Source organism: Vigna unguiculata, chromosome 5 (assembly GCF_037176805.1).
Source record: "Vigna unguiculata cultivar grain cowpea cultivar isolate G323 ecotype 2 chromosome 5, ASM3717680v1, whole genome shotgun sequence".
NCBI classification, from domain to species: Eukaryota; Viridiplantae; Streptophyta; class Magnoliopsida; order Fabales; family Fabaceae; genus Vigna; species Vigna unguiculata.
Window position 1 is genome coordinate 52,044,532 of NC_140796.1, and position 69,125 is coordinate 52,113,656.

Consider the following 69,125-nt stretch of genomic DNA (forward strand, 5'->3'; position numbering starts at 1 on the left):
TTTTGTGAATATTTTTTTTTATAAGACGAGTTAGTTTTTATTTGTTAGATTACGCGTAGTCGCTGGCCCAGCAGTGTTTTTTACCACCCTCGTCTCTGTTTCTTCCCCTTCTTCGACGAAACCCTAGTCTTCTCACCTCGCCCTCTTATCCTCAAAACCTACTTAAATCCCAAATCTTTGAATCTAATTTCCTCTTCTCTCAGATCCAATACCCGATTCTGTTCCTCGCCTTTCTCTCACAATCAAACATGTCTGCGGCTCTGGATATGACGCTCGACGATATTATCAAGAACAACAAGAAGTCAGCCTCCGCCAACTCCAGGGGCCGAGGCCGAGCTTCGGGACCCGGACCCGCTCGTCGTCTCCCCAACCGGGCCGCAAATCGTGCCGCGCCGTACGCCACCGCTAAGGTATACGTTTTCATCCGATTAGGTTTTCTGTTTCGAAGATTCCTTTTCCGATCGTAGATTCGCGCTGTGCCCTAATTCGTCTCACCGTTACGGATCGCCTTGTGTAGGCGCCGGAGTCTGCGTGGCAGCACGATATGTACGCCGATCAGCCAGCCGCCACGGCTTTTGCAGGTCAAGGTGGTCGGGCGTCTTCCATCGAAACAGGGACGAAGCTTTACATATCTAATCTGGATTATGGCGTCTCCAATGACGATATTAAGGTAAGATCTCTACTGAGTTGGTACTTGGCTACTTGCGTGTTTCATATTTCCCCAATTTGGTTTGTTTTAGGGTTGCTTGTATTATTTAACCTTCCGAGAAAATTAATTTCGATGGAAGACTCTCGATCTCCTCGACTCCAAAAATGACTGATACATAACCTTGTATATCGATTGTCAAAGTATACACATCTGTTTGGGTTTAGTAGTCGGGGTTTAATTATTATTTTTGACCTTATATTTGTCTGTATTTTACTCTTTTGTGTCTGTATTTGCATGTAATTTTGCCAGTTGTCTTCTGTTTTTGTTAACTTTGGCCACAATACTGCAATTATATTATCCGGAGATGCAGCAACCCGGCCAAATCTCATTAAATCGAAAGCAGCTTGTCTGTTGACTAAAACAATTTTTACAAATAGGACCAGTTTAATAGTGAAGTGTTAAACCAATTAATTTCACATATTTAGTGTCTTCGTCTTCCTTTACTTTTGTGAATTATGCTTTGTTATGCTGTGTGTGTAAAACATTTTAGTTGTTACATGGCATTTTCATGTGCGAGGTTGTTAATGTTGTATTTTGTTGTACTTGTAGGAGTTATTTCTTGAAGTTGGTGACCTGAAGCGGCATACTGTTCACTACGACAGGAGTGGAAGATCCAAGGTATCTTATTCGACACAACTTCCAACCTGTGATCAATTCACTGCGTCCTTCTGTAGGTTATAAAAGTTGTTTTTCATATAGGGTACAGCGGAAGTAGTCTTCTCTCGACGTGCTGATGCTGTAGCTGCAGTGAAGAGGTATCACAATGTTCAGCTAGACGGGAAACCAATGAAGGTAGAGATTGTGGGGACAAATATCGCCACACATGCTGCAGCGCCCACTGTTAATGGGACTTTTGGAAATTCTGGTGGTCCTCCCAGAAGGTATTGATAAATTTGTGTGCATACTCTACTTATATGACTTTTTTTGGTCTAAACGCTGAACAATCCTGCTCTGCATTTTTTTAAGCTGATTGTCTGTATCATGTATTTGACTTTTCAACAGTGTACAAGGGAGAAATGGGCCACTAGGAAGGCCACGTGGTGCGCCTAGAGGGCGAGGTGGCAGTCGGAGGGGTGGTCGAGGACGTGGTAGAGGTCGTGATGAAAAGGTATCTGCGGAAGACCTTGATGCTGAGTTGGAGAAGTATCATGCTGAGGCTATGCAATTGAACTGAAAGAACCACTGATATTCTGTTTTATTGATATTACATTTGCGGTTGTCAAGGGCATGTCAGTGGAACACCGCCCAATTATGTATCTTTATCGAAGTCATGCTTTTACGGAAAGGGAAAGGATAACTTAGAGTGAAAACTTTTACAGTTGATATATGTAGTTTGGGATTCTGTTATCAAATATTTATTTTCCTTGGGTATGACTATGAAATGTGGCTGAAGAAACAGAACTCAGCTTGTATTATTCACTCTCTGGCTCCTTTCATTGGATTTAATCATTTCTTTATTCGACAAGTGAGTATGGAAGTGGGAATCCTGATCTCATCTATGCATACACACAGCACAAAGAAAGCATTGGCTGGAATGTAGGAGGCTGCAGAATTCACCCATTGTGTTGCTTTGTGCTTTGGTTAAAATTGCAATGGAATCTTCAAATAAGGTAGATTCCCTGCCCTAATTCCCTCTCCTTCAGCCTTCCCCTGAAAGAAAATTGATCATTTAATTTGTTATGTAGTGTTATAATTGTGTCATTTGATTTTGGTCTTGTTTGATTAAACTTCTGTTCAAGTACTTATCGAAGAAAAAATAGGCAAAGGAAATAAAGTTTCTTTAATAAGCTAAATGTGACTTGAGCATAAGTTTTTTTACAATAACTTATGTATAAGTGAAAAAATCTATTTTTGGAAGAGCTAGAATGTGAGTTTTTTATATTAGCTTACGAAATTGCTAATTTTAACATGTAGGAGTTTATTTATTTACTTATTTATTTTATTCTTCAATTTGTTGTGGAGATGTTTATCCAAATAGAATCTTAATTTAATGCAATCTTAAGATTTTCTTATCTGTTGTTTTAGGGGAGTAATTTTTCTCTTCTCAACTATTTTGGTAATTTTGGCATATTAGCTAGTGAGATGGAATCTATCATCTTTTCTTCACTGGTTGAGTTCACTGGCCAAGCTAAGAACATATCGACAGATGAAAGGCCTCCGGGATAAGGATGCTGAAGTAGTATTTTTGGTATGCTCACTCTGGTTGCATTCAGATTAAGTTGTCCCTGTTGTGAATTGTTTTCTTTTGGCCAATTCTGTGATGTGCAATTTTCGGAATTGGTTGAAGTTAAAGTGTTATTCTTTCTTACAATCCGCATTTTCTCCTAGTGGAACTGAATGGTAACTAGGGAAAGAGGAACTCGGAAGTGCTTACTTTATTGGTGGTGCTAATCTGAATAGCTTTTGCAGTTACAGTCGAACTTAATTGTCATTATAGAGCCTGTTGCATATATACCACCTTACCCTGGCGATTGTAGGGGATGCTAAAGTATGCTTTACAGAGCCTATTTCTCCTCTGTACTGGAGGTTTTTTAATCAGCCAATATGATTGCAAAATATTGTGTTCAATTATAGATGTTCTTACGCAAATAACATAGTTCAGTATAAATGTCGGTTACTAAGGTGATTTTTACAGCAAAACATCCACTGGTGCCCCAAATGCTCAAGTTAGAAGTCGTGGAGTCCTAGTTTTTGAACTCGTTTATTTTTCTGTAGCTGTTAGTTTATATGCATTAGAATACATATCTCTATTACGGCTAGTCATGCAGGTCCAAGTTTGAGTTTTGTTATGTAAATATAACATTTCAATATTATTTGCCTCCATTTTAATTTCATAATTAACATGAGCACCATTTCCTCTAAATATTTTCATTAAATGGTATATGGCGGATTCTTGTACAGAATTATTCAACCTTTCTTTTGATACCTTTGTTTGACTTTAAAAAATGTTCTGGTAAGATACGTTTTTGCTTATTCGACAGTTGTCTTTAAATTTGGGAATTTATTCTTTGTTTAAAATGTCAGTAGAAAACTTTTTTTAATACTCATCAATTTTCGGGAAGCTTACAAGTTCAAAATATCCGTCGTTAAATTGTTCTGGAAATGTAGTCATCGACAGTCAACAGAAAAATAGATAAAAAAGACATGCCTTTTCTTTCTTCCGTTAGACAGACTTGTGGTAGTAGGGTTTGGATATATCACAGTTGATCCATCGGTTATATTTTTGCCCCGCAACATACGTAAAAGTTAGAAGATTTTTTATGCATTTCATGAAAAACAAAAACGTTCAATCAAATAAATTCCATATTACTTTTATAAATCCTTTGTAATGATAACAGATTAATGATTTTGGTAATAGTAATAATTTTTTGAAGAACTTATATTCCGATTTTTTAATTATATTTTCTAAAAATAAAACAAAATTTAAATATTCTTGAGCATGAAAACACTTCTCATCTGCACAATCAAAAGAAAAATACTTAACTTTCACAATCAAACATCACACCTCTTTACACCTTTCATTTTAACCAAACACGCTAATCATAAAGATAAATAATAAGTAAAATGAAGTTTTAAACAAGCTTTTTAAACTTTATTGATACAATAAAATTAAAATAAATTTTGAAGCCATCTTTATTTACTATTTAGTGTTGAATTACATAATTCTTATATATTATGATTTAAATAGTTATTTTTTAGTTTGTCTTGTCTATCTTTGTGATGCAATTGCCTTTTTATGTTATTTCTAAGGTTGTATATAATTAAATTACTTTGTCAAATAATTAGTAATTTCTTTATTTCACCTTTTTAAATAACTATTTGATGGTAAACTATATGATTATTGAAGTATGCTAATGAAAAATGTTATGCCGTTAAAAAGATATTTGAGTATTGCTAAAGTACTTACAAAAGGTAAAGGGTTCAATTTAATAAATACAAAGGAATGTTATTTGATAATGAAACTTTGAAGCGTATAAGATGAAAACTTGACTTTTTAAAGTCATTGAAGGTGAGGAAAATAGCGGATTGGCGGGAGGATGAGTTTTTTTGGATGTTGCTTAAGGTGAGAGTGATAGATGGCTTTGACAATAATATCTTTGTTTAAATCATGTTTTCACGTGCATGCTTTGGTGTTGGAAAGAGTGAGGCACAGTTATGGGTCGGAAGGAACCACTTTCCCGTTGTTGAAAATAAAAAATAATATATATAATAGAAATAATATTAAATAATAATAATAAAAATAAGTACGACTAATAATAAATAACAATAATAATAATAATAAATAAATAATAATTTTAATAACAATAATATACTAATTTTAACTATAAGATATAAAATAATAATATTAATGAAAAAATAATAATTCTACAGTTTAATCTATTAAAATTTATTCACTTTTACCTCTATATCTTTTAAAATAAATATCATAAATTTAACCTTCAAATTCATCCAAATTCATCCCGTCATATCTCTCAAATCCATGTTTGAATCGGAACACACTCTAAAAGAGGGTTGGAGTAGATCAAACCATTATCAAATTATGTTAATGTATTTAGACGTATATATCATGTCCATATTCTTAAATGTAAAAGAACAAAATTTTAGAGTTGTCAAAATGGGTAACCCAGCTCGACTCATCACAGGTTGATCATTTAGTGAACCAACCCAATCTGACTCACTTATTAGTGAGCCAAAAAAATTCGAACCCGACCCCGTCCATACAGGTTGGTGGGTTAAACGAGTTGGCTCAAGGACTCACTTAATTAAAAATAATAATTTTTTTTTTATTTTTTTTTCAGTCAAAACTAAATTCTAATTCTAATTAAAATCTAAATAAACTTCAATACACTCTAAATACAAACCAAAATCAAAAAAATACAAACTATTTATGTGTTAGCTAAAAAAAAACCTAATCTAACTCAAATGCAAAACTCAACTTAACAAAAAATATTTGTGTGACTCTTTATTTGCAAATTGGTGAGCCAACCCGACTCACCACGGGTTCAACTCGGGTGAGTTCTAGGTGAGTTGGGTCAGAAATTAACTTGTATTGAAATTTATAACAAATTTTCAACCCAACCCAGTTCGAACCCATGGTGGGTCGGGTTGGCTCACGAATTCAAACCCATTTTGACAGCTTTACAAAATTTGTACCTGTTCGGTCCAATAGATGATGCTAAGTAATGCGACCCAATCAGTCTCATCACCAAAAATATTACAAAACATTATGAGATACATCTATCAAGACAAATATTTACATAATTACGGTAATTATGACAAATCTCGGTAGTTTGATTACATTTTGATATTCCTTGATACCAAATATTTACAAGATATTTGGTATAAGAGACAAGGTATTGCATTATTATTATTGCTTATTTGAGGTATCGTTATTTTAGTGATATCGCTTCATATTACATTACCTATTTTAGTATATGGATCCAAGGCCTAAAAGGCCCTATAAATACATTTAGTATTTCCCAAGGAATACACATACTCACTCATACAATCTCACTAAAAAGATCATTATTCTCTTACTCACTTAAGAGTCATAGAGTCTTTGACTTGAGAGTCAGTGAGCCTTTTGCAGGTGAATCTCTCCCTTTGGAACAACAAGGAATTCAATTCCAGGTGTTAGGATCATTTAAGTCACCACTAGGATCTTGTCATCTATACAGAGATTCACACTTTGGATCTTGGTAAGAACAAAACCTAATGACACTTTTAAAAAAAAAATCTCATGAGTCAAAGCCCCATAATTAATTGTATGATTTTGTTTTAAGATGATTATAAAAAGTTAAGATGTAATGTTTGAAGAAGACAAAAGTGAGAGTGATGTAAAACTCATATGGATGATATTTTTTTTTTTACTTGGATTGGAATAATGATGATAAATGAGCACATACATTACCTGAGAAAATAATTGAACCCAACGAAAACAACATCAAAGAACAAACAAAAATGTATCTATCTTGAGTGAAAAATTAACCCCTTGATGTGGGATGAGAAGACAACCAACATGGGTGAGTGATTTTACAACAAATGATTTAAATTGTTTTGACTATGCCAACTAAGCCCTAGAAGAGGAAAATTGGAAAGCAACAACAAATGCAAAGATTGAAGCCACACAAAAAAAAATATTTAGGAACCGGTTGTGTTGCCTATTGGAAAAGGGTTGTTGTAAAATGAATATATATGATAAAAAATAAATAAAATATAAAGTAGTGTAAAACAAGTTTGGTTACAAAAAAGATATAATAAAAAAATATGATATAATTTTTTAAAAACTTTTTATCTTGCATTTGGCAAATATGGAAACAAATTAGGACATCATTCAACTATATCTCAAATATTTCTTTTTACATGTATCAAATAGATATTAAACGATCGATACAATTAAACCCATTTAGAAATAGATTAACATAAACCACTTTGATATTCGTGTTAAGATATGATTGGGTCCAATGGTATGTAAAATCCTATTACAAGTAATATGAATAAAAGGTCCAAGGTGGTTGGTTACATTGATTACTATATTTAATACCCATGCGTTTAGACTCTTTCTCACTTAACCATTAGAGTGTCTTTTACAAGTACCATCCAAACGGTTTGGACGAACCAACAATCATGGAGACCGACCAGACAGAGGACAAGGAGAGGGGAAGACAAAGGTTTTGGGAGTTAAGAGTACTCAACCGACCTCGTAGAAAATGTATTATTTCTCAAGATTAAGACATTCAAGTTATGTTGGATTTATCGATATGAGTATGAATCTGATCCAACTCGATTGTTGCTCGGACCTACACATTAACTTTCACTCTCTTTATAAGTTTAGAGTGGATTTAAAAATTTATTCCACAAATGAAATTATATTACATAAATGATAATAAACTACAAATTGGTTTATAATACAAAAATTACTTTTTATGTCGGTTGTTTAGAGCATATTACATCAATTTTGAACTCGACTGATCAAATAAGTTAGATCAGTTGTAGAACAAATGATATAATATATGACATTGAAGTGAAAAAAAAAATCATCCTCTCATCTTCCTTGCACATACCTTCCAACCATTCACCATCCCCGTTTTTCCTCCTCCATTCATTCAGAGAACACAACACAAAAAAGTACACACATGAAATAAGGGAAATGTTTTCCAGATAGCAACAATATCATGAATGTCCAAACATTTACATAGCCCAAATGTTTAATAGAGAATGGAAAATTTCTAGACACATTCCTACCACTGGAACCTTAAACCCTAAGATTAGGGGAAGATGAAACCAAAGACCCACCTTCCTACCATTGGCAGCAACGTCCAGAACAAAAGAACCACCTTTCTATAAAGGGGTGTCATAGACGATGCGAGCGAGAAAAAGGCAAGCAGCGGAATCTTATCGACGTTTGAGTGTGACATTGTTTGAAATCGGCGAGTTTTGAAGTGCGATGGGGATACTGGCAGTGAAGAAAAAAGATGAAGCACAATGTGGGGAGATAAAATATAGAAGAAGATGAGTGAGGGTTTTGGGTTCTCTCGAAGAGAAGAGGCGAAGCTTATCGTGGAAAAAAAAGAAGAGAGAATAATTATTAAATCGATGCTTTCTGTAAATGATTTAATAAGGATTTTTTTTTTTACTTTAAGATTTTACATCCAATTTTTTCTATAACCGATCAATTCCTTCTATAACTGATATAATAAACTTCTTAATATTTACAAAACTGTCCCCACATTTTTAATTACATTGTTTTTTTTATAATCGATCTTACATCATGTCCATTTTATGATTATTTTATAAAAATAGGTTGTTTTGACTAAATGGGTCGGTTTACAATTAATTATATTGTAGGATAGATTTGTTTATAAAAGTAGGTAGTTTTGACCCATTTATTACAAAAATGTCATTTTACTAATTAATTACATCGCAGTAGCAATTTATTAATAATTTTACTCCTCTCAATTTTTTTATAACTTTTATATAATTTCTAAAGTTTATATATTTTCTTTTAAAAATGAATTTTCAATAATTTGGTTAAAAATATTTAAAATAAAATTTAATTATTGTAAATTTCATAATAAAATGTAATAATAAAATTTAAAATATTAAGTTTTAAAATATCAAAATTTTAATAAAATTTTATTCAAAATATTTTAATCAAATTTCATTATTGTAAATTTTATAATAAAATGTAATAAAAAAATTTTAAATACTAAGTTTAAAAATTTTATTTAAAATATTTTTAATCAAATTATTAAAAAATTATTTTTTAAAAAAGTATATAAAATTTTAGAAATAATATATAAGTTGAAAAAAAAAGTTAAATCATTATTAAACTGATTCTACAATGTAATTAATCATTAAACTGATTCATTTTTATAAAAAAAACCTCGTAATTCTACATTAGTGTTTATATGATAATTTTCAAAATTTAGTAATACCCGTAAGTATTACTTAATCAAATATAATCTAAAAAAATTAACATTCAAGTCAATAAAAGACGTTCAATCGGTAAAAATATCAAATTTGAATTCCATCTTTATTTATTAGTTAATATTGATGTAAAAGATTCATATGTTTAAGATTTAAATATCTATTTTATAATTTTTGTTATTTATTGTATTAAGAAAATTAATTACATTAGTTTATCAAATAATAAGTAGGAGAAACATTTATAATTATTCTAATACTTGAAGTTTTTTATATTTACCTTTAATTGTCCTACTGTCGCATAGATTACAAATGCAACCATCGTGTGATTTTATTTCATCAAGTTAAAATCAGGTTATAATTTCCTTTGAATAGCGGGAAGCTTTTGGTATGAGCTTTTGTTTTTAATCTTCACTCAAATTTTAGTTTCATCCACGCAGTATATATATATATATATATTAAACATTTTCAGGAGTTTTTTTATCTTATAAATCATTTAAAAAGTAACTGCTTCAATAACGTTACAAAAACACTTGGTATAGAATGTATTCGAATTTATTTCCCTATACGAATGGATTTTAAAAGAGAAAAAAAAAATAGCCCTAAACAGCACCTGATTGGTCAATTAGAAACACATGGATCGCCATATAGAGAAACATGAAGCGTAGATTAAATACAATCCAACGGTGAATACGTGCATGAAAACGGTATTCCTTTAATAAGAACATGAGCGCGGAAAACTATATCTATAACACCGTGTCAACGCATCTTCTTCACAACACACTCTTAATCTTTCTCGTTCCTCTCTCCCCACTTATTTTTCAAGCGCAGCTAATTTCTAGGGTTCCGACATGGACACCGGTGGAAAGATTAAGAAGGGTGCCGGCGGAAGAAAGGGTGGCGGGCCAAAGAAGAAGCCAGTCACTAGATCCGTCAGGGCTGGTCTCCAATTCCCTGTCGGAAGAATTGGCCGTTACTTGAAAAAGGGAAGATACGCTCAGCGTGTGGGAACCGGTGCTCCTGTTTATCTGGCTGCTGTTCTTGAATACCTAGCTGCTGAGGTAACATAGCATTAATTGCATCAATCAGTGGTTGTTAACTGTGGTTAATATTTTGATGTGGCGATTGATTGTGTTTTGGTGTGGATTTGATTGTGTAGGTGCTTGAATTGGCTGGAAATGCTGCTCGTGACAACAAGAAGAATAGGATTATTCCTAGACATGTGCTTCTGGCCGTGAGGAACGATGAGGAATTGGGGAAATTGCTTGCTGGAGTCACAATTGCTCACGGTGGTGTGCTACCTAACATTAACCCTGTTTTGTTGCCTAAGAAGACCGAGAAGGCTTCCAAGGAACCCAAATCTCCATCCAAGGCCACCAAGTCTCCCAAGAAGGCTTAGACTACATTTTAATTTAGTTTTGTATATCAGTCTTTAGGGTACTCTGGTTGTATCAAGAAAGGATTTTTTCCTTTGAAACACTAAAGTGTGGTTTAGTTGTGTACTTGTTGAAGTTTGTTCATTAATTGAAAACCATCTTGTTTTCGCCCAAGTTTCTCCCATGGTAACTGTTTATTTATTTATTTATTTATTTTCTTTTCTTTACCTTTTGGATACAGAGATATTAATTCTTAGGGTAGCTAGTTGAAAAGTCATTAAGGATTATAGAATGTTGTTTTCCATTTTCCTTGGGCAATTAATTGGTTAATCTGCTTTTTTGTGGGCTCTGTTTTTTACTAGATTCAAGTAATTGTCAGTTGAAGTTTTTGATTATTCTTAGAACTTGAATTTGCTGCTTGTTATGTTGAGACATTAACAGTACTTGGTTATTGTTGGTTGCGGTCAAAGATTTTGTGTACTGCTCATGGTCTTGAACCTTCTACAAATTGATGTCTTGTATGTTAGTTGTGTGTAATGGGTGACGCATATTTTGCAGCGTTGAGAGGTTACATTTCTTTTTGTAATGCGATTAATGTGGCTGTGAACATCGTGCATCATAGTAGGTACTGAGAAACACAATTTGAAGCTTTTCGTGCATTGTATTTTATTTGAACCCTTAAAACCAAAGATCGAACTTGGGCAAGTGGAATTACAGAGCGAACACACAATGAACATATAAGTAATCATCAGAAAACACTGGAGGGTTCACGGCGCATGTTGCCACACCCATAATTTGTACACGTATTGTGATGAAAAGAGGTTTCTTTCCAACCCATTAAGGTTCTTCTAACCTATTCACAATCTTATTTCTAGCAGCATTATTTGTTAACTGAAACTCTTAGTTCTCATCCATTATGAGAATGCAAGATGAGAAGACAACCAACTTTAATGAGTGATTTTATAAGGGAAAATATTCAATAAATTTTCATGTATGACAAATGGTCCAACTTCTGTTTGAATAAGATCTCAACCTTTGGAGAAAAAACGAATGAAAGGTAAAATTAATTAAAAATCAAACTTAAATTACTAGTTTTTGTATAAAAAAATTAATAGGAATAATAATAATTGTTATTATTATAAAAATGGGAACTATTTTTTGAAATAATTCAATTCGATTTTTTCATCTTAGAGAGATGTTAAACAATCCCTCCCTTGAATCTATGTAAATCTTTAAAGTTAATCACACGGGTCATTCCCTACTTTATATTTTCAGCAGTAATTATCTGAAAATAAATACACCCTGAAAGTGGATACAAATAAAAAAAAATGGATATAATGATTGAAGCAATTTTTTTTTTCTAGTTGTGAAATACATATATAAGATAAAAATAAATAAAAATGACGACGAAGAACAATATAAAACAAGTTTGTTTGGAAAAATATGTAAAAAAAGTACGGTACAAATCAAAGATTTTTGTGTTTGTCACACGTATGAAAACAATATGTATGATGATTTCGATTATTGCTAAAAAAGTACGAGATATTTTTCAAATAGATATGATTTCTATATTCTTTCATGTATAAGTTAATTAATATTTTTTCACTAATCAATCGCCTACTCATTCAATAAAATACAATAAATAGAATGTTTATAAGCAAAACAATATTCTTTATATGGATTAAAATAGGCACCGTGAATCATGTATAGTCCTATAAATTGTTTCTTTCAATAAGAAGATTTTGAGGGGTTAAAGTAGAAAATGAAGGTAAATATTGGTTGTGTTTGTGTGTTGATGATCTTGTGAAAAGGATGAGAATATGTTTGAAGAACTTCAATATTTTATGATGCATGAATTTGATAAGATAGATCTTGGACAAATGGACTATTTTCTTGACCTAAAAGTTTTGTGATGTTGAGATTTTTTTTTTTTATTTCACAAATGGAACTTCTTCAGGAAATTTTATAAATATTTAATAAGGATAAATGCGATAAAATTGATAATCCAATCCTTCATAGATTCAAACTCACAAGAGATAAGAATTAAGTTAAAAAGTACTATAGTCATTACAAGCAACTAATTGAAAATATGATAGTAAATATTAGTTTGCCATTTCAGTATTCTTAATTTCCTACGCATCCTATATATATATATATATATTTTAAATATTTTTAGGAGTCTTTGTTTTATAAATCATTTAAAAAATAACTACATCACATAAGAAACACTTATATAGAATGTATTTGTACTTATTTTTCTTATATGAATTCATTCTAAAAGTGACTAGCAGAAACACATATATTATAGAGATACTAGTAACTTGTTTTATTATAGATAATTAATTTAATTTAAAAAAAACAACAGAATTAAAATAACTTTTAATTTTGAAAAGATAAAACACTAAAATGATAATTTTACAATTAAGAATATTTAAGTTTAAATTTAAATTTATTTAAAAGTAGAAATACAATCATTTTAATTTAAAATAATAATTAATTAAAACGGATAAAATTAAAAGAAAAATGTGTACCAATTCTTTACATATAAATACAAACTAAAAGAAATAGACATATAAAAGTAATAAAGAAAAGAAATAGACATATCTAAATAATAAAGAAAAGAAATAGAAGCTGGTAAAACAGCACCTGATTGGTCAGTTAGAAGCACACGGATCGCCACATAGAGAAACGTGAAGCGTAGATTAAATGCAATCCAACGGTGAATACGTGCATGAAAAAGGTATCCTTTTAATTAGAACTTGAGCGAGGAAAACTATATCTACAGCACGGTGTCAATTGATCTTCTTCACAACACACTCCTACCCTCTCTCATATCTTGCTCCCTCTTTCAATTTTTAAGCGCATCTAATTTCTAGGGTTCCGACATGGACGCCGGTGGAAAGATCAAGAAGGGTGCCGGTGGAAGAAAGGGTGGTGGGCCAAAGAAGAAGCCGGTCACCAGGTCCGTGAGGGCGGGTCTCCAATTCCCTGTCGGAAGAATTGGTCGTTACTTGAAAAAGGGAAGATACGCTCAGCGTGTGGGAACTGGTGCTCCTGTTTATCTTGCTGCTGTTCTTGAATACCTAGCTGCTGAGGTAACTTAGCATTAGTTGCATCAATCAATTTTTGCTAATCGGCGTTAATTTTTTTGTTTTGTGGTGATTCATTTTGTTCTGGTATGGATTCGATTGTGTAGGTGCTTGAATTGGCTGGAAATGCTGCCCGTGACAACAAGAAGAACAGGATTATTCCCAGACATGTGCTTCTTGCCGTGAGGAACGACGAGGAATTGGGGAAATTGCTCGCCGGAGTCACAATTGCTCACGGTGGTGTGTTGCCCAACATTAACCCTGTTTTGTTGCCTAAGAAGACTGAGAAAGCTTCTAAGGAACCCAAGTCTCCTTCCAAAGCTACCAAGTCTCCCAAAAAGGCTTAGACCATGTTTTAATTTAGTTATGTATATCGGTGTTTAGGGTTCTTTGGTTGTGACAAGAAGGGAATTTGATGTTTTAGCTATAAGTTTCGTCTTATTGTGTTTGTGAATTTTGTTCATTAATGTGAAAACCCTCTTGTTTTCGCCCAATTATGTTCTATGTCCACTCCTTTTTCAATCTTTGTGTGCTTTATCGATTTGTTACACAGAAATGAATTCCAAGTTTAATATGTTGGTAAATAAGTAAATTTTGTAAATGCTAATTTCGTGGCGCATTTTATGGGTTCACCAGATTATTAGTGGGCTTGATTTTGTTATAATTTAAGTTTGTGTCGGTTTAAGTTTTTAATTTTTCTTGTGTTTTGAATTACTATTAAAATATATCATATGACTAGCTGTGTTGATTTTAAAGATTTTATTGTGGCTTTTATTTTTATCGTCTTTGGAACTCTGTTTTTGTTTAGTGTTCTTCGTACAGTGATACTGAAATTTTCTATTTAGATGCTTAGTTAATGAAAAAGAAATTGTAGTGTCAATCATTTATTTGTATACCTTACACGATATAGAGATGCTGCAAATTAATGGCTTATGAGTTAATTGTGTCTAATGGTTTAAGAAATTCTTTGTGCAAGTTGAGAATGAAATAGAAGAACCTACCAATAGGGATTACATTGCCCCAATAGCTTTCAGGTTGAGAATGCACAAGAGGATCTCCCTATACCCATGAAGTTGATGTAAGCAATATCCCGTGAGTGATGAAATTGAAGTCTAATTCAAATCATCCCATAAATATGAAATTATTGTTATATCAAGCTCTGCTACATATCAGAAGCATTTTTATTCAGTGATGTATTAAGAAATTGCAGTTTTTAAATGAATTTTGCAAAGCAAAGATTTTAACTCCCTCAATCAAATATTGGTTAAAGAATAAGAACATTAATTTGATAAATACATTGTGTCTTAATTCAGTACCAGTCAACTTTAACGTACTTTAATCCATTTTTTTACCTACTTTTAATTCATCATTTCAATTATCATTAGATCATTATATCACATTATTAAAAAGAATAAAAAACGATGATTTAATGATGATTAAAACAATCGGTTAAAAGTAGATAAAAAAAATGGGTTAAAATATTTTTTTCTTTAACCAAATATATGGCTTTGTTTTTCAAAGTGGTTTATCTTTTATGTATTCTAATCATGATATTTTCCGGCAAATGTTATTTTCTTTTTCAAGTGTTTTCTTTTATTGCATAGATGTATTATATTACACACGAATAGAGATTTAAGCTTCTCCATTTTTTTTTGGTGTTGATGAAAGTAGTTTCTTGGATGATGCTCTAATAAAGCACTTTATCCTAAATGGATTTAAGGTGATTTTTTTGCTTTAAAAAATGTTGACAATTTTTATCCGGATTAAGTTCTTATCTAATTGTACATCCTTATTTAATTGTACATCCTTCAATAATAACAACAATCAAGAGTATTAACTAGTGAAACAGAATCCTACAAAAACCATTACTTTCTTGAATAATTATCCCATCCACACAACCTAAATTAGGTGAAAATAAATTCAAATTTATTTAAGAATCTCCAACTATATGTAGAAAATAGATATGAATGAGTAAAGAAGTCAATGACACAGGGCAATATGTGACCAGTGATAAACAAGTATCAACATGATAAATCCGTTCATTTGTGAGCATTGTCTACTCTGATTAAGTGCAATCATAAAAATCAGGAAAAATAAAATAAAAATAATACATGCTCTATTTTTTATGTTATTTCTTGTATGAAGATAATTAATTACTTTAGTTTATCAAATAATAAGTAGGAAAAATATTTTTCATTGCTCTAATACTTTAGGTTTTTAATATTTACTTTTAGTTATCCTATAGACTACTAGTGTAACCTGCCTTTAATTTTATTTAATAAGTTAAAGACTAAGTTATCATTTCCTTTAAACAGCAAGAAGCTTTCAGTAAGAGATTTTGTTTTTAATTTTCATGTAAATCTTAGTTTCTTAAACACAGTGTATATATTTTAGATATTTTCAGCAGTTTTTGCTTTTAGAAATCATTTAAAAAATAAGAATAACTACATCCATAACGTTAAAAAGCCTCCTGGTATAGAATGTATTGTATTTATCTCCCCTATATTAATGCATTCTAAAAGTGGTAGATAATAAAAGAAAAAAAAAAAACGTCGACAAAAGCAGCACCTGATTGGTCACTTAGAAAACACACGGATCGCCATATAGAACAACACATGAAGCGTAGATGAAATCCAATCCAACGGTGCATATTTGCGTGAGAACCGTATATCTGTGCAGTCTGAACTTGAGCGCGGAAAACTATATTTATAGCTGTCTGAGCTCTTCCCTCTCATCACACTCTTAACATTTCTCATTTTTCATTCCTCATTCCGTCTCTCAAATTTTAAGCTCAGCTCATTTCTAGGGTCCGACATGGACGCCGGTGGAAAGATTAAGAAGGGCGCTGGAGGAAGAAAGGGTGGTGGGCCAAAGAAGAAACCGGTGGCAAGGTCCGTGAGGGCTGGTCTCCAATTCCCCGTTGGAAGAATTGGGCGTTATTTGAAAAAAGGAAGGTACTCGCAGCGTGTTGGAACCGGTGCTCCAGTATATTTGGCTGCTGTACTTGAATACCTAGCTGCTGAGGTAATTTCGCATTTCTTGCATGAACTAGTGATTCTTGATTGTGGTTAATTTTTGGACTGTGGTGATTGATTGTGTTTTGGTGTGGGTTGGATTGTTTAGGTGCTTGAATTGGCTGGAAATGCTGCTCGCGACAACAAGAAGAACAGAATTATTCCCAGACATGTGCTTCTGGCCGTGAGGAACGATGAGGAGTTGGGGAAATTGCTTGCGGGAGTCACAATTGCTCACGGTGGTGTGCTTCCCAACATTAACCCTGTTTTGTTGCCTAAGAAGACTGAGAAAGCTTCCAAGGAACCCAAATCTCCATCCAAGGCCACGAAGTCCCCTAAGAAGGCTTAGATTATATTCTAATTTAGTTATGTATACTAGTCTTTAGGGTTCTTTTTTGTTGTAACAGGAATATTTGATGTTTGAAACACTGTAAGTTTCGTCTAATTGCGTTGTGAAAAGGAGTTTATGAATTAATGGAAAAACCATCTTGTTTTCGGCCACTATTCTTCTTATGCTAACTGTTTATTTGAATTTGGTTTGTTTAACCTTTTTTGATACTGAGATTGTACTTCATAATATTCTGTGTTGGTAAATAATTAAAGATGAGGTGTGTGCCAATTTCAATGGCGTAAATAATGGGTTAGTCCGATTCTTAATGGACTCTGGTTTCTTTCAGTGAAGTTTTCATTTTTTCTTGAATTTTGTATTCCTAAAAATACATCGAATAAACTGTATTGCACTGAAAGATCAAGAATTTATAAATTCTTTTATTGTTTATTCATTGAGTTCTAGTTATTTTGATATGACCATGGACTTGGAAATTGTGTGTTTTTTTTTCGTCTGTGCAACTCTAATTTTGGGGTGATTTCGTGGTAAAGAGGTTTGGAAATGTTTGGTGTTGATGCTGAGATGTCGGGAGTAGAAATTTTGGGAACACACATTGGTATACTGCTGTGAATTGTTTCTAATGGTTGACGCATATTATGCATCGTTGAGAGATTGAATTTTATATGTAATGCGATAAATGTGGAAGGGAATCATATTGTGCATCATAGTAGGCACTAAGCAATACAATCTGAAACTTTTTGTGCATCGTATTTCTTCTAAACCCATAAAACCAGCAAGACCAAACATAGTGGAACTACAGAGCGAAAACCCAATAACAATATAAGTAAGAATTATAAGACACTCGATGGTACATGGCTCATATTGCAACACCCACAATTTTTATACATATTGTGATGAAAAAAAAAATAATATTTACCAACCCATTAAGGTTCTTCTAACCTTATTTACAATCTTATTTCTAGCAGCAACACCTGTTAATTGTAGCTCACAGTTCTCATCCAAGAGAAATCTGTACACCTCCCATTCACGCTCTGAAGTTGAATGCCTTCCTACTTCAGCCTATCACAAAACCAAATCAAGTGATTAGGATCCCCACACTTTGTCAGTGAACGAGTTGTTTACTCCAAATCAAAGCATCCTAACATTGGAACTGCCAAATATGATCCCCACACTTTTTTATGACAAGGGGAAGGAACTATGGACCCATTTGTTTTAAAATTGAATAGAATTGATTTCGATAGAGTTTATTATAAACTGTTGAATGTAAATCACTAAATTGGTATGTGTATCCAAATTAATGACAGTTAAAGATTTACAGTGAAATTGGCATTTTTTTTTTTCGAAAGTGTGAGAATTGTTTTCTCAATGCCAATACAAACAGATAGATTATATATGAAAGGAACTAAGTTACAAACACAAAACTATATGCAGCAGTATCTATGCATGCTTATTTTGAAATGCAGTTATATTTTATATCAACAAAGATATTCCAGACTTGGTGTTACATTTCTGAATTTTCTTACCGAGAAAACACAAATTCCAAGTGTTTTGAGAGCCAATGTGACATCATAAAAAACTCGAGGTCTTCCTTTTCCAGATAGCTCAACTGGATTAGCGACCAATAGTTCGGTATCTGGTCCTCGGTTGGCAATGATTACTCGCAATGGATGAAGCATTTCCAGTTTCAAACGACAGCACAGTGCACTTTGCTTCTCCAGATCCAAAATCTTTTTTCCTTCTTTCTGCTGAATAAATATATCTAACTCACGATATCCCATTGAATTGGGTGAAAATCGGCCATATGAAATCTAAGAAGAAAACTTTAAAAGTGTCAGCAAACTGCTAAAACGTTTTAGTTGACAGAAAAACCAGAAATTCAAGACATTTTCATTTTTCATTCAAATCATTTTTATCCACGATAAGATGAATGATTACTGATATATGAAAGCCAGTTCCGAAGTTTGCACCATCTAATTTCCTCAATCAAAATGATGTCTCCTAAAAGTAACTAATACGTGCACAAAACAGATAAAAAAGTATGGAAATCAACCGACAGATTTTCGAAATCAGATGCATGATTGTGGTTTTTCTAGCTTTATACACACAATCTCGGAAGAGAAATTTATACCTTTATATTCATGTCCTTGAATGTTCTCATAATGTCATAAAGAAGACCCTTGTGATCAGCACATCGTATTTGAACAAGCGTGTGAGCTGGGCTTAAGGCATTGTCTAGTGTTACGATGGTTTTCTTCAACTTTGCCATATCAGGACTAAGAGCTTGAGAACGAACTTCATTTTCTGATAACTCACATTGAAATAACTCCTCAGCTAAAGCAGGAGATAGAGAAGAGATACCCTGATTATACTCATACTCTGAACCCGCCAATTGAAGTTCACAGCTGATACACGAGTCTCGCAGAACATCATTCAGTCTTTCACATGTCTCATCTTGTCGCTTTCTCGTGTGTAAAAGTTCCCTAAAAGAACATTGAAGCAAATGTTGATTACTTATAAACAACAGAATTCACTCCAAATATCTTTCCTTTACTTGAAATACTACAGATGTTCAGCCAAACAAATTCTTAGACAATTTATGATAACCATAACAGTCTTGAAGAACAGAAGAACTGACATGAAAAGAACTTGAGATTCACACAGGATTATCAACAGATTCCATCAGAAACTTTACATTCTTGATTTTACGAATCAAATTTTTGACTCACTCACCTGTTATCTGTCACGAAAAATAGGTCCAACACTCTACCATCCGGTGTTGTGGTCACTTTCACCTTTTGAATGGTAAGTTCAAGCTCCGAGAGCACTTTTGTTACCTCTACAACCATACATATATAAACAACATCAACAAAGACAATTAGAACAAACAAAACACACCAGACGAAACATGATTTCAAGCGACACTATTTCCATTACCGTGTAACAACCCCTTTCGATCAAGGCAACAGAACTTCAACAGATAAACAGGAGAAGATCTGGAAGGCTGCTGGACGAGATAAAAGGAGGCTAAACAAGGAGGACAAATTCCCTGAAGTCGTTCTTTGAGGATCAGATAAGAGGAATTAACGGGAAGCAACAGGGAGTGTGGAATGACCCACAACACAACGTAACACCAAACACCATCGGTTGAAACATCTAAAGGAAACATTCAAATGGGGTCCATTAAAGGCATTAAAAATAGAATGAAGAATCGAAGGGGATCAAGAAAGTTTTTTGAGACTGAAAAAACCTCCTTTGAAAATGCAGAGACCGAAATCGAGAATGACTCTGCAGATATCGCAGGCGAGGCCGGTCTTGTCGGGGCAATTGACGGTGACGATGAAAGGGTCGCCGGGCTTGTTCGGATGCTGGATTTGAACGACGTCGTCATCGGCGCCCGAGACTCCCATCATAGGAGCCACAAAGCACTGTACAGTTGGCAGGTCAAAGGAAACGATGGTTGGTTAAGGTTAAAGTTAAGGTTTGGGTAATATTATTATCATGGGAGTATGCCAAATCGAAGACAGGAACCCATGTATGCATGATGACATTAGGAAGTGTTTTTTTGTTTTTTTTTGTTTTTGTAGCGTGATGCTTATTATGGTTGCAAGTTGCAAGTGGTGGTGTTGAAGAAGCACACGTCAGCAATGGCGAAAGCACCGCTTTTGAGGTGGCGGGTTATGGTGATTACTGTGGTTAACTTTTTGTTTTCTGAGGCTATGATTTCCTCTACAAATCTGCTTCCGATGTGCTTATCACGTTATGCTCATGAAACAAAAAGGAGAAAGGAGTAAATTCTAGCAAAGACTAGGATATTCTGCACAGGGAAAGCAATCACAGAATGAAGTAAACACAATCTAATGGTGAAAAATGTCTTTTTTTTTTTTTTTTTAAACATGTAAGATCATTGCGAGTGATTTATTAATTTTCAATGATAAAATAAAATCCACGATCGGATTTTGATACAACTGTTGGGGCTGTTTTCCACATAATTGTGATAAAAGGTTGATTGGATCAATTCTAGCTTCGTATATGTTTTACTTTTTACTATTTTTGAATATTTTTTTGTTTATTTGATTAATCTAAGGAACGAAGAATTTTAGTAAAAGTCAATATAAATTATCCAAATAAGACTCTTGTTCTGATTACAAAAAGGATCACAAAAATTATAAAAATGCTTCTCAGTTTTGTATAAGTTTAAGGCTTAAATATACATTTGGTCCCTATTTTTGTTTTATGTTCAATTAGGTCCTCATTTTCGTCAAATTGTGGTGAATTTGGTTCTTTTCACTAACGTTGTTTAAATAATTAACGTTTTTGAATAGTACATGCCACGTGTCAGCTCCTGGTTTTTTTGATTTTTTTTTGATTTTTTTTGATTTTTTTTAAATTCTTTTTTAAATTTTTTTAAATTTTTTAAATTTTTTTTAATTTCAAAAAAAGTGTCCACGTGTCAAGTCACAATTGTGCCACCTGTCAATGCTAGTGCCACGTGTCAATTTCTGATAATATTATTTTTTTGTTCAATTTAGTTCTTATATTCGTTATTTTTGTTCATATACTACACAATTTCTCATACCGTCAATTAATAAAAAATATTCTTATATATGATTTGTGAAGAAATTATTATAAAATTAAATAATTGTAAAATACATAACAATATGTGACTGGATTGTAAAATAAAATAAAATATATAATTGAATAATAATATAGAAAATATTTATAGTATGAGTATATTTTATTGAATGGAACAATATACTTAACTTCGGAGTCTCAAAAACAATTTCAACTTTTAAGTGATCAAATATTAATCTGTTTATAAATTAGTTTTTGACTAGTTATTCGAAAGAATGTGATTGCAGCTACTTAAAATTAACTAACACTGGATTTTTTTTTCTCGTACTCGTACGATTGTTTTTACTGTTTTCATAATCCTTAAAACTGCAGGAAATAATATCTAAAACTATCTGAGATTAGTTCCTTCCAACACCAGACAAGATGATATGATGAAGTTTGAATAGAACTTTATTGCAAAACAATTGTGCTCAATTATACAACATAAAATGAATTTCGACTGAGGTATTGTGAATCAGTTTCACTTCAAAATCATAGACTTGGGTTTAGACCTTGCATCAGAGTAAATGGCATGACTCCACACTATTCAAATAACATCCTAAAGCTCAGTTCTCAAAGACATTAAAGAAAGAAAAGTTGAAAATATAACCAGAATACAGGAAAAAAAAGAAGCTCAATTCACTTGTCTTTTAACCCGCAAAATTTGAAGTGACATGATGTAGTCTTCTGCCAAATGAAAACAAAATATAGCAGTGTGATGCTATAGACTCCAAATTTTTGGCACCCCAACATTCTCAGTATCATAATGATGAAGGTTTTGAAAACAGCCAGACTCATCTCACTTATTATTTCTACTTTTGACATGCCACCAAAGGAGAGAAATTGAGCTAATTCTTCTTGTCAACTCCAAGTCTCAGACGGAAATTCTCTTCCATAAGTGGAAGACCATCCCTCAACTTCACCTTTGGCTCCCATCCCAACAATTCCTTTGCTTTTGTTATGTCTGGTTTTCTTTGTCTCGGATCATCAGGAGTGTTCTCCACCATCTTGATCTCAACATCAGGATTGATAAGCTGCAACCACTCACAAAACATTAGATAAAAACTTCTACCAAATGTTTTCATTCAAACACTGCACATAAATATAGATGATGATGTATTGATTTGGTACGATGAACATGCTGTTCTACTTCAGAAAATAGCCAGATGGGTTCACTGGATTGATGAAAAAAGGAGAAATGAATGCTGCTGATAAAGAAAAAAGTCTTAAAACTGACCTCTTTCACAGTCTCAGCAAGTTCAATCATTGTAAATTCACCTGAAATGTAAATATACTCTGATAAGTAACCACGGTCAAAGAAAGTAAATATACTTTCCCAACTAAGGAACTAACAACACCCAAATACAGGTATTGCAGTAGAAACTAACCAGGGTTTCCAAGGTTGATTGGCCCGGTGTTCGGCCCTTCCATGAGGCGGATAAGGCCATCAACCTGAGACATCTCATAAAGATCATAATCACATTCAGGTAGTAGTAATTCGAAGATACAAAGACTACGGGATATATACCAGGTCAGAGACATAACAGAAACTTCGAGTTTGAGTTCCTGGACATTGGACTGTCAAGGATTCCCCCCTATAATGAACCATTCATTATATGAGAATTGAATCAAAATAAAAATAAGTTTAAGAAAGAAATAAAAATTACGGTGAGTCACCAAACTTAAAGTACTAAAATTTAGAACAATTATATCAGTGATTGATCTCGAGTTGCAATCAGGCATGATCGTGGAACAAATCATGCAATGGTTAAACCATTACAAACCATGCAAAAGTAACAACATTATAGCATGAATTTAAACCAGAAAACAGCCAAGTAATTACCGAAGTGCTTGAGCAATGAAATTGCTAACAACACGCCCATCGTCAATATTCATGCGTGGTCCATATGTGTTAAAGATTCTTGCAATGCGTATTTCTATTTTCAAAAGATAAAAACACCTCGAGGAGTTAAAAGAAAAAGGAAAAACTTACTGCATATGCCTTAGACAAAATGAGAAGCTACTATGAGGAAAAGAAGACACGAAAATTACCAATGCCATGCTGTCTATGGTAATCAAACATCAAAGTTTCAGCCACCCGTTTCCCCTCATCATAACAACTACGGACTCCTGATATCATCATATATTAAAGTCCTCAGACTACAGCTTTAAGAATATGCATAAAAGGATACATATATCTCCAGTAATTTAGAGTTCATATTCATCAATGGAAATAGTTCCATTTAAGAAGCTCTTTTGTTCAAGATGAGAATGAAATAAAGGAACCTACCAATAGGGTTAACATTGCCCCAATAGCTTTCAGGTTGAGGATGCACCAGAGGATCTCCATATACCTCAGATGTTGATGTAAGCAAAATCCTGTCAGTAAAATTCAAACTAATTAAGACCAACTAATGGCAGCGGTTTGAGATTATCATTAAAAAAGAATCACAACCTTGCTCCTACTCTCTTTGCAAGCCCAAGCATATTCAGGGTGCCTATCACATTAGTCTTTATAGTCTGTAAAGTAATCACTCCCTTAAGGTTAGTATGCATGTGAAGTACAAGGCAAGTGGTTAGAAAGGCAATGAGACTCTCAAAATTATACCTTCACTGGATTGTATTTGTAGAAAATAGGAGAGGCAGGGCATGCAAGATGGTAGATCTGATCAACCTCAATCAGCAAAGGCTCCGTGACATCTACCAATGTATCAAATTCATAATTAGCATCAACATCATTTGTTTACAAAAGTGATTTAGTAATGCTGAACATAGTAATGCAGAATCAGCATCTGACAGCAACCCAACCCATTCAACTAACTGGTTATTTAAGAAACAGTTAAAAAACAATGACTTCTTTAATTCATGGTGTAACAACTTTGAAGCTTACGCTCAATGCACACCTTAAGTTAACAGAAACCAGTTCACAAACTAGATCTACAAGCTCAAATATCAGTTAGTGAGCAAAAGATAAATCATAAAAAATCTTCATTTTATCTTGCATGTGACAATTTCATTGGCATTGATAGTTGACAGTAAACAAAGATGATACTTTACCATGACGGATAAGCTCAAATCTAGGATGGCCAATCCATTTTTTGAGGTTGTCCTTTGATCCAGTGAAGTAGTTGTCAGCAACAATGACCTGATTATACACAAAGATATTGTGGCAGAACTTTATGAAATCAAACTTAGTTCCAGCTAATGTATTTATCAAATATAGGATGATTACACGTTATGACATTTGTATAAAATCGGTTACATCGTGAATGAACGTCATAAGTATAACATTATGAGAAAAAAATTAACCAGCTGACCTCATTTTTCTCATTTTCCATCAATCTGTCAACTAAGTGAGACCCAATGAATCCAGCACCTCCAGTAACCAGGATTCTCATGTTGGACTATTATCAAGAATGAAAGGAATACATGTAAACATGGGATCAACATAAGACAAAAGAGGTTTATGCAAAATAGGTGATTCTGACAAAAGTCATATTCAGAAACACCTAACATACTTTGACAATGGATCAAAGAACATACACGGTGGTTCTCATTCTCATAATTCAGAACCCAAAGCTAGCACTACGCAAAAGAATAGGAAAACTGAAAAAAACTTTCACAGTTCAAAAGATCCATATAATGAACATACAGCTAAATTTAAAAATGGAAATTTCGACCTTATGTTGATCATCTCGACTTGTATCTTATTAGAAGATTTACAACATACAACATTGGGTTTATGGTCAAACATTTTGATAAGAGCATGTGGTTAAATTATTATATATGACCAGGTACACAAATCATTCCACATTTGTCAACCTTTTCAATATTTTCAAGTTTCTCCTCGTGTTTGTGTTCCAGGCAACATGGTACTGAGTTGTAGTTCAATTTAAGCAGAAATTTGTAATAAAAAAAAGGATAATGAAATTGGATCGAACAAGAAACGTAAATGATCATGCATGAAAAATGGTAATCAAGATAAAAGGATCAATGCTTCACCTGAAAAAATTTGGAAAAGCGCAGGGGAGATGGTGTAGGAGGTGTCTTTGTTGATGTTGTTGTCTGGTGATGTCCATTACCATTGGAAGAATCCGTTGCCATTGTTTGGAGCTCAGAAATTAAAATTCCTACACGAATGTTGGGGTGATCAATGCCTAGCACAGAACATTTAAACCAAATAAGATATTAATTTCTCAACCCAAATCATGTGAACTCATATCTAATTAAAAAGGGTGAATTGCAGCAACAAATAGGGAAAAGAGTGACAAATGCCATTAAAAGCAATCAGAATAAGAGAGTAACAGAGCAAGTCAAGCACCTGATCTCAAGCTCCACAAAAACACCAAACCAAAACCCTAACCACTCTTGTTTTACCACTACTCCAAGATCGCAGACCCATTTATATAGATGAATGACAACCAAAATATGAAATATTATTCCACCAAACTTCAAAATTCAATTTGGAAGTTTGATAAAAAAAAATGCAAACTTGAAGCATACAATAGATAAAATTATCCCCTGAGAAACATAATTCAATTTGGAAAGCTTGAAAGTCACGGAAAGTTGAAGGACATAATGAAAGCTCCGGGACAACGACAATAGTAATGGAAATCACACCAAACTATTATTATGCAGTAAAGATTCAGAAAAGAGAAACCAAACCAAAACCCGACACAACCAAACCAAACCAAACCCCACATTGAATTTTGCTTCTATGACTATAATTTACTACCTAACAGAAGATGGATCGAATGATAGTAATTATAGTTTGAAATATACGTGCAATTCAATTCCTTTTGAAGAATATGATATCATCTATGTCATTCAGCAAGACGAAATTGAATTTGGTGAAGTGCATGAGAAGGAAAGTTTCTCAGCAGCAGTAACACTAGGTTTAAGGTTACTTACACAATGCGCAGTGCCACGTGAACTGGCAGTCAGATAAGGTACTAGGTTCCACGTTTTGTCGAACTGGAAGGTTCCTCAGTTACGATAAAATATTGTTTAAAAAATAAACAACGACAAATTTATTTACTATTTTTTATTTTATTTTATCTATCTATCTATATAATATCTCTTTGAAAAATTATATATCTTTTTAAAACATAATATTTTAATATAGTAAAATGTAAATACATCTACACCGAATGCACATATATATTCTTGCTAATTAGAATAAAAATTCTAGGTAGTTTAATTATGTTGGTTAGATCTTCATATTAATCTAAAGGAACCAACAATGCTAAATTATAGATCTATAATTTAAAAAAAAAACAACAACATTTGTTATAATATTTCTGAAGAAAAAAAAATCCTAATCTTGAAATATTTAAATTCAATTATGTAATCAGTTATACATATTTACTTTTGAATTAAGGAGGGAAATATAACGATAAATATTAAAGAAGTAGTCAATAAAAATCAAATAACGATTTTATTGAAAATAAAAAACGTATGACTCAAATCATACATATTATTCGAGTTTACTATCTAATATATATCTTGTTGTTTCATTAAAAAGTTATGGTGTAATTTTATATTAACTAATATTTACTTTGACAATTTGTCAAATACTTTTATGTCAACCAATGAACTTAATTTCCTTTTAACTATTAATTAATAGTGTCCAATTCAAAGTCAACCTTTAACTCTTTAGTTAATTATAATTAAATAGCTGTAACAAAAATTATATTTGAATTTTTTTAATAGATATGTTTGTTAGGCTTACAGGAAGGGGTATCACTCGGGAGAAACAACACCAATGAGACGTGAGCCTAATCACATAAGACACTGACATCACTCTCAACTCAAAACCTTAAGGCAATAGGTTTATGGACCTTGATCCTTATATGGTGCTCTACTTTCTCATTACTGGTCAATGTGGAATTTAGACTCACACATGGATTCCTAACAATCTTCTCCTCAAGGGTGAGTCCTTCAACCACATTGGTACACTCCTCCTCCAGCGAAAACATTCCCAACCACGAGTACTTCTTTTATGCTCTTTTCTGTACCGCTGTTCTTTTCTTAACGGGACACACTTACCTGACCCATACTGTCAGGAAGACTTTCGATATTAGGACTATACTGCACTCGTCTGAGCCAGTTTTAACCATCGCCTCTAATACCACTTGTTATGTTTATAAGGAGGGGTATCAATGGAGAGATACAATACCAATGAAACCTGAACCTAATCACATAAGGCACTGACACCACTCAATACCCTCTCCTTATAAACCTAACAATGTTCCACCAACGTCTCAACATTCCGTTTTAGATTATGAGGTAAATAAAGTCTAATAAAAAAATTGTTTCCTCACAAGTGTAACACGAATATATCAAAACGATTCAATCTTTTTAACATGCGCGGACTTAATTTATATATATGTTGTCAAATACCAATTTAGTTATTTATGATTATAAATTTTAACCAAAAAAAATTGAACTTTTTCATGAATGCTATGAGTTGATTGATGTTAATGATTGCAATGCAAGCAGCCACCTTTTTTTCTTCTTCCAATCCGGATGTAATATCTACCTTTCCCCTTTCAATAAAGATAAAAATACATATTTTTCTATTCTTATTAAAATTAAGAAACAGATTAATTAAAAGTAAGAAAATTTGTATTCAGAGAATATCGAAAACTTCTCACTCGTAAAACGGAATGGAGCGAAATTCACAACCACACTGCAATGCTTATGAAGGAAGATATATGATTGTTTTCACTACAAATTGTTTTATTTTATTCATAGCACTTCTAGCTTCTCTTACAATTCACTTTTTCTTTATTTTTCTCTTCGTTTCCTTTGCGCCGCTGATAAGTGTTTAGCCTGAGAAGAATAAAATAAAGTAAAAGTGAAAACACCATTGGTACCTACAAATTTTTCTCTCTCATTGTACAATTTCAATGATTGCTTCTTCAATCTCTATTGTTCCTCGTATGCATGAAAACAAGCAGAACCCTAAAGCACTCAAACTCAGAACAACTTGGTTCTTCACTTCACTTTCATCACCATCTAACTTATCAACAACACTTCTACAAAGTTGCAGAAACCATCCAATTATTTCTTCTATTCCATCTTCTCCTAAACCTGAAACCATGCACGTGTTACACTCACTTGACTTTCCCGCTTCAACATCATAAGGGTTTTCATTCTTCTCAACACGTTTAGTTCCACAAATCTCCTCGATATTTTTTATCGATGAGCAAATAAATTCCTTCACATGTTCAAGTTTAGCGTTTAGCGTGTTCACATCCTCTTTCTCGTAAGCCCCACATCGCTGGAATTCTTGCTGGAGGAACTTCAAAGCACGTTCTCCAAACCACAAGAGCTCCACCATTCTCGACAATGACCCCAAAACCTTATTATAACAAACACTGTTAAACGGTACAAACCAAAAATTAGGTTCCACTTCTGCTTCCACAACAAATTTCTTAAGTTCACTAACTTGCATTTTCAAAGTCGTTAGCTTTTCTTCCAAATTGGTCTCACTATAAAGTAGACTCAACGACCCAATGGACTCGCCAAGTGTGGCCAAGCATTGGGAGAGCTCCATTTTGGCACAAGTGGAAGCTCTTTTGGGCTCTAAAATAAGATCCATGAAAATAGAAGAGGAGAGCCCAATAAAGGTTTCAACGATTCTGGCGATAGCAAACTCACTCGGTGGGCCATAGTTTTTCCTACCAAGAATTAGAACGGCCCCAATAACTGCGGAAATGGCTCCAGCAGGCCCATACATTTGGCTTCGTTGAAGGAAGCTTGTGAAAATGAACCAAGGAAGGAGAGACAAGAATCTTATGTGGAAGAATCTCTGAAATACGAAGCAGCCCAAAACGCCGTACACAGTTCCCAACACGGTCCCTTGGGCTTTAACATTTGCTGCCCTAAATGTTGCTTCCCTTCCCGAAACATAGCTCACGGCCACTGAGAGCCCAGCCCAGTATCCGTTTTCCTTGCTATATACTAAGCCCAAGAACACTGCGAGGCCCAAAGATAGAGAGAATTTAATCGGTGGAATAAAATTTGTATTTCTCAATGTTGCTACCCAATTAGCCCAGTGAGAATTTTCATTTGTGTTATTGTCTTGAGCAGAAGTTGGAGCTTGTTTGAGTGGTTTTTTGTGGAGGAGTTGGGTGCAAAATAAGAAGAAGAAGATGGGTAATTGTTGGTGAGTAGTTGGAATGGTTTGAAGGGATTGGAGAAAAAGTGTTACGTCTTTTGCATTGGATTCTGGAACAGTTAGTGAACCGCCACGTAAGCCCTGTTTAGGTTGTTTTATGGCTACGCTAATATGTTCCTCGAGGTTATTGAGACCGTGTTTAAGGTTTTGGTTGAGAATGTTGATTGTGAATGAATTGGTGCAAGTTAAAGCCAGTTCCATCCCTCTCAGGTTCTTATCTACCTCTCCAAGTCTCTGTATTTTGCTCAAGCAATGTGATCTCAAAATTTTACATGGAACTATCTCCCACTGCACGCCCTCCTGCAGAAACAAAAACCATGATTAATAATTACTATAATTATAAACAAGGTTGTGGCTAATTAATTTCAGTTTAGCAATGAAAAAAATGAATTTTTGGGCTTACTTTGTAGAGTGTGATGAGAGAAAGGAGATTGGTTCGCTTGGTTGCCAAAGATTTGGCTTGAGAGATGAATCCAATTGCATTAGCTTTCTCCTCCTCGCTTATTACTTTTATGAGAATCCTCAATCTCTTCGACATGTTCTTTGTTAATAGCTTGTACATTTCATTCATCTGTGCTAATTACCAAACAAAATTTAGACTGTAGAATTGTTGTTTATTAAACACGTTAATAGAGAAGATGGTGAAGGATTTGGTTACCTGGGAGCATGCAAAACGCGGGTATGGAAGAAGCAAGGTCACAAGGCAAGCAAGAGCACCTAAGGCGGTGCTAGCTGCCAAGCGCAAAGGGTGCATCAGAGGATCAGTGTGAACACCATTATCGTACGCCACCACGTACACCAACACTATCTGACCCAACGCTAAGCGTTTAGCTAACAAATGCGCCGCCGAGTGAGGCCAAGGCAGGACCACCACAAATGCGGCCAGCGCCACCGCCACGGCGGTGCCCACTTTGGAGAGCCGCCCTGGTCCGAGAAGCCAGAGGGTGAAGATGGCGGGGCCTATGGTGTGAAGGGTGGCGTAGAGTGCGAGGCAGCATCCGCGCAAGGCGTGTCCGAAGGTGGCGTGGTTGGTGATGATGAGAATGGCTGTGACGTATGAGAATGCAGGGAAGGATATGAGGGTGGTGATGGAGGGTGGCGCGTAGAGGCTCACACATCCCACTACGGTGCATGCTAGGGCTGTGCGGAACGCTGATGAGAGCCCCTCTCGCCACAACCCTCGCATTCTTTTCACTGCCAACACTTTCTTCATTTCTCCTTCTTCTTACTTCATCCGGCACCAACCATGCTTCGCCTTTTATAACCATTACAAGGAGCACAAAAATGCAAGAGTACAAATATTTTATTTCCAATGACCTGGTGTCTCGTTCCTCTCTTCATTAGAAAAATAATTATTCAGAAAAAGTTCTTCTTCTTCATCTTCTCATGTGATGCATGTATCATTGTTTAAAAGTAAAGGGGTTGGATAAAAATGTCAAAAAGAGTTAACAATTTTGATTCCGACAACTGATCATACGCATGAACCAAATTGTGTTAGTTTTCTTAATCAAAATGGAGAAAGGTTTCACTTTTAATACTATATAGTAGAAATTATTATTCCATCAATAAAGTAATTACCCAGATGTATATGTATGGACCATATTGTAGTAATTATTCTAATAATTATCTTAATAAAGTAATTACGCAGATGTATATGAATGGACCATATTAGTTTTCACTCCCCTTTTACAGACAACAGGACAAAAGCCTTATAAAGCGAAAAAAAAAAAAAAAAATATATTACTCCAAACGGTTGAAGAAATATAAAGCGGAAGAACCCTAAAACTAAAAAAATGATTGGTAGACGTTATTTCTTATAATCCCTTGTATGTTATTGAAAATGTTAGGATTAAATATGTTTTTGGTCTCTCAAGTTTCAGTGAAATTTGAAATTAGTCCCTCATCAAAACTTTTGACCAATTTAGTCTTTCATCTTTCAAAATGCGTGAATTTAGTCCTTTTAACCAAATTTTGTTAAGTTTATCTAACGTTTCGAGCGCATTTCATGATAGTATTTAAGTTAACATTGAAGCAAAAATGTGTCAAACAGTATAAATAATTTAAATACTATCATGAAATGCGCTTGAAATGTCAGATAAACTTAACAAAATTTGGTTAAAAGGACTAAATTCACGCATTTTAGAAGATGAAGGACTAAATTGGTCAGAAGTTTTGATGAGAGACTAAACCCAAATTTCGCTCAAACTTGAGGGACAAAAAACATATTTAACCCAAAATGTTAAATTGCGTCACAAAAAGAGAAAATAAAATAATTTTAATCGGTAAGAAAGTGTAAAAAAACTAATGTGAAAAATCACAGAAATAAGGATTGGCCATATAATTAATGTTTGCAAAATTATTCCCTTCTCCACGATTTCACCTGTTAATGGACACTAATCAAGGTCCTTCACTATTGAAACACCTAATATCATTCACTGTTAATTGACAAAAACATTTATTATGTTATTTTAAATTTAAATATCCATCATTTAAAAATCAATCCCATATAAAACACGTAATAACAATTCGAAACACATCTCTATAAGCATTTAAGTTTATAAACAATGTCATGTCAATCAACATGCAATTTAAATGATGTGTCATATATATATAAACTCATGGACGTTCTAATTGGGTCTCATGCGCATTTTCTGCAACCTTCAAATGAAATGGCTTCACAAAGATACTCCTCAATCTCCTCGATAAGCACAAATCCCAATTATTCCTCGTCTTTACATTTCAACAGATAAATTTGTTAACTTAAATCTTTATGTACCTTAAATTAAACAAAAACAAATACCCTCGGACGTGTGTTCAACTAAGGATATAGTTTATTCCCTTTTCCTGTTTTCTATAATACAATACTGATATGTAGATGAACCAATAATCTAAATACTCATTTTTAAAAATTCTATATTTAAAGATTATTAAATTAGGTGAGGTATGTAGCTAGAGAAGGTTCCACACCATGACCACTTTGGACAAATATATAATATACCCAAAGTGAAATGTGAGCATGTGATCAGATTTTTATATGATATATAGAGTCATTAACTTAACTGTGTAGATTCACAAAAGATGGGGAAATTTAAAATAATGCAAATACAACACCCGTTTAAATAATATATAAACTTTATCCTTATAAATTTTATTCTTTCTCTGGTGTACCCGAACCACCATTTTCCTTTGTCTTCTTTAAATTAAAGTTGAAGAAATCCACAAAGTTGTAATTTTTCATTCAAGAGCTAGTAGGATTGCTTTAAAGTTCTCCACGCCTTTCATTCATTTTTATATATAAGATAATATTGCAATATCATTGAACACGTGTTCATTATAAGAGTTTGAGTTTAACGCATTATAATGTAAAATTCAAAAATGTTTGGTTTGTGTTATGTTATTATTCTTTGTCAAAAGATGTTATATATTTTTTCATTTAATAAGTTTAATCATATAAACTATAATTAAACTTTCTAATTAGAAGAAAAAGTTGTGTGTTGTTAGTGTCATTGGGTTTAACGCTACCGAAACTCAGAAGCATAAGGAAGGAATCAACCATGCATGCACTGTGAGAGTAAAAGTGGGATTTTCGTAGATCTCCACTTAATGTTCATTATTTCCGTTCAAGTATTGTCCTCAAACGTTTCCCTTTAGGACAATGAAGGGTCACCTAATTATCAAATCCTCCTAATTAATATTTACTAGTATATTAATTCATTTCTAACGTGAAAAACAAATGTGCTTTTGCTAGCTGTAGTTCCAATCTCTAGTTATAAGACTTTCATATTATGTTTCAAGTGCTGCTTTATCTGTTTTAAAGATTCACAGAAATTAGAATCGTTGGAATTCGACAAAACCTGTAAATTTCTAACTAGAAAGAGCTTAGCATATCAACACAGTGACAGAACACAACTTATAAAGGTGATTATATCATCAATAATAGATGGATAATCATCATCCACATATTTTCATTGTACTCGTGAGATTTGATTATATCAACCTCTAAATCCTGCACGTTGCAGCTAGTACATATCAGCTATTATCCTTATATAATAAAGCCTGATGTATATGAGTTATTTTTATATATACATATAAGTATTTGTATATATATACATATTTTGCACACCCTTCAGCTCCAGAGAGAAAGAGACATATGAATATGAATCTCTTTATCCTTTGTAGTTTGTACTAAGTTTGAACAGTGCAGATGAAGAAAAAGTGTGGAGGACCCACGCACCATACTTTGTTGGGGTAGGATGACGCTGCAAAAACTTGGTTGGTCAATAAAGGTTTTTGTACTGTATGTCCCATCGGTCAATCGGCCAAAGATAACCCTTAGAGGACCATCGGTCAAACGGTTGAACATACAAGTCACGACTTAACCATATTCATGCCATCGGTTCATCGGCAGAACAACAGCGATGAACCTTCTAACCTCGAGGGCCCATCGGTTCATCGCCAGAACAACAGCGATGGACCTTCTAACCTCGAGGGCCCATCGGTTCATCGGCAGAACAACAGCGATGGACCTTCTAGCCTCGAGGGCCCATCGGTTCATCGGCAGAACAACAGCGATGGACCTTCTAGCCTCGAGGGCCCATCGGTTCATCGGCAGAACAACAGCGATGGACCTTCTAACCTCGAGGGCCCATCGGTTCATCGGCAGAACAACAGCGATGGACCTTCTAATCTCGATAGCCCATCGGTTAATCGGTAAAACAGCAGCGACGGATCTTCCTAAGCACCTGTCGGTTGATCGGTAAAACACAGATTGTTAGCTTGTTGGAAACATAACGTTATCAACCCAGCCAAGCGACCGTCGGTCGCACAGTTAAATAACTTAAGTTAATAATTATCGGTTAAACGAGTCACTAATCTTCGTTAAGGGGTCATTGGGCCGTGATTAAGAAATCCTAATTGCAGGCCCATGTCGAAAGCTATAAATAGGGCCCAAAGGTAGGTTGGTGAGGATCTTAATTTCGCATTTATTATAGCTGATATTCTGATATACCGATCGGCCCTTTCTGACTTAAGCATCGGAGTACTTTAGGCAGGTACCCCGATCGTCGCCCCAACCGATCGAGCTGAGGAGTGGATTTTGCTGAAGTTACTAGAGAGGAGAAGGATAACGTAAAGTGAAGAGGTTCTTCTAGTAGGCTCTTGGTCCCTACCCCGAAACATTTTGGCGCCCACCGTGGGGCCGAGCAGTCTCCTTTGAGAACATACCCATATGGTGACCACGAGGAACCGAAACAGCAACATGGACGGAGGAAGATTGGCAGATGATCAGGCGGACACTAGAGAGATGATACGAGCGATGCAGCAGAGAATGGACGAGATGCAAAGGAACTATGAAGCGCAGATGCAGATTTTACGAGAGGAGAATGCCATCCTAAGGCAGAAGGAAGATGGAATCCCTTCGACGCCTACCGTGCCCGACCCGAACAGGCTAAGTCGAGCACAACAGCATCGGGAGGCTGAACGGGTGGAGAGTCGCCTTCCACCTACGGGACATGAGCAATCACAACCAGCTCGGTTTGAAAGGACACAGGCTTCGAGGGGAAATCCGTCACAAACGGTGGCGGAGAGTTCAGGAGCAAACAACGGGGGCCGCCCGTCGCACCGACCGATCCCTGCGTCGGGGTCCTCCCCCTTTACTTCGTATATTTTGGAGACGCCGCTGCCGGAGAAGTGGAAAATGCCGACTTTTGACAAGTACGACGGCACGACCGATCCAGACAATCACATGCGGGTCTTCATGCATCAGATGATGTTCCACGCCGTCAGCGACCCCATCTGGTGCCGAGTCTTCTCGACTTCGCTGACTGGGGAGGCGTTGGAGTGGTTCTCCGAGCTACCGACCGGTTGTATTGACTCGTTTGTCACTTTGAAGGCAAGGTTCAGCACACAGTTCGCGCCCCTGAAACCAGCCATTCTGACGGTCGACAATCTGGTGAACATCCGACAGGAGGACGGAGAATCGCTGAGGAGTTACCTTGATCGGTACAATCGGATGTCGGTCAAGATAAAAGGCCTCAGCGACGAGATTGCGCGACATCACTTCTCTTACGGACTCCAGCCGGGAGTTTTTGCGGACAAGATAAGCCGTAAGAAGCCGCAGACGATGGAGGAGATGAGGGAACGCGCGGCCAAATTCATACAGATGGAAGACATGCAGGAGTTTAGGGTGAAGAAGAGGGAGAAGGAGGATGCTGCGCTCCCAAAGCCGACCGTTCCTAGACCGAGCAAACCTATAGCCCGACCCACCGAAAGGAAGTCACCAAAGTTCACAACCTACACTCCTCTGGCTGTTCCCCGAGCCAGGATCCTGCAGGAGGCCTTCAGTGCCGACTCGCTCCCAGCGATTAGGAAGAAGCCTCCGCCACCCGACGCTGACGGGAGTAAACATTGCCAGTACCATCGGACAATCGGGCATACCACCGAGGAGTGCCATACACTCCGCGACAAGATAGAAGAACTCATTCGGCAGGGACACTTGAAGAAATACATTCGGCAAGATCGTCCCCCGCGGAGTCCGATGAGGAACCGAAGCCCAATGAGAAGGGTCCCCCCACCCCGGTCGGAGAGAAAAAGAGAGCCCGAGCGCGAGAAACAAAGGAGAGGACCATCCCGGTCACATCGGAGTCCAAGAAGAAGCCGCAGTCGTAGCCATGACAGACCCCTGAGGGGTTACATCAATACCATTTCTGGAGGGTTCGCCGGAGGAGGATCGAGTTCCGCGGCTCGAAAAAGGCACGTCCGGGCGTTGAAGTCGGTCCATCTGGTCGAGAGAAAGATCCGCTCGATGCCTCCCATCACATTCACGGACGACGACTTCAAAGCGCCCGACCCAGATCATGACGACCCGATGGTCATCTCGATAGAAGTAGCCGAGTACGGGATCGGGAAGGTGTTGGTCGATCAGGGGAGTTCCGTCAACATCTTGTACTGGAAGACTTTCCGGAAGATGAACTTGTCGGAGGATCTGATCGTCCCGTTTAATGAGCAGATTATCGGTTTCTCGGGCGAGCGAGTCGACACAAGGGGCTATCTGGACCTGCGTACCAGGATCGGCTCAAGAAAAGACGGTCGAGAGGTAAGGGTTAGATTCCTTTTAGTTGAAGCTAACACCTCCTACAATGTGTTGTTAGGGAGACCCTGCTTGAACGCTTTCGGAGCGATCGTGTCTACCCTGCACCTGGCCATGAAGTTCCCGTCGGACAGAGGGACAATTTGCACGGTACACGCGGACCAACAAGTCGCCCGGCAATGTTATGCCGCGGGATTGAAGGTCGCTCCTTATAGTCGCCCGCGAAAACAACACCGATCGGAAGTAGCAATGACGAACCTGGATCCCCGAACGAACACAGAGGATCGGCTACAATCAGAAGGAGAGACCAAGGAGATCCTGATCGGAAGCCAACCCGGACAGCTAACGAAGATCGGGGGAGCCTTGAGCACGGAAGAGGAGGGGCTCCTCGGCGCAGTGATCCTAAGAAACAAAGATCTATTCGCATGGTCAAGCGCCGATATGCCAGGTGTCCACCCAGACGTGATGTCCCATAAACTAGCCATATTTCGGGAAGCCCGACCGGTCGCTCAGAAGAAAAGAAAGATGGGAGAAGAAAGAAGGAGGGCGGTCGAGGAAGAAGTGAGAAAGCTAGAAGGAGTTGGTTTCATCAGAGAAATTAAGTATACCACATGGCTAGCTAACGTGGTCATGGTAAAGAAGACGAGCGGGAAGTGGAGGATGTGCACAGATTTCACTGATCTCAACAAGGCTTGCCCGAAGGACGCCTACCCCCTGCCTAGCATCGATCGGCTGGTAGATGGAGCCTCAGGACACAACTTCCTGAGCTTCCTGGACGCATATTCAGGATACAATCAGATCCCCATGTATGGCCCGGACAGATCCAAGACGGCGTTCATCACGGACCAAGCAAATTTTTGCTACGAAGTCATGCCTTTCGGCCTGAAGAACGCCGGGGCAACCTATCAGCGGCTAATGGATCGGATCTTCCGCGGTCAGATCGGTCGGTCCATGGAGGTGTATGTGGACGATATGGTCGTGAAGTCGCAGACTGTCGAAGATCATGTACGCGACCTCGGCGAGGTCTTCCACCAGGTGCGCAGATATAACATGCGTCTCAACCCAGAGAAGTGTGTCTTTGGGGTGCCGGCGGGGAAATTCCTGGGCTTCATGCTGACCTCCCGAGGCATAGAGGCGAATCCGGACAAGTGTGCTGCTATTGCTGAAATGAGAAGTCCTAAGAACTTGAAGGAGGTTCAGCGGTTGATGGGGCGGCTGACTTCTCTGGCACGTTTTCTGCCCAGGCTGACAGAAAAGGTTAGGCCGATCCTGAAGATCATGAAGAAGCAGACTACGGAGAAGTGGGATGATCAATGCGAGGCGGCATTTCAGCAAATAAAGGAGGTGATCAGCAGTCCACCAATAATGAGCCGACCGGTGGAAGGACTTCCTCTGCAGTTATACCTGTCGGTATCAGACGACACGATCAGTGCGACCTTAATACAAGAAGTCCCGGAGCAGCGACCTGTTTATTTCATCAGCCGAGTTCTACAGAGTGCAGAAATGAGGTATCAGTTGATAGAGAAGATAGCCTTGGCACTATTGACGGCCGCACGCCGGTTGCGCCAGTACTTTCAGAGTCACCAGGTGATCGTCCGAACCGATCATCCTATAGCCAAGATACTCCGGAAGCCCGACTTGGCTGGTAGGATGATTGCCTGGTCGGTTGAGTTATCGGAGTTCGGCCTCAAGTACGAGCCTAGAGGATCGGTCAAAGGGCAGCATTTGGCCGACTTTGCAGCCGAACTCCACGGACCGGTCCCTTCGTCCGAGCAAACGTGGGTCCTCTTCGTTGACGGGTCGTCGGACAAACGAAATGCTGGAGCAGGAATAGTAATTGAAGGACCGAACGGCTTCACGGTGGAGCACTCCTTGCAGTTTAAGTTTAAAGCCTCCAACAACCAAGCGGAGTATGAAGCGCTGATCGCCGGGTTAAGACTAGCAAAAGACCTGGGCGCGACGAAGTTGAAATGTAACACTGATTCGAAGCTCGTGGTCGGGCAGGTGCAGGGTGAATATCAGGTTAAGGATGATTTGCTGCTTCAGTACTATCACAAGGCCGTTGAAGCCATGAAAGAATTCGAAGAGGTTACCATCCATCACATCCCCCGAGCGGAGAACGCCAGAGCCGATAGGCTATCCAAGCTGGCGGAGGGAAAGGAGAAGGGCCAATTGAAGACAATTATCAGGCAAACCCTGATGAGACCTTCAGCGGGAGAATGTGCTGCAGTGGATCGATCGGCTGATTGGACCGGCGAGGTGCGAGAACTCTTAAAGAGGTGCGAGGCTGGAGAGGAGGCTAGGCCGACAGAGAGAAGGCGGGCACTCCGGTTCGTGATCATTGGAGAAGATCTATACAAGAGAGGCTTCACAGCGCCGCTCCTCAAGTGCCTATCAGCAGACGAAGCGGAGTACGTCATGAATGAGGTCCACAATGGCATTTGCGGAATGCACACCGGTCGGAGGACGATGAAAGCAAGGATACTCCGAGCGGGATATTTTTGGCCGACCATGGAACAAGACTGCGAAGCCATGATACGCAAGTGCGAGGGATGCCAAGCCCATGGAAATGATGTGAAGAAGGCTCCGACCGAGTTACACAGCTTAACAGCTCCATGGCCGTTCGCTCAATGGGGCATGGATATCGTCGGACCTTTCCCGGTTGGCCGAGCGCAGAAGAAATTCATACTTGTAGCAGTAGATTACTTCACTAAGTGGGTCGAAGCAGAGGCTTTGGCTAATATTACCGCTCGGCAGGTTCACTCCTTCGTCTGGCGCAACATCATATGTCGCTTCGGCCTCCCCCACACGATCATCACCGATAACGATCGTCAGTTCATCGACAAGAAGCTGAAGGACTTCTACAAGCAAGTGGGGATACGACACGTAACCAGCTCGGTCGAACATCCACAAACCAACGGCCAGGCTGAGGCCATGAACAAGGTGATAGTGGCTGAGTTAAAGAAGAGGTTGGGAGAAGCCAAGGGAGCGTGGGTCGACGAGCTGCCACAAGTCCTTTGGGCCTATCGGTGCACGCCTCACGGGACGACGGGGGAATCTCCTTTCAACCTGACATACGGTACAGACGCCATGCTGCCGGTCGAGGTAGGGGAACCGACCCTTCGGCGGGAAATGCAAGACTTGGAGGTGAATTGTGGACGAATGCGCGAGGAGTTAGATTGGACGACCGAGCGAAGAGAACGAGCAACCGTGCGAGCTGAGGCGTGTAAGAGAATGGTGGCAAGAAGGTATAACGCGAAGGTCAAACCAAGAAGTTTCCTCAAGGGAGATTTAGTCTGGAGAAAAACCAATGACGCCCGAAAGAAGTCAACACAGGGAAAGCTAGCACCAAACTGGGAAGGCCCGTTCCGCGTGACCGAGAGTTTGCAAAACGGAGCCTATCGGCTGGAGCACCTAAACGGCAAAGAAATACCCAACACATGGAACGCGTCACACCTCAAAATGTATTACAGTTAATTATCAATAAAATGAGCGTTTCATCCAACTTCATCTAACAATCTGACTGACGGGGCTCCCTACGGGACCCAAGCAAAGCCTGACCGATCGAGACAGGGACCTCCAAGAGGAGGTCCCGCTCCGTCAGCACCGATCCAAGCGATCTAATTACCCTACGGGTAAACGAGTGACACGAGCTGTCCTAATCGATAGGGGTATAACACCAACGACATGAAAAACAAATTTAGCGCGCTAAGGTCAACCGCACGGAACAGGTAATCAAGATAACAAGTGTTTAACGTTTGTGCACCGCTCGTCCGGTCAGTTCAATATTAAGCGCAACAAAACAGAATTAACAAGATACGCAATTACACGGCCGATCGCCAACGCTGGAAAACAACAAAAGTACGGCCGATCGCCAACATGAAACAATAAGCAAATAAAAGCATGAAAGAACTACCAGATGAAATAAAGGAGCTAAAAATTTACATAAGTGTTTGTCAAAAAATAACCTAATAACCGAGCGAACGCGATCCATCGAACGGTCGATCGGGTTCGATCGGTTATATCAAAAATATACAAGTAAAAATTAAAATAATCTTATACAGGTGGGTCATTGACCTCGTCCAGCCGGTCGAAGACCCTCTCAACCTTCCCATCAACCACCCCCATGTGCACGTCGAAACGGTCGGGAGAGCAGTTATAGTAGAAGACCGCCAGGTCGACGGCACTCTGGAAGCCCGCTTCATACTGAGCAAATACTTGCTCGTCGGCCACTCCCAGCTCGGCCTCCAGATCCTTCGCCTTCTTCTGCCAATCTGAAGCTGAACCGGCGGCGGCCATATGCTCCAGAGTAAGATCATCGAAGCGCCGCTGGAGCTTGCGCAGTTCATCAGCGGCTTCACCCGCTTTCGCTTGCTCCGCCTTGATTCGATCGTCTGCAGCCTTCAATAGACCAGCACACTTGGCGTGCTCGGCTTTGATGCCGTTGAGCCGATCGAATTGAGCCTTCAGGTCAGCCGCCGACGCTTTCACCTCGTTGAGCTTAGTCTTGGCCGCCGCAAGCTCCTTCTCCAAATCCTCTATCCTGCTCCGCTCGGGGCGAGGAAACTTAGTATACAGGGCAGCCAGCCTGAGGGTGAGCTCCCCGGCGGTCCGAAGGGCATCCTCTTCAGACACGTCCTTCAGCGCCTCAGTCATTCGAGGTCCCAGCTGAAGGAAGACCTCTTCATCAAGGCGTACGCCGCCGCCGAGGAAAGCGTCGGCCAGGGATCCAGGTGTCTCCCCCCTCTTTTGTTTTTTCGGTGGACGGTCGGCCGGGGGGTCGTCTTTCTTGGACTTCTTCCCCTTATCCCCGGCAGCGGCAGCAGCGGCAGCACCCGAACCAGGCGGCTTCACAACAAAACGAGGCCGGGGGACGGTGCCCGAAGTCCCGGCAGGAGCGGTGCTAGCCGGAGCCCGACCAGTAGAAGGGGCTGCAGGGACGGTCGTCAGCGGCACCACTTCCTCAGCAGCATCCTCTCCCCGTCGTCGAGTCTTAGCGCGAGCCAGAAACTCAGCGTTAGGAGCGGTCGACCGAGCCATTATATCTGCAAAACAGCAAAGTAAATAAGTTAACTGCGATCAATATGACAATCGGTAATATCAGAACAACTAACCATAAACCGCCCTCGGTAAGTCCGGGGAACGGAGGCATTGGATCAGCGGCCGCGGGGGGATCTTGTCGGGCAGGGTCTTGAGGACGGCTAGGTCGGCCCGCTCGGCCGGGGTCAACCGCTCTTCAGCCCATGCATCCGTGGGAGGTGGGAACACCGTCCAGTAGAGCGGGAATTTAGGACGATCCTGCTCGTCGAAGATGTATCTCCTCCCCTTGCGGGGAATCGCGACGTTAAAAAATCCGGTCTTGAAACCCTTGTAGGAGGCAAGGTAGAGGGTGAGCAAACTCTTGTTCGCCCCGAGGAACGAAACCCAACCCTTAGACGCCGTCGGTCGGGTCTTATAGAAATGAAGGAACAGAGGCATGGTGGGTGTCAGGTCGGCCGCCCGGCATAAGACGTCGAACGCTTGCATAGACGCCCACGCGTTCGGATGAATCTGCGTCGGTGCGCACTGGATCTGACGGAGGACTGCCATCTGCCAATCGGCGAACGGCACGGTCAAACCCAGATCATGGAAAAGGCATGCGTACACATAGAAGAAGTCTAGCGTCGCCTCTCCCTTCCCATGGCACACTCTCTCGTTACCCGCACATACCTTAACCCGAAGGTGTCTATCCTCTACTTCCTCGCTGAATATCCTGGTCCGCTCGACCAAATCCCCCAGGTCGTTACCCCATCGAAATCTGGTCGCGAGGGTGCGCGGCTCATAGGGGGCCCAATCATATCCCGATATTTCCTGCAGATCGGTGTCGTCCCCCTCGTCGCCAACGTCGATCCCTATGATGTCCCCGCTGTCGTCGGAAATAGCGACTTGCTCCGCCGCTTCCACGACCGGTGGCTCGGCCTCAGAACTGCCACTTAGAAGAATTGGGGAACTTGTTGCACCCGACACTCCCCCGAGCGAAGTTCCCGACTCAGACGACTCAAACAGGGCGGAGACCGACCCAGCGCCCCCAGACCACCCGACCGCTTCACCCGACAGACCCTCTGAACCCGATGCGCTGGAAGACATTTTTACCTGCAGATAGAAGAAAACGATCGGAAGCTCGGCTAGAAAGAGAAAGGAAAGCGTGAAAATAACGACAGCCACACAAACCTATTTATAGGGGGGACCATATGACACATGGCAGCCCCGGAACCCTACGATCATATTCAGATCGACGGTCCATGCTTCGCGACGCTTCAAATCATAACTGTCAGGCACGATCCACGAGGCAATATAACCGTTGAGAAACGCTGGCGGTCAATCGACACCACGGTCTTGGTAAAACCTCCTCGCTTCATCTCCATCGCTCGAGGCTGGGGGGGCTTGTGTACTGTATGTCCCATCGGTCAATCGGCCAAAGATAACCCTCAGGGGACCATCGGTCAAACGGTTGAACATACAAGTCACGACTTAACCATATTCATGCCATCGGTTCATCGGCAGAACAACAGCAATGGACCTTCTAACCTCGAGGGCCCATCGGTTCATCGGCAGAACAACAGCGATGGACCTTCTAGCCTCGAGGGCCCATCGGTTCATCACCAGAACAACAGCGATGGACCTTCTAACCTCGAGGGCCCATCGGTTCATCGGCAGAACAACAGCGATGGACCTTCTAGCCTCGAGGGCCCATCGGTTCATCGGCAGAACAACAGCGATGGACCTTCTAACCTCGAGGGCCCATCGGTTCATCGGCAGAACAACAGCGATGGACCTTCTAATCTCGATAGCCCATCGGTTAATCGGTAAAACAGCAGCGACGGATCTTCCTAAGCACCTGTCGGTTGATCGGTAAAACACAGATTGTTAGCTTGTTGGAAACATAACGTTATCAACCCAGCCAAGCGGCCGTCGGTCGCACAGTTAAATAACTTAAGTTAATAATTATCGGTTAAACGAGTCACTAATCTTCGTTAAGGGGTCATTGGGCCGTGATTAAGAAATCCTAATTGCAGGCCCATGTCGAAAGCTATAAATAGGGCCCAAAGGTAGGTTGGTGAGGATCTTAATTTCGCATTTATTATAGCTGATATTCTGATATACCGATCGGCCCTTTCTGACTTAAGCATCGGAGTACTTTAGGCAGGTACCCCGATCGTCGCCCCAACCGATCGAGCTGAGGAGTGGATTTTGCTGAAGTTACTGGAGAGGAGAAGGATAACGTAAAGTAAAGAGGTTCTTCTAGTAGGCTCTTGGTCCCTACCCCGAAACAGTTTTGTTTCTTGAAAACTAGGATATGCCATATATACGTGTGTTAGTGGAATCCTGTGTAAGAAAGTAGTGCACCTTAAATTTGCTATGTATACGTTATACGTTATAAAATACATATATACAAGAGTTATTTCCTACTTCAGTGGTGTACGTAGTTCTTTTCGTATTGGGTTTTGAAATAGTTCCTGGTCTTCGGGCTTTGCACTGTTAAAAAATGAATGTTGTCTGCTGCAGCTGCTGGTGCTTCCTGAGAACCTGTAATCAGATAAATAGTGAGATGAAGCAACAAAAATGGGACTAAACATTATATTTAATTATTTTCACATTTCCCACTTGTCTTTATCACGCAGCAAGAAATTACTGAGTTTAAATTTGATAATTGAGATGGAGCTGAAAAACACTTGAACAAAGCCTGATGGTATGAGGCTGTTTGTGTAATTTTACAAGTGTTTTCCAGATTCTTGTTCAGAAAAATCATTGATACTGATCTGATTATTTGTAGCCTTAGAATGACTTTTAGAGATTGCTAGTTTTAGAGATTGATCTTTTAACAATCAATATGGCTCACCAAACCATGATGAAGAATGCTATATTTGTTACATATTTGTCTTACTACTAAATATAGTATTAATAATTAGGAGGTCTTTATTACAAGTCTCTCTTTCTAATAATAATAATGATAATAGAATACATAGATACTTAATTATTAAACAATTATTAAACAGATTTCTATTTTTCGTATTGGAATAGAACCATAGTAAGTAAATGATATTTTACGAAAAAAGTGATTACAATTTATCTTTGTCTTTATACATTTAAATAAAGAAAGTTGATTTTTTTTCTTTCTAAAACAATTTATAAATTGTATACTTATTTTCCTAATCTACCAGTACTGAAAATAATGAATATTTATGTTTTGTATTAACGAATAATGTAAAGAAAACTTAGAAAATTATAAATAATGAAAATTAATTTGAATACATTAGTAATACTTTTTAAAAAATCAACTAAATTAATTGTTCTTATTATATAATTAAATTAAGTGTCCTATACTACAGAATAGAAAGAATATAATAAAAATAACCACTATTGAATGTATAGTAAGGGCAGCACCATCCCAACCCTATAATTTATCTACCAAAAAAATTGATGTACAATAACAACTCCACGAAATTAAATGGAAAGATTAAGGCTGTCTGTAAATAACTTAAATTAAATTCTTAGTCATAAACTCCTGGTAAATAACGTTTTACAAATTTGAATATAAACCTTACTGCAATACGCTAAAAAAAATTGTTTTGATTAGTTCTTCCATAAAGCTTACTTGAAGAAGCAAAAACAGATCTATAAAATATAAAAGGTCATAACCCCTTTTATATGCCCAAATATAAATTACCTTAACATCTCAACAAATATTTTAGAGTTAAGCAATGTACTAATCATATGCAATTTTCACCAGTGGAATGACGTGATTTTGTTTGTTACACGACAATTAATAAAATCAAAAAGAGAAACTATAGTGCAAGTGATAGTATGCTGCAGAATCTGCAATAGTATGCTGTTCCTGTTTGGAAATGGATTATGCCGCCCTCTAAAAATATTTACTCTTCAAGGGATGCAAACTACATTTGGCATGCCTTTAATTATCAGGGCAGGTGAAGATTACTGGATTCAAAATTCAAATACTACAGCACCAAGGGCTACAAAAGCCCAAAATATAAGAATACCTATGATAGCAGCTCTCAACAACTGATTATATTGACCATAAAAGCCACCTTCTAATTCATTGGAAGGACGCAACATTGGAGGAGCCTCATTGTCACTGTCACTGGTGTCCTCCACCCTGTCTCTCCTGCTGGTCCCAGCCACGTAAGGTTGCAGCATATCCTGTTGGTCAATGGTAGAGCATTTCATGCAAGTGCAGCAGCCTCCAAGATATGAAGGCAGTGTTGGCAGATAGTCAGCAAGAACTTTCTGGTACATTTCCCCTTCTATTTTCAACTTGTTTCTAGTAGCAGGCTTCAAATCCTGACTCAGATGCACGGATTATTTTGTTTAGAAAATTGCATTTTATGTTATAGATCTAATGCTTTGGTTATTACTTACTATTATCTAGGTTGGTGTGTTACAATCCAATGATAAATGAAATGCACTTTCCTAATGATTTTGGCTGAATAAACAGAAAGGAGAACTTACCTGAATAAAAGACTGGGCAATAACACGAACACTGGCTGGCAGTTGTATGACAAACATGCAACCAAGACGATTGGGAAAGTGGTCTCGCAAAAGGGAAGAACAAGATCTCATCATTTGCATGGGAATTCTCACTGGAGATAAACCATCACAATCCACCAACACTGTAATTTGAGGGTTGTCTGCATCAATCAAGTGCAAGACTCCATATTCTACCTGTGATACTGAAATAACTATTAATCAAATGTAAAAAAAAAAAAAAAAAAAAAAAAAAAAAAAAACTATAGAACACGAAAAGTACTACGTCAAGAAACAAGACTGACTGAAGCTCCGTCGAGAAAGGGAGAGCGAAGAAATAATTGTCTCGATTCACAAAAGCAAACATGTGAGGAAATTGACAAGAAAAATAAATACGACATTTAAGAAAGAATAACTTACTTACTGCCTGAGCAAATCGAGGTCTATCTTCCGATGGCAAAGTATTGCAGGCTAACCCAAGCCTTACAATTAGGCAAGGTCTGCGCTCCACGTCACACCCATGCCAACACACCAACTTTGTCCACATTTTCTGTTCTTCCTCAGAAAGAATTCTGTAAGTCTCTCGCCATCGTATGGTCTTCTTTATTGAAGTAAGAAAGCTAGAAAAATCATTATTAGAAGCTGCATAAAATCTCCTAAGCTCGTCATCATTGATTCTGCATAAACACCCACTAAATCACGGTCTGTTGTAACAGGAGAACAAATAAATATGGCTGTGGATATGCTATTGCTATCTGAACCGGAAGTACCTGACTCTGATTTTTGTACCAGCTTAGCATTTGAAAAATATTTTAATATAAAAATGCGTTCAAAATTCAGTAGGTGATGTGATAAATTCAAATGTTACACAAAATCTCAGCAAATCCAATTCCATGAAGAGACAAAGGCAATTCTGAATAAATTATTAATGCACAGGAACCATAAAATACCTTTCAGGTAAACTAAGTCCTTGATTTTCAAGCTCTTGATTGAGTTGAGTCAACCACTTCTCAGATTCTAAATTATTAGGATTTATCAAACGCTGGCTGCAAAATGCAAGAATTGAGGAAGCTTAAACGTAGAGAAAAATTATCAAGATCGTAAAAAACCCACAATGAATCTCAAGTTTCTCCTGAAGGAAAATCTAGCAGCATTATATTCAGTAGATAGTTTTCATATACCTTATATTCAAATCAACCTGTAAAGGAGATAATTCAGAGTATACTGTTGCGTCTTCTGAACTACAATTTGACTTTCTATCACTACATTTTGATTTATCAGATAACAACATTGCAATTGACTGATCAGAAAACAATGTTGCAATTGAAAGGGCTAGCAACGGTCTTGATAGGACCTGACAGAAGAGAGATTTATTAGCTATCTGCTTTCATGATTATAGCTAAACTAGGTACATTTGGAAAATATAAAGTACATGGTACAAACATTAACGGGAGAAGTTTTCAATCAATTTGATCCTCAACCAAGATGATAAAAGGGAGCACGGGAAGTATAGTAGTATTTTCATCAATATTATTCAAACATCAATAATATCTTCATTCGCTTCTTCATTAAATAGGTAAAATGGAAAGACATATTGGCCTTTCCCTTTTCACTCTCACCAATTTCTAAGACATCACAAAGATTTTCCCAACTAACACATTTTTCAGGTCAGTATGGTACATGCATCCTGAGATATAGCGGAGAAAATTTGGTATATTGGTGTAGATCGATATGAAATAAACGTTCCTAAATTTTTTAATGGTGATACCTAACCGTCTGTAATTGAAAATGACTTTTAAGAAATATTGTGCTATGTCCAGTAAAATGTTCACAAATTTATTCAGATAAACTTTGATAAAAAGTTCACAAATTTATATAACGAACCTGCATGTTGTCAACCAAAGCCTTGAAGGGTGCCCACCTCTGAATACATTTAAAAGGTGGATAACACAAGATTTGAAGAGCCTGAAGGCCTCGCCATACACATGGACATCTTCTCTTGGAGAACCTCCTTATGATCTCTAAAGCAGCAACTTTAAGTAAGAAAATTGTGATACGACCCACAACACTTCTTCCAAAGCGGCCACGGAGCAGCAAAGTGAGATATTCATGGTTTCTCTTAACAAAACTTTTAGGATGAAATTCAATTAGCAGATTTCTGTATGCTCTATTCTCAGTCATGACACTGCCAGATCTATGGGTCCTGCTGCTCAGTCAGAATAACCCACCGGGTCTCCTATGTAAACTGATAGCAGCCAAGTTTATCTGGTACAACAAATGAATCGTTTAACATACAAGAATCAATACGAAATGAAAATGTCTTCTGTATGTATCATGGATTAATCTAATAAAAAAAAATATTTCGAAGCCCACATATTGGCTGTGGAAGTAACTAAATAACAACTTCAACAATAATAACCACCAGTAAGCGATTAAAAAAATTTCCAGACAGCAAATATTTAAACACCAAATACTTGTTGTTTATATTAACTCATTACGACTTACTTTAGTGTTCATAGTAGCTTGTAATCAATATCTGGAGGAGACGGTTCTCCTAAGTGAACAATTAATTCCTAAAATCTAAGCAAATCCAACACATGAAAAGAGTATGCGAAGCAGAAATGTTTTACTTCTATTTAGTCCGATTACAGTACGTACAACAGGTACACCATCTTCCAAAGAGTTAATACAGTGATCAAAAGAAGAGAGAATACCGTTACCAACAACTTCTTTCAATCTATACGATGTGCAAGAATCAAGAGTAAGGTAAACCATTCTATTATACCCGCAAGATAACAATGATGCTAATATCTTATGCAATTCAAACAATATCAGAAAATTAAAATTAGGAGCAAAACCAGTGGAATACAAAATCAGCACTTCCCCCAAACATTATCAAACTCTACTGGGACCAAGTGCACTAAATTTATAGGAATAAATTGAAGCGGTAACACAGCATATAATGAAATAAGTTGCAAAACTTGACCTGAGATAGAATTGCAGGTTGAGAGCATCCATGGTTCTGGATCAGTCTTCCTTGGTCACCTAAAGTCAATGAACCCAGAGAAGGAAGGTTTAGAAATGGAGGGACCTTAACAGGTTTTTTAATTTTTTTTTTTTTTTGGCAATTGGGCCTCATTGTCACTTCATAATTTCTTCATGAATTGTTAGAAGATTCTAAGGCTACTCCTTCCTGCACTTCTATAATTTCTTCCTGCAGTTTCATACACTTTAAAATTTCAATTTTACCCTCTAGTTTAGGATAGAATTTTTATTACAGTATTTCAACTATTATTTATGATAACAAACTATATATTGTTCTTGATAGTTGCTAGAAAAACGACCAAAATAATTAAGTCCATTTCTTGAATAATAGTTTATTATCGATATAGAAAGCATGTGAAAAATCATTAAATAATCAATTATTGCAAGTTCAAATATTTTCTCAATAATAAGCTTCTTAAGATAACTAGCCATATTATTCTTCAACCAATCAAATGATGCTTGATCAATTTTTAAAAATTATCTTCAAGAAGTGCTCAAGTATCAACTAAATACATCAAACTCAATAAATATACTTAGGATATAAAATAACTAATGTAATGAAAATCAAACAACACCCATTTGACCACATATTGCATCATCAAGACAATTATTTTTAATTATTTAAAAATTCTATAATTAAGAAATTAAAAAGATATTTCAAGTGAATAAATTATATTAAGTTGAAGAGTGATATAAAAGGATGGTAGCGAAAAGAAGTTGACATTTGTGGACCCTGGAAAGCTAGAGTTGGTTTCAAGTCACAAAGTGTAAAGTGATGTTAAGGATGGAGAAAGGTTTTTTTTGTAGATGCTAAGTATAACAATTCTTCAAGTTAACAGAAAATTATAAAAATACAAATTTTTGAAACTAATTACATAAAGTCAAGCAGAAAAACTAACGTAAATTAAAAAACTTCATAATTGTTGTCTTTTTCCTTGATTTAGTTCACTTGCTACAGGACAAAAGAAAAAAAAAAGATAAAAAAGGTTACATAAAATTAAAATTGTTTTCGCCAAAATTTCCTAAGGTAGCAAAATTATAAGAAGAATAATGCAAATTTTGCGAGCTGCAAAACATAAAAAGAAAAAAGTAAAAAAGTAAGCCGTGAATGATGCGAGAATTTGCTTTTCTTTATAAGATCATTTAGAGCAATTACATAAATAAAAAATTTCCATGTTATACAATATAATATAATTAGTATTAGAAATTAATTTATTTAATCTACATGTTTGAGCTTGTACCAAATAATGTTAAAATATGGGGATCGTATTTGTTAGAGAATAAAAAATATTTAACGTTAAAAGTTTTAATAAGTCCAGAAAATAACATGGTTGCGTTCCACATATTATGAACATTATAATTTTGATATTTGCAGATTATTCATTATGTATGTATGTGTGTGTTCGAAATTATAATGGAAAGTCGGAGCTATGAATTTTTTATAAAAGAATTATAGGTTTATCGAGTTGAACTTGAAAACGATTCTGGTAATTTTTGTTCAAATTTATGAAACAATAGTTATATAATAAACAGATACGAAGAATATAACAGAAAGGAATGAGAAAATTCAGAATGCAGGAGCAGGAACATCAACACTCAGATATTAAGCAGAAGGCAAAACTTGGCACCTAATTATAATTTGAACAATAAGGTCATGCAAATGAACAAACTAAATTTCTCATAAAACTAGTGACAAAGCACTTAGAATACAGTTTGTTTTTCCAAGACATGGCAGTCTCTACTCGATCCACAGTAACATGTGAACCAATGCATACATCAGTTCACAAAAGCAGAATGAGAATTCAGCTTTAAATCACAACATTTCTTGTGACTTCCGCACGCAACGGCTAACTTTTTTCTTGAATTCATCTCTCCTGTCTCTCCACTCTTTCTGCAACATAACATCATCACATCATCTTTAATTAATCACTAAAACATCTTAGCAACGGCAATATGTATTTCTAATGCCAAATTCTCAATTCAAAGTACTCAAACAAATGATACTGATGGGTAAGGGGAAAATTCAACTTTCTCAACCTTATATATGAGTCTTCTACCTTTTATATTACTTAATTTTCTCATTTCCAAAACCTTAAATAATAAGTTTATAGGTTTCCTATCTTATGTGTCGTTCAACTTTCTCATTTCTATCTAATATTCTTATTTTTATTCAATATGAGACTTATATTCACACCTAGATTCCCTAGGAATACCACATAATTAATTAGAAAATTAATATTACTGCATGCACATGTTAGTGAAAGGAATATCCAACTAACAGAAGAAATAAGAACGCATCCCCAATGTAGCAAAACAGGACACAGTATCCACACATCCACAACAGCTTACTAAAGCCACAACCCTTACAACTTACAACCTAGTAACATCAGACATAGATAATTCCAAATGCTTTTATTAAGTCAAACGAGACACATCAAGAAAGTCAATCAGGTACTAGTTTTCGTGTGTCAGACATAATGTCATAAGTGTGGCAGAGGGTAAATTAGTGCCAAAGGTCAAGAAGTCAAGGGCAGCCTAGTGGGTGTTCCCCACCACCTCCAGCATACCCTCACAAAAGTTAGTATCATGCCTAGTTATGCTACTTCTGAAGACATTGTTAATTTATACTAAGCAACAAGTTCCTGCAAAACATAATTTTACTAGTACAACATGTATAGCTACTAAACTGTACAAAATGATGGATTAATTATTTTGTATATTTAAATATTCTTCCAGGAATTTCTTCATAATATCCATAAATGTGAGGTAGGGATGGTGGAGCTATACGGTGCAGGTTTCAATACTTTCTTGTGGGACTGGTCCAGATTCACCTTTAAAGCTGATGGACCCATAGGGTATTGAATGTTATCTTGAAAGATGGGACAGGGTTGAGTTGAGAAAAGACCTACCCATACTGGCAATATTGCCAAGCCTGGTGAAATAATACTAAAAGAAGCACTCCTATGCTTCTTTTATTTGTTTCTGTGCTTCATAACTCTAATTACAAAAATTCCGGGTTTTGCTTAAATCAGCAATTTGAGTATGGCTACTTCCATCATAAGCCTAGTCCGAATTAAACCATCCCATTTATATTATTTTTCCACCGTATTTAATCACTCGTGAAATTCATCCATACTAAATATTGAAATTATCTCACTGTCATCTAATCGTTAATAGGAGAAGTATTACACAATGTTTTTAAATATCTGCAATCCCCCATCTCACCCTTCATACACACTAGCTGTCTGCTCAAGTACTACGGCCATAAGTCAGAATTTCTCCACCACACATTAAATACATAACCATGAGAAAATAATCGCTGAAATAATTAAAACAATTGTAAGTTTACCTTTTCTTCTCTAGGATGCAAATAGGTGCCAAAGTATAACTGAGGGAAACAATGCAGATATAAAATAAAATCAAAAAATGGTAAAACTTACCGCGGCTTCAACATTGGCAGGAGATTCATCATTAGGACTAGAAAGCATCGATATGATACTTAATACTATACTTTCTACCTGCGAGTTAGAATACATAATATTAATTCATAAGCAGGTTTTAAATATATTTACAAGTACTATGTCAAACCACCAGTCGTAGACCAGAAGTGGCATACATTTTGCAAGAAGCAAGAAAAACCTGCAAAATTATCAAGAAAACCTTGAAATTTTTAACACACCAAATTAGTAGTAGACTACCATTACAAGTGCATGGTATGGAGATCTCTATCCTAGGATTACAATGTAAACTACCATTAATGCAATGCTGACAGTACAAGACAATCACAATAGGATCTAATCTAGGTTATGCATATAAAGAGAACAGAGGAACCGCCATAAGATGAAGCCTAGTATATATAACTGAGACAGATAGTTCTTGCCACATACGAATGCATTATATCAGTGTTTTGGAGCGTTTAGAATGCTGTTCCCGTAAATTTTAATGTCAAGTTCTACCAAGTTACAGTTTGGCATCACAGTAGATAGAGATCACACAGCAGGTAGATACGCAGCTAAACATGCTATATATCTTACCAAAGGCGCACACAGAAGCAACTAACGTTAAACTACACTAATCTACAACATTAAGGACACTGAATTGCACTTATTAATACATATACTGTATGTCTATATCCATTCATGAAATGAAAAGATTGAAAATCTATCTTCTTTTATTTGTTAAGTATGTCTTGCGGCTAAAAATTTGATGGAATTACTACAGATTAAGCACATCATGCATATAGCCAAACAGCAGGAGGAATATTATACAACAAGTGCATCATATGATTATCAAACAAAAGCATGAGGAAGGAACACTAAACAACAACAATCTCACATTTCTAGCACCAAATAAATCAAAACCAGCAATTCAAAGCAAGTCACCAGTTCTGTATAAGGCACAGTTCTCATTATTAAAATAAATTAATTAATTAATTTATTGTTTTTTGTTTGTACATACTGTATGAACAGGTGTCCAGCGCTCACTTGCAAGCTCATAGCCATTCGGATCGTCACCAGGTGGGTGAAGAATTGATATGCAAACTCGGCCATCAGGATAAACTGCAATTTGAACATCTTTAAGTTTCATGCATTAAAAAAGCATGATAAAAATGAGTCAAACTAACCATTGGGATGCCATATCTCAGAGGTAAATTTCACTGATGGCGGACTATTTGGATAGTTTGGTGGAAAGCTCATGATGGCATTAAAAAATCCCCCCTCACTACACAAAAAAAAAAAATTGACAAAACAAGAAAACATATTAGTGAGTAAAACAAAGAACACAAGTGCTATAAAAGACCATATAAACAAAATGAAACAATAACCAGACAAGATAATCCAATAAGGGAAAGTAAAGTATTGACTTAAATCATTTCTTGAAACAAATACAATCAAATGAACCCAGCCAAGAACAAACCAAATCAGGAAAGTGTCGTGGTCTGCAGAAACCGCAGCAAAAGTAAAAAGAAATATATATTATTTTCATCGAGCCAACGAACATCAACTATAATCTCGAGAATTAAAAAAAGCAACAAGAAGGGTCCATGCAAGAACCGCCTTAATGGATTGGATTCGTCACGAATAGGACAGAAAAAGAAAACTTCGAGAAAATTCTGAAGAACACCCCCGCCCAAATAAGCAATTAAAGAGGCGATCTTTAGGGGGAAACCCAAAACCCCAGAAAGCAGAAACAAAGAAATCATCACTACACAAGCAAAGCGAATCTAGAATCCGAAAAAAAACAACTGAAAATCGCAAAAAATTGTGTGAAAGAAAAGATTATCATTTACTAAACAGAGCTTACTAGAGAGTATCCGGAGGACCAATTACAGTGACGCTCCATTCAAAAATGTTGGTTTCGTCGACCAAACCCGCGGAAAATCCATCAACGGGGTTCTTGCAGAGATCTGCAAGCAAAAGAGAGATCGATCAGAAGGCCGCGGAGAATCCACGCAAATAAATCAAACAGGCAACGGAGGAAGGAAGAAGAAGGGATTGGGTGAGGGAGGACGCAGCGAAAGACACCTTTGAGCTGCTTCTGAAGGAGGAGGCTTGCTTGGGACGCCATCAACGAAAGGGAGGTGAGAAAGCGTTGAAGGGATGAGTTGCGTTGTGAGATTGAGAAGAAGAAAAAAAAAACAAGACAGAAGAGAAAACTTGAAAAGGTGAAAGAGAGTTGAATTGTATTTATAGTATGGTATTTCTGTAACGTAGATATGATAGATAGAAAAACCTTGTTATATATATATATGTAGCGAGAGAAAGATAATAATTATATAAAAAAATAAAGAGACAAAAGAAAAGAAAATGATTCCAATTTCCAACTCATATATCCATTAAAGGTGGTTTAGACTTCCCTCTTTTAAAATTATAATTAGTTTAATCTTGTAAACAAAATTATACTAAAAAGTAAGTGTTTATTACACCCACCAATATACTATTTCAATTTTTTTAAAATAAAAAATCGATAATGTTAATTCCAAATCCTAACATTGTAAAAGGTATAATTTGAAAATGTCATCTTCAAGTTTTCTAAATTAAAAAATAACATTATTGTCAATTTTATTAGTTAATGAAAAACATAAACAAATGTAGATTCCTACTTTTCCTATGAATTTATGTAAAAACAAACAAAATTTTCCTCATAATTTGACAACCTTTCATCGATTTACACCAACTAAGTACATATTTTTCACCGTATACGATTTGCGTAATTTTGAGATCGATGCACCTTGATCGAATAAAAAAATCAAATAAATATAATTGTTATAGTTATCAAACATCTTAATATACTTGATTTGTTTGATTTTAGATCATTTACTAAACCAGTTTACACTGATTCTTTTCAAAACTAGTTTTGAGGGTTCACAAAAGTCGAAATCCAATTGGACTGATTAGATCAATCAGTTTCTTAAACTCAAAAATATTTAATCAAATTAGCTGTTTGAAAACTGGTAAATATAAAATTCATAATAAATATATACTCTTATGTATTCAAATAAAATTATAATTTTAGATAACTACATTTTATACATGTTTTTACCTTTTAAAATCGGTATTAGTTTTAAAATATAATTAATAACATTATATTAAAAATAAATAAAAAATAATTGGCAGCCTGGAAATTTCGGAAGAAGAAGTAAAGGATAAGGTCAGAATAATAATGAGCTTATTGAAATAACAAAATATGCTTATTTATTGGACATTTAATATAATTAAAAAAAATTATAAGTTGATTGAGGAAGAAGTTGCTTTATGTACTCTCTTTCTTTGTTTCTTGATACACAGGTAAATGCTTTTGATGTTGCGTTTAAAAGTACATAATAGTGTCTTTAGGTAAAGTCTTGAGATTTAGGTTTAACAAAATAAGTACTTTGATCTGAACTGAAAAAAGAAACCATAATTTAAAATTCTCGATATTAAGAATAATTTTTTTTTTAATTTTAATTTAAGCTATAAAAAACTAAAATGAAAAAAAATTATAAAAATCTGAGTTTTACAAAATAACCTTTAAAACAAATAATGCAGAAATATTTTGAAAAAAAAAACATGACAAGATAAAATCTACTTAAGTAAAATAAGAATTATAGGAAGAGTGTGTGATAACTTTTGTGGAAGAGATACTTTAATTAGATTTGTGAATCTAACGTGGGACCGTTTTGTTTTTCATTGCTTAGAGGCACACCAAAATTAGTCTACTCATGATGCACTAAACTATTGGTGGAATAACAATAGACTATTATTACATTTATGAAGATATGTTTGGAGATGAAAACCAAACATGAAAGAGGAAATTTTTTAATAAAGATTTTTTTAATTGGAAAGAAAGTAAAAAAAATGTGATAAAATACTTTTCTAAAATATATTTCAAATGTTTGAAAAAATCTTTTTAATCAAGTTTGAAGTTTTTAGTTTTTAGTTTTTTGGTAAATACATTTATATTAAATATATATTAATTTAATGAATTCAGTAAATATATTGTTTAATTATTATTTCCTTCTAAAAAGTATTGTAATTCATAATTTTTTACTTCATTTAATCGATGACATTTTCTTTGGACAGAATTTGTCAATTTTATCAATTTTATGTCTATATGATAAGATTAAAGGTAAAGTATATTATACGAAATCAAAAAAAAAAAATTGTGAAATGATTGATTGAAATATTGTTCTATTTTTTTAATATTCTTTGTATTAATAATATTGTTGTTATCGATGATATTGGTAAGTTTCGTGCAAAAATATTTTAATATTTAATACATTTTTATTTTTGTGTTTATATTTGTTAACTTATGTTGTTTTTTTTAATTCATATTAATTTTGTTTGGTTTAACAATGGGGACTGTGTAAATTTAAAGTAAGGAGTAGTATGTTTTCGGGATATTATCAATGAGTCATGAGTAATTTATATAAGAGATCATGATATGATAATTAACTTAAAATTCAAAAAGAAGTTTATGAGTTTTTTTTTTATATATTTATCAACTTTTTCATTTTTATTTGATTTTGTATTTATACTTTGATGTATAACAATCTCCCTCACAAATATATGTTTCTTATATATTGATATACTTTTTCTTAAGTAAAAATATTTATAAATATGAATACTTTACTAAAAACTCATATTTTTGTTATCATTCACTATAACACGATATATTATAAAAAAAAACTTTTGATAATAGGATTTATTCATCCTCTTTGTATTATATTATTTATTTGAGTCGGTCATCAGGATAAATTATCATTTTTTTACATTATTGTTTATTCATTCAAAGGTTTGATATTGACAAACTAATGGAGCTTCTTTGTGTTTTTTTTTCTATATACTATTCAACCTTTTCATTTTTTGACATTTTGACTTATAACACTTCTCTGAATTTTCCAAAACATTTGCATATGTAATTGTTGTTTAATTGCATAAATAATTTTGCCAATAAATTTTAGTTAGCTTAGATGTTAACTTTGAGTTGACTTCAAAATGCGCAGAAAAAGTTTAGGACAAACTTTCTCTCATTAATAAGTTTGTGTGAAAATTATATCTCATTTGAATTGAAAATGAGCCAAGTAAAATATGAATCATTTGTCATTGTGTGATATTTGAATTTGAAATACTAAAACTAGACATAAATAATGCAAATGAAACTAATTTGATGAAGTTTTTTTAATATGATTAAAGCATTTTTTTTCCTGTTTAAAGTGTGACAAAATTGACTTACTCTTTTATTAATTTCATTATGTAACTAGCGATGGTAATAGGACGACGATGGTATTAGGACAACGATGATAATAAGACAACGAGAGTAGATATTTGAGTATCTTATCCATTCATCTATCCAAATTCTTAAAGTAAAATTTTATCCTCATCCTCTTATCTAATTGGTATAATATTATTGTCTTCATCCTCATTCACATGAATGATGATAAAATATATTTGTACTCGTCTATTTAATTTTTTGAATATTAATTAAATAATTAGTTTACAAAAATTTATAGTAAAACATCATATTATCAAATATTTGATGTCAAAAACATACATTTTTATTTTCCAATATCAAACACCAATAAATAAATTATAATTATAGAAACATCAAATAAGAATATCATGTAATAATTTGACAACAATAAAATAATTATAGAAAAAACTAAAAATGATGAATTATGTCTTAAATATAAATTACAGAATAAAGACCAAAGAAAAGTTAATATAAATTTTTAAATTATCCAATAAGTTAAACACATTTTAATAATTTAAAATGGATACAAATACTTGATTTTTGTTTTTAATTATAGTTAATCAATTGATTCAACTATTTGGATTTTAAATAAACCCGTGTATCTATTGTTTTGTAATTACAAATAGCTTTAGTCTTAAAAATTAACATTGAAGAAAATTTGATAATTATACATTGTTTTCTCACCGATTTTCATGATAGACGTTAAAATATTCAAAACCTTATAAAATATTCAAACTAATTTTGAAATTGAAAATAAAAGATTAGTTTAGAAGTTGATCTTCAAACTAAATTAACATTTAATACTTTATTAATTTTTTTCTACGGAAGATTAATTTTTAAAGTCCTTAGAAAATAAGTACTAAAATCAATATTTTTGAAAATAATTGGATCGAACTGTTATTTTCAATTTTACGTAGGGATCACAAACATAATTTTTTATAATAATAATAATAAGTGTTTTTATCATAAATTTGTCTATATGATTCCAGATAAATTAGTTTGATTTGTAGAGTTGGTGCAAGCTCTAATATGCTACAAGTCCATATGTAAGGATATTCAAATCAATAGAGTATTTTGTATTTTCATGAGTATAAAAATAAAGAATGAGTATTGTGTTAAATTAGTATTTATAGACTTTTGTGGGCATGTTAATATGAAAATAAATAGATAAATTTAAAATATAACAACGTATTAATATATTAGATTTAGTTTATTATAATGTGAATTTTATTTATATTATCATAAATATCATCTTATCTTAATTCAAGTATTAACATTTAATATAGATTTTATGTATATTGGATTGTTTTGATCGATTAATAATAATATTTTAGTTAGAGTATGTCAAAAAAATTAAAAAAATTGACAAGTGTGAAAAAAAGTAAAGTAAAAGTTCAAAAGGCATGCCAAACTAAAGGATAAGTATACCTCTATATCTTTACAAAAGTATATTTATGCTAAAATAACCCTCTTAATTTATGTTTACTTAATTGATAATTATACTAACTTTCTTATATCAGTCTTTAATTTATATTTACTTAGTTTGGTAATTATATTAATTTTCTTATTTTATATAATTGGATTTCTAGTAAGTATATAAAGTATATACCCCTAAAGTATTTATAAAACTCAAATATATATAGTTTAAAAAATTATAATATATTGTGTGTATTTTAATATATCATACACTATTTTATATGTTTATCTTATTCAAAATAATATTGCTAAGTTTATAATTCTCTGGACTATACTCTGCAAAATTGTAAAATCCTTGTAGTCAAATAGACTCAAAATTTGAAATATGATCACATTTTGACATTTTCTTTTAAAAAAATTTACGCCTATGAAAGTAATAATAAAAACATAAATAAATACTATGAACCCAAATTAAAAGCATTGCACGAGACATGTCATTTAAAAAAAGAAAGTATATTTAGGTTCTATAAGTACAAAAACTCAAATAAAGTTAATTAGTATATTTTATATTTAGGTTTTCTGTTGTAATAAATTCAAGTAATTAATGATATTATAGAAAAAAATAGTGTGCTTAAAGTCTTCAGCTAGTTTTGAAGGCAAATGACAAAATTAGACCTGACTATTCATACACGGTCACTAAATTAGATCAAATAAAAGAAATTTGTTATTTATTTTACGCAGACCGATTTATAAATTAAATTAAATTAATATTATTAAAAAAATAAACAAATATTATGCACCATCTAAAATATATCTCAGTTGTTTTTTATATACTTTTTTTTTCTATGGTTAAACCTATACAATTAATCAAAGCCATTTCCATAGTTATATATTTCACAAGAACTTCAATAATTCTTAGACAATTTCTAAAGATCATATTAAGCTCAGACTTAATACCTGTTTCTTACCATTTATTCATTTATTTAGATTTGATCATTTATCTGCGCTAATTTTTTTATCAGACTTATTCTTTTTATCATTTATAGGGCTCCAAACAAAAAAATAAAATAAAATAAATACTGTACATTTCTTCTATTCAATTATAAACAAAAATACAAATAATGAAAAGTCATGTAATAATTCCTTGAGGAAGGATTGAGAAGAAAAAGATGATGATGTGAGCAGAACAAGTAGCATAATAAAAAATAGGCTCATGATATGTTTACATTCTATTTTTTGTTGTATACTTCCTTCTGACACTCCTAAAACAATTATTTTACTTTAACTTTTTTTATGAATTAAATATAATATTTTATTATTAAAAGGTTATAAAATAGAAATAAAAAAAATGAAAAGTGTCAAAAGATAATTTTTCTAAAAGAAAAAAAAAATATTGATGATATGAAGATAAAAGAAGGTTATGAAAAGTTGGGCCATAACTGAGCCATTGCCGAAAGTTTTTTTGGACTTATGCTATGTTTTCATTTTAAACATTATTGCCATATGGGCCGAAAAGGGAGATAGGTTTGTGTTTTTTTACTCTCTTTTTTTCATCACAATTTCATGAGAAATAAATAAAATAAAAAACTTTTCTAACAAGCTATTTTTTGAAAAAAAATAATTTTTTCAAACCCTTACTTTAGAACATTTAACATAACTAAACCCTTACTTTAGAAACATATATTTTGTGTTGTACTATAATCCATGTTATGTTACATTTTGAATCTGTATATATGATCCAATTCAAACCCTAGTACTTATCAAGTGTTTCCATTGGAGAGCTAGCTAAACCTTTCAGCTTCTTCTCATCGCACTTCAATTCCCAAAGCATGGTGAAGCTAATCCTTACCTGCACCTTGCAGCTCAATCAATATGGTTTTCCTTCCCTTTCAATGCTTCAACACTTCTCTCTGTTGTTCCCGAGATCATGTAAGCCACCATGGCTTCGGAAATAGACATACAAATCAATGTTAATCTTAATCACTCCCACATTTGCACCAAATCCAAAGGAAACATGATTGTTTTTCTCGAAGAAAAATAAACGGAGAGAAACCTTGTCTTTCTCAGCCGCCGCTGATCATGTTTTCAGAGATGTTTTGCACAAAAAATAAGACAATAGGTTCTCTTAATTCCCTCTCCCAACTATTTTCTTTGACTTGATCATATCTCAGTGCCAACTAGCTGCAGAAGCTAGCCATGCAAAGAGTCGTGGTAATAATTAATAAACTTCTATATAAGTAGCATATATGTTGCATATATTTTGTATTTGTTGATCACAACAAAGAAAGAAGAAGAAAAAGATGGGGAGTCGCTCTGCAATAAGAAGAGAACCAAGTAGAACTCATGCAGTTTCTCGGTGGAGTCCTACAAAAGAGCAAATAGCAGTGTTGGAGGACCTTTACAGACAGGGAATGAGGACTCCAAATACTGAGCAGATACAAGAGATTACCTCTAGATTAAGGGTTTATGGTCACATTGAAGGAAAAAATGTCTTTTACTGGTTTCAGAATCACAAAGCACGTCAAAGACAGAAGCAGAAGCTAGAAACCATTGCATATTCCAATAGCTTTCTTCAAGCCTCACACCCCATTGGCCAACATGGTTTGTTATCTGATATAATTTCTTACTTTATTATTGCCATGCTTTTTCTCTTGGCTATTCTATTGAAACAAATTTAATTGCATGCATCCGATAATATTCAAATCTTGTGGAGTGGGAGTAGTATGTAAGCATTGCCTTTTATGCAGTTAAATCTTCTTTCCATTGTGTTTTTATATAAGAAACAAAGAACAATGTTAAATGAAAGTGTATGTATATTTACACATGTCCATGTACCATAACCTAACCAGTTTTCTTGTTCATGCAAATGCATTAGTTAAGTAGGGTTCATGCATCTATAGTTTGTTTATCTTTCACATTAATTTCATCACAGTCTGAAATCAAACATTTTTTTTTTCAGTTGTCTGTGCTCCATTTTATGCTCAACAAAGTGGAATGAACTTTTATCCTCAACCAAGAAATATTGTAGCAGCTGGAGGTATTGTTGAGTCAGTTGTGCCATTTAGGATGCTGCAAATGTGTGATGGCCAGCAGATATACCAACAATTGCGTCAGAGGGTACAACCTGATTATAACTGTAGCATCAACGACAGGAAAACCTTAACTCTCTTTCCTCTTCATCCAACAGGTGTTTTGAAAGAAAAAACTACTGATCATGGTTCTTCACATGCTTCAGCTTCTGGTCGTCACTGATACATGTTATGGTTCTGTGTTAGTGCTGCTGAAATCACCAACTGTTTTTGGAATTTTTCATTTTCCAGCCAAGGTCTCCTGAGTGAGATTAAATGTATTCACCAAAACAACATATATATATATATATATATATATATATATATATATATATATATATATGTATGTATGTATGTATGTATAGTTGGATAACCATATTTCCACTTTTGAATTTTTGAATTTTAAAATTAGTATTGAGTTTTAATTATAAAAGAAAAACATTTTTTTAATCAAAAATGGATTAGAATTTCAAAATTGTATTTATTTTATAAAATTATATAAAAGACCTTATAAACTGATTTATTTGTTTAGAAAATATTATTTAAGTAATTATTATATATATTATTTTAATTTTGATTATTAACTTAATTCATGACATAATTTATATGCTTTACAAAATTCTAATACCTACTAAAAGATACTCATATTAAATTATAAATTAAACAATAAATTATAGTTTTAAATGTTCTTCGGAGTTGGCCCTATAAGCATAGTACTAGAATTTTAAAGTTACTACGATCATTTATTGACCATCAAAGAAATAATTTACATAAAACATTTGGACATGAAATGAAAATCTATAATTTTACCAATAATAAAATATAACATGGTATTTTAAGTTAAAAATTTATTCTTTTTTATATTTATTCGAAGTAAAAATGACAATAACTTAAAAATAAAGACAAAAGTCTCATTCTTAGAAATAATACTTAGTATTTATATTTAGATACAAAAATAAATAAATGTACATAAATTTCGAAAATATTTTTCAATATTGAATCAAAATCTCAAAGAAAGCAAGTATTTCCAATTACTGTACAAGAAAATAGTAGTGTAAGAATAAATATATACATATATACATTACAAGAGTGAAATATCTAAAAAAAAAAAAAAGCGATGATTTTATACAGACTCGACTTTAGACTTTACATCTATTCTATTAGTCTTCTATCTTTGTTTTTCTTTACAAGTACAAAAATCATAATACTATAAATAGGTTGTTAACCGGTGTAAGTGGTTTCTGAAAAACATTTTCCTGTGCAATTTTGGTATTATCAACATAACTTACAAACCAAACTTCTTTGGTCTAAAAAATGTGGAAGAACCCTTTCGTAAACCTGGCATGGAGATCTGCTGCTGATGCTTAGCTGTCCTTTCCTTCTCCTTCTGTTTCCTTTCTCTCTCGACCTCTGCTTGTACCTTCTTCAAGTTCTCCATCTCCTCCTCCATGGCTGTTTTCTCTTCTTTCTGTCTCTTCTTATGCTCCAGTAACGATATATCAGACTCCTTAACAGAGAAAAACATAGGTCCCAACTCAGCCAGCCACTGGGGTTCCACTGCGGTGGCACACTGCATGTACTCCTTTGTGGTCAATACTAACTCGTGATAAACCACATACTCAGGAGTGCATCCCATACCATAGAGAGCACTACTGGGATGAAGATGACATGGCATCCCATTCCTGCAGTTAACATACTCTCCCACGCCCTTTAACCTTGCTGCATTCTGAAAATATGCAGAACAAATTGCTTTTCTAACAATGTCTGTGTCAGGCCAACATGAGGTTAAGGGGATCTTTAAAGTCTTCAGAATATCCAACAACTGGGATCTCACCTCTCTAGCCTTTCTTAGACCTTTCACATGCAAGAAATGATCATTGCACCAATCACCTCTGTAATCATGCTGTTTCCACTGCTGATAAACATTGTACAGGGTTAAATGATCGGACTCCGGCACCAAAAATCTCTCCCGTGCGGCGTCACTCTCCTCTGCCCGATCCTTGGGTCTAAAGAAAACAGAGGGCACTGAAAGCATGGACACAATTGTCAAAACCTCCTCAACACACCCCAACAGTTTACCCGTCAAAAGCATCTTCGCAAGCGGAGGATCCAGTGGGAATTCAACCATTTTCCATCCAAGATCAGTTAATCCCCCCACATTGTTAAGTGCACCCAGCACCCACAACTGGTACATCGAATTCAGAATATTATCTTGCGGAGGTGGATCCATGAAATCAAAATCAAGTAGATTTTCAACTTTCAGAGATTTCAGCAACAGGACAACATTACCAAGGTTAGTCCTCTGAATCTCTGGAACAGGACTTGGCAGCATTTCATTCAAGTAAGCACTCTCAGTATACAACCTATAGCATGTACCAGGGCCGGTTCTACCAGCTCGACCAGCACGTTGATCAGCAGCAGCTCGGCTTACAGGGAAGACCTGGAGAGCGTCCATGCCCATCCTAGAGTTATACACCTTCATTTTACCATAGCCAGAGTCTATCACATAGAAGATACCATCAACAGTTAATGATGTCTCGGCAATATTAGTGGCTATAATACATTTTCGCGCTCCATCTTCAGCTTTCTGAAATATCTTAGCTTGCAAGTCGGAAGGAAGCTGAGAGTATATGGGAAGAATCAAGAGTTTAGGAACAAGTTTATTTGACGACGACATCATCTGCTCCATTCTTTCTGCAAGGGCATGGCAAGCTGCCTCAATCTCATCCTGGCCAGTCATGAAGATAAGGATGTCACCAGGAGGACTGGTTATATGAATAGTCATAGCCTGCTTCACTGCACCTTCTACGTAATCTTCGACTGGAGTTTTACTCCACAATATTTTCACGGGAAATGTTCTCCCAGGAATGTGAAAAATTGGACAACTGCAAGAATGCCACAATTAGGTTGAGTCTAACAAAAGTCAATAACAAGAAACAATGAAAGATAACAAGGTGAATTACCTTCCAAAGAAATTTGAAAATTTCTGTGCATTCAGAGTAGCAGATGTGACAATAAGCTTGAAATCACGGCGTTGGGCTACAACTTTCTTCAATATTCCAAAAAGAATATCAGTATTTAATGATCTTTCATGAGCTTCATCCATGACAATAACCCTGAAACGGTGTCAAACAAGATGGTTCATAACTGTTTTTATTGCAAACAAACAATAATGCGTGAACACAGTGTGTAAATTTGTCAATATTTCCATACCTATATTTGTCTAGATCAGAGTCTTTGAGTGTTTCTCGTAGAAGTACACCATCAGTCATGTACTGTAAAATTTAAAGCAGAAGTTTAGAACATATAACACAGTTCATGACTAAAGTGTCCACAATCAGCATAATTACATTATATGCCCACCACATCATGATACAAGATGAAGACACCCTATGTCAATTAAAGAATATATATAATGAAAAGGACCTACAGAATGGCATTGTAACATGAAACACAATATTTATTCCTAATAAATACAAGTTGGGTTTACCTTTATAATGGTACTTGGCCCGGTTACATCTTCAAAACGTATAGCATAGCCAACTTTATCACCCAACTCTGTATCCATCTCTTCACTAACTCTCTTGGCAACACTCATAGCTGCTACACGTCTTGGTTGGGTACAACCCACTATACCACCTACGGTATAACCATCCTCATGCAGATACTGTTCAGAAAAATCAAATGTTAAGATATCTATCTGGGATTCTGTTATTGATTGGATAAACATTAATTAACAAATAAAAGATATTGACAAAGAAAATAAAAAGACAGTTAAACCTGTGTTAATTGAGTTGTCTTTCCTGACCCAGTTTCTCCAAGCACCACCACCACCTGATTTTCCCGAACCACCTACACATTGTACATCCTCAAAATATTATTACAACATTTATGAGCCAAGACTGAGAGAAACAGAAAATCCAATTGGAAAATGGACATATGAAAAAAATACAAAATTCAAAACCATGACAGGAAGAGAGAAGGAAAAGGGACTTGGTTATGCTACATCAAAACCATATAGTGATAAATATTGGGTTGACATGTTCTATCCTAGTCCCCTTTCACATGATATAAAGATGGATAAAACTATGATGACTAAGATATTCATGTCCTAATGCTGAACGTTAGACTGTGATTGATAGTGATCATTAATTTCACAACCCAAAAGATTGAATTCTCGTAGGGTCCTAAAATTTTGACAAAAAAATAACCTATCAATAACTGCCACATGCATAACCAAGAGAGAAAAAAAAATCAACCTTTAATAACTCTTCCCTCACTGAAAATATAGGGAGATATTGTCTTTGCTCTGCAATAGTTTTTGACGTGGCAAAGTCACTCACAGCTTCTGCCTTCTTCAAATGCTGTGAAAACTTAGTTTCATCCTTATAATCAATTTCACCATCTTCACCCACTTCAGCAGTGTCTACATCAATCTAGCATTTGAAAAATTTTAAATAAGATGAAGTCTTCAAACAGGAAAAGAAAAAGCAAAGGACACAACTACGCCAAATGTCCAGAAGAATACCTGCTCTGCTGTTTTCTCAACACCCAAGATATCACCAAGTTTTGAGCCTGCAAGTTCCCAAAAGCGTTGGCGAGACTTGTTCATACTCTGCTTCTCATGGATTTCTCTAACCAGAGTAGACCTTGTACGAGATATTATAGCCATGTCAGATGTTGGATCTTTTATAGGCATAATTGGGTCAGCCTGCTTAGTAAAGACAACTCCGCCATCAAGGAAAGGAGGCTTTGTATCTGTGGCCAATACAGAAAGAGTAATTAGTAAAAAATTGGAGTAATACCACACAAACTACTTTACAACGTCAAAGTTGGACAGATGATGAATATTTACCATGAACAAGTAGAACAACTTTGTGCTCTTCCTCATCATCAAATTCAGTCTGAACCTCTGTACCTCTAACAGCTCCAGATCTAAGCAGTTGCCTATCGTCCCATCGAGCATTATCAGCTGTGAGCTGGGACAACTTCTTGCTCTGCGCAAGGGACATACCGGTTCCATCTCTTCTAACCTGAATTATTGACAAAGACACTTGTAAGATAACACATGCCAACTTTCCCCAAAAAAAATGCACCAACACATTAAACGGTTCTCAAATAAGCCAAATCAATTATATTTCACCACATACAACAATAAGAAAAAATGTGGATTGAACATACAGGACGTTGCAAACACAGATAATGTTGTGTGAATAGCTACTCTCTATGATGCACCAATACAGTGACACTATTGGATACAATACAAGTATCAAATACATTACGTATCTGATATAGTAAAACGTAAATTTTTATATAGGGTACAATATAGTTACAATACACATTCAAAACAATCAAGTTCCTCTCTAAAGATTAGAATAACTATCTTGAACAAGAGTGTATATCCACATGTCATTCACCCAAAAGCCCCCTCAGATAGTAGATTGTAATATAAAATATATCCATCTAGCTTACCAAACCACAACAAACATAGACACATAACTGATCCAAACTAAATCATGTTACTCATAAGAATAACTTTCATAGATTTCAATCTCTAGCTAGATGAGATTAAAGTAAACATAACTAAATGAAAGAATCACTCATCTATAAACTACAATATAGAAATGACAAGATGTAGAACTTTTTCTCATGCAAGCTTTTCCATTTTATCAACTCTTCTTATGTACTTCATCTACTTAGGCTTTAATTAGCAGAAGGAAGCTAAATGCCAAAAAAATTGTGCAGATACATGCAAGGAAAAGTTAGTTTATACATGTTAAGAAATTCTAAAAGTTACCAGTCTCTTTGCTAACTCAGCCTCTTTTTTCTGACAGGAAGCTTCATTTCCAAGAAAAAGTGATGAGCTGTCGTCTTCAAACAATGTGCTACCTTCCTCTCTGTCATACCTTCATAATAGAATTATAATTAGATAAAAAAGAAAATGAAAAAAAAAGCAGATTTTGCAAATTAAAAACTAAAATGCAATGTGTAAAAGAATCATCTACAGCTCCACCAGTATCACCAACAACGTAAAACTTGCATGATGAATAACTTTTTGAATATATATATATATATATAAGAAGAAAAACATAAAGCAATTTACGCAATTAATTGTGAAAGACAAGCACAAAAGAGGAACCATAGTGTAGTGTTACAATGTATCATTATTATGCACTCTGGTATGTGATAGCAGAACAATTTTCAAATTTAGTGATTTAAAACAATATCAACGAAAAATACTTTTCAAACTAGATTTACCATGCTCGGTCAGCATCATAATCCATCTCCAAACGCATGTTTTCTGTAATCCCATACTTGTGTTCTTCACCCAATTCAGACTTATCAGCCATTTCAACCTGGACACATGAAAATCAGAATTATATAAAATGATGATATAGCATGCACAATAAAACTAAAATGTAATCCATAATAATTAGTGTGAAAGAAGAAAATCAGAAAATGTTCAGAACTTTGCTTTTTATATATATATATAT

General features: G+C 35.5%; 10 protein-coding genes and 2 pseudogenes across 15 annotated transcripts in view; 6 read left to right on the plus strand and 6 right to left on the minus strand.

The window, feature by feature from the left end:
* Positions 1–63: 63 nt before the first annotated feature.
* LOC114184878 (RNA-binding (RRM/RBD/RNP motifs) family protein) lies at positions 64–2,174 on the plus strand. The gene is made up of 5 exons (XM_028072255.2): positions 64–410; positions 518–670; positions 1,259–1,327; positions 1,409–1,590; positions 1,712–2,174. Exons 1-5 carry the CDS (start codon positions 249–251, stop codon positions 1,881–1,883), a joined length of 738 nt encoding a protein of 245 aa, XP_027928056.1. The 5' UTR covers positions 64–248; the 3' UTR covers positions 1,884–2,174.
* A 7,714-nt stretch (positions 2,175–9,888) lies between these two features.
* On the plus strand, positions 9,889–10,686 carry LOC114185186 (histone H2A). Its single transcript, XM_028072762.1, has 2 exons — positions 9,889–10,197; positions 10,296–10,686. The coding sequence occupies exons 1-2, from the start codon at positions 9,988–9,990 to the stop codon at positions 10,533–10,535; spliced, it is 450 nt and encodes a 149-aa protein (XP_027928563.1). The 5' UTR covers positions 9,889–9,987; the 3' UTR covers positions 10,536–10,686.
* A 2,614-nt stretch (positions 10,687–13,300) lies between these two features.
* LOC114185185 (histone H2A-like) lies at positions 13,301–14,095 on the plus strand. Its single transcript, XM_028072760.2, has 2 exons — positions 13,301–13,607; positions 13,709–14,095. Exons 1-2 carry the CDS (start codon positions 13,398–13,400, stop codon positions 13,946–13,948), a joined length of 450 nt encoding a protein of 149 aa, XP_027928561.1. The 5' UTR covers positions 13,301–13,397; the 3' UTR covers positions 13,949–14,095.
* A 2,226-nt stretch (positions 14,096–16,321) lies between these two features.
* LOC114183715 (histone H2A-like) lies at positions 16,322–17,116 on the plus strand. Its single transcript, XM_028070830.2, has 2 exons — positions 16,322–16,625; positions 16,725–17,116. The coding sequence occupies exons 1-2, from the start codon at positions 16,416–16,418 to the stop codon at positions 16,962–16,964; spliced, it is 450 nt and encodes a 149-aa protein (XP_027926631.1). The 5' UTR covers positions 16,322–16,415; the 3' UTR covers positions 16,965–17,116.
* A 527-nt stretch (positions 17,117–17,643) lies between these two features.
* LOC114186333 (ACT domain-containing protein ACR9-like) lies at positions 17,644–20,643 on the minus strand. Its single transcript, XM_028074398.2, has 6 exons — positions 20,212–20,643; positions 19,899–20,117; positions 19,695–19,800; positions 19,093–19,444; positions 18,488–18,772; positions 17,644–18,023 (listed from the first exon to the last, which is right to left on the minus strand). Exons 1-6 carry the CDS (start codon positions 20,372–20,374, stop codon positions 17,877–17,879), a joined length of 1,272 nt encoding a protein of 423 aa, XP_027930199.1. The 5' UTR covers positions 20,375–20,643; the 3' UTR covers positions 17,644–17,876.
* A 1,322-nt stretch (positions 20,644–21,965) lies between these two features.
* LOC114183270 (UDP-glucuronic acid decarboxylase 5) lies at positions 21,966–26,507 on the minus strand. Of its 5 annotated transcripts, none has more exons than XM_028070215.2 (13): positions 26,487–26,507; positions 25,578–25,732; positions 24,893–24,979; positions 24,633–24,720; positions 24,184–24,275; positions 24,031–24,095; positions 23,866–23,954; positions 23,628–23,705; positions 23,419–23,512; positions 23,104–23,170; positions 22,964–23,027; positions 22,813–22,853; positions 21,966–22,609 (listed from the first exon to the last, which is right to left on the minus strand). In XM_028070215.2, the coding sequence occupies exons 2-13, from the start codon at positions 25,677–25,679 to the stop codon at positions 22,424–22,426; spliced, it is 1,053 nt and encodes a 350-aa protein (XP_027926016.1). In that variant the 5' UTR covers positions 25,680–25,732; positions 26,487–26,507; the 3' UTR covers positions 21,966–22,423. The 5 variants fall into 5 exon arrangements, with proteins under 5 accessions (XP_027926016.1, XP_027926015.1, XP_027926018.1 ...); XM_028070214.2 differs by lacking the exon at positions 26,487–26,507 and adding an exon at positions 26,311–26,478; XM_028070217.2 differs by lacking the exon at positions 26,487–26,507 and adding an exon at positions 26,311–26,329 and having other exon boundaries at positions 25,578–25,705.
* A 1,842-nt stretch (positions 26,508–28,349) lies between these two features.
* LOC114183216 (P-hydroxybenzoic acid efflux pump subunit) lies at positions 28,350–30,994 on the minus strand. Its single transcript, XM_028070147.2, has 3 exons — positions 30,419–30,994; positions 30,164–30,331; positions 28,350–30,060 (listed from the first exon to the last, which is right to left on the minus strand). Exons 1-3 carry the CDS (start codon positions 30,971–30,973, stop codon positions 28,471–28,473), a joined length of 2,313 nt encoding a protein of 770 aa, XP_027925948.2. The 5' UTR covers positions 30,974–30,994; the 3' UTR covers positions 28,350–28,470.
* A 4,023-nt stretch (positions 30,995–35,017) lies between these two features.
* On the plus strand, positions 35,018–40,324 carry LOC114170403 (uncharacterized). The gene has a single exon (XM_028055881.2). The coding sequence runs from the start codon at positions 35,018–35,020 to the stop codon at positions 40,322–40,324; it is 5,307 nt and encodes a 1,768-aa protein (XP_027911682.2).
* A 5,257-nt stretch (positions 40,325–45,581) lies between these two features.
* Positions 45,582–49,513, minus strand: LOC114183308 (uncharacterized; annotated as a pseudogene). Its single transcript, XR_014994994.1, has 7 exons — positions 49,356–49,513; positions 48,254–48,634; positions 47,551–47,723; positions 47,320–47,415; positions 46,790–47,046; positions 46,355–46,575; positions 45,582–46,186 (listed from the first exon to the last, which is right to left on the minus strand). The product of XR_014994994.1 is annotated as an uncharacterized LOC114183308 (transcript).
* Positions 49,514–51,017: 1,504 nt separating this feature from the next.
* LOC114185294 (ubiquitin-conjugating enzyme E2 7) lies at positions 51,018–54,997 on the minus strand. The gene is made up of 6 exons (XM_028072949.2): positions 54,940–54,997; positions 54,719–54,821; positions 54,039–54,136; positions 53,873–53,973; positions 52,855–52,932; positions 51,018–51,305 (listed from the first exon to the last, which is right to left on the minus strand). Exons 1-6 carry the CDS (start codon positions 54,980–54,982, stop codon positions 51,228–51,230), a joined length of 501 nt encoding a protein of 166 aa, XP_027928750.1. The 5' UTR covers positions 54,983–54,997; the 3' UTR covers positions 51,018–51,227.
* A 6,866-nt stretch (positions 54,998–61,863) lies between these two features.
* Positions 61,864–62,815, plus strand: LOC114184771 (WUSCHEL-related homeobox 2 pseudogene; annotated as a pseudogene).
* A 905-nt stretch (positions 62,816–63,720) lies between these two features.
* Positions 63,721–69,125, minus strand: part of LOC114184772 (pre-mRNA-splicing factor ATP-dependent RNA helicase DEAH7-like) — a 6,858-nt gene continuing 1,453 nt past the window's right edge. The window contains exons 4-13 of the mRNA XM_028072082.2: positions 68,890–68,987; positions 68,429–68,537; positions 67,487–67,664; positions 67,160–67,389; positions 66,891–67,067; positions 66,412–66,483; positions 66,122–66,298; positions 65,845–65,906; positions 65,595–65,747; positions 63,721–65,516 (exon numbers count right to left, since the gene is read on the minus strand). Of these exons, the coding sequence (XP_027927883.2) occupies positions 63,917–65,516; positions 65,595–65,747; positions 65,845–65,906; positions 66,122–66,298; positions 66,412–66,483; positions 66,891–67,067; positions 67,160–67,389; positions 67,487–67,664; positions 68,429–68,537; positions 68,890–68,987 (2,856 nt within the window). The 3' untranslated portion in view covers positions 63,721–63,916. The remainder of the gene's footprint in view (positions 65,517–65,594; positions 65,748–65,844; positions 65,907–66,121; positions 66,299–66,411; positions 66,484–66,890; positions 67,068–67,159; positions 67,390–67,486; positions 67,665–68,428; positions 68,538–68,889; positions 68,988–69,125) is intronic.

What these genes read in the sequence shown, in the direction of transcription:
- LOC114183270 (XM_028070215.2), bottom strand. Translation starts at nt 25,679, where the DNA reads ATGGCAACGGATTCTTCCAATGGTAATGGACATCACCAGACAACAACA. An exon ending in TTCATTGCTCAAGCACTTCG is followed by an intron (nt 23,171 to 23,418) that starts GTAATTACTTGG and finishes GGTTCATTATAG; the next exon opens with GGGGGAATCCTTGACAGTCC. An exon ending in TTGCTGAGACTGTGAAAGAG is followed by an intron (nt 22,610 to 22,812) that starts GTCAGTTTTAAG and finishes GAGTGGTTGCAG; the next exon opens with CTTATCAATCCTGATGTTGA.
- LOC114183715 (XM_028070830.2), top strand. Translation starts at nt 16,416, where the DNA reads ATGGACGCCGGTGGAAAGATTAAGAAGGGCGCTGGAGGAAGAAAGGGT. An exon ending in TTGAATACCTAGCTGCTGAG is followed by an intron (nt 16,626 to 16,724) that starts GTAATTTCGCAT and finishes TGGATTGTTTAG; the next exon opens with GTGCTTGAATTGGCTGGAAA.
- LOC114185186 (XM_028072762.1), top strand. Translation starts at nt 9,988, where the DNA reads ATGGACACCGGTGGAAAGATTAAGAAGGGTGCCGGCGGAAGAAAGGGT. An exon ending in TTGAATACCTAGCTGCTGAG is followed by an intron (nt 10,198 to 10,295) that starts GTAACATAGCAT and finishes TTGATTGTGTAG; the next exon opens with GTGCTTGAATTGGCTGGAAA.
- LOC114185294 (XM_028072949.2), bottom strand. Translation starts at nt 54,982, where the DNA reads ATGGCGTCCCAAGCAAGCCTCCTCCTTCAGAAGCAGCTCAAAG. An exon ending in GGTCCTCCGGATACTCTCTA is followed by an intron (nt 54,137 to 54,718) that starts GTAAGCTCTGTT and finishes TTTTTTGTGTAG; the next exon opens with TGAGGGGGGATTTTTTAATG. An exon ending in CTGCCAATGTTGAAGCCGCG is followed by an intron (nt 51,306 to 52,854) that starts GTAAGTTTTACC and finishes GTTATGTTGCAG; the next exon opens with AAAGAGTGGAGAGACAGGAG.
- LOC114185185 (XM_028072760.2), top strand. Translation starts at nt 13,398, where the DNA reads ATGGACGCCGGTGGAAAGATCAAGAAGGGTGCCGGTGGAAGAAAGGGT. An exon ending in TTGAATACCTAGCTGCTGAG is followed by an intron (nt 13,608 to 13,708) that starts GTAACTTAGCAT and finishes TCGATTGTGTAG; the next exon opens with GTGCTTGAATTGGCTGGAAA.
- LOC114170403 (XM_028055881.2), top strand. Translation starts at nt 35,018, where the DNA reads ATGGACGGAGGAAGATTGGCAGATGATCAGGCGGACACTAGAGAGATG.
- LOC114186333 (XM_028074398.2), bottom strand. Translation starts at nt 20,374, where the DNA reads ATGATGGGAGTCTCGGGCGCCGATGACGACGTCGTTCAAATCCAGCAT. An exon ending in TCGAAAGGGGTTGTTACACG is followed by an intron (nt 19,801 to 19,898) that starts GTAATGGAAATA and finishes GTATGGTTGTAG; the next exon opens with AGGTAACAAAAGTGCTCTCG. An exon ending in TCAAGGACATGAATATAAAG is followed by an intron (nt 18,773 to 19,092) that starts GTATAAATTTCT and finishes TTTTCTTCTTAG; the next exon opens with ATTTCATATGGCCGATTTTC.
- LOC114183216 (XM_028070147.2), bottom strand. Translation starts at nt 30,973, where the DNA reads ATGAAGAAAGTGTTGGCAGTGAAAAGAATGCGAGGGTTGTGGCGAGAG. An exon ending in CGCGTTTTGCATGCTCCCAG is followed by an intron (nt 30,332 to 30,418) that starts GTAACCAAATCC and finishes TAATTAGCACAG; the next exon opens with ATGAATGAAATGTACAAGCT. An exon ending in CTCTCATCACACTCTACAAA is followed by an intron (nt 30,061 to 30,163) that starts GTAAGCCCAAAA and finishes TTGTTTCTGCAG; the next exon opens with GAGGGCGTGCAGTGGGAGAT.
- LOC114184878 (XM_028072255.2), top strand. Translation starts at nt 249, where the DNA reads ATGTCTGCGGCTCTGGATATGACGCTCGACGATATTATCAAGAACAAC. An exon ending in TCTCCAATGACGATATTAAG is followed by an intron (nt 671 to 1,258) that starts GTAAGATCTCTA and finishes TTGTACTTGTAG; the next exon opens with GAGTTATTTCTTGAAGTTGG. An exon ending in ACAGGAGTGGAAGATCCAAG is followed by an intron (nt 1,328 to 1,408) that starts GTATCTTATTCG and finishes TTTTTCATATAG; the next exon opens with GGTACAGCGGAAGTAGTCTT.